Genomic DNA, 72,089 nt, shown 5'->3' on the forward strand with positions numbered 1-72,089 from the left:
GAATCCAGTGGCAAAGTGAGCAAGGGACTCACGTCTGAACATACCCTGCCAACTTATGGCGAACAAAGCGGTACAAAAGATGGTGGTAATGGACGGAGCATCTGAACCAATCAAACACTCACACCCAGTCAACAGATCTGGGTTTAATCCATCACCGATCTTCAGCCCACTCTGCCGAGCCAGGTCAGACATGGACATATGCAAATCAGTCTGACCCTGTGCCTCATGGGAACAGTCCAGTCCGAACTGCCAAGCCATGCCTTCCCTGGACCGGAAACAAGCTTCCTAGGACCGTATTTTGGCATCACAGCTGTCTTCAGCCAGGCTTATTTGAATCCAGTGGCAAGGTGAGCAAGGGACTCACGTCTGAGCATACTCTGCCAACTTATGGCAAACAAAGCGGTACAAAAGCTGGTGGTGATGGACGGAGCATCGGAACCAATCAAACACTCACACCCATTCAACAGATCTGGGTTTAATCCATCACTGTTCTTTAGCCCACTCTGCCCCTTGTTCAGACATGGCCATATGCAAATCAGTCTGACCCTGTGCCTCATTGGAACAGTCCAGCCCAAACTGCCAAGCCATGCCTTCCCTGGACCAGAAACAAGCTTCCTAGGACCAGTTTCAGGCATTACAGCCGTCTTCAGCCAGGCTTGCTTGCATCCAGTGGCATAGTGAGCAAGGGGCTCACGTCTGAGCATACCCTGCCAACTTATGGTGAACAAAGCGGTTCAAAAGGGGGTGGTACTGTACGGAGCATCTGAACCAATCAAACACTCACACCCAGTCAACAAATCTGGGTTTAGTTCATCACCGATCTTTAGCCAACTCTGCCACCCCCGTTCAGACATGGCCATATGCAAATCAGTCTAACCCTGTGCCTCATGGGAACAGTCCAGCCCGAACTGCCAAGGCATGCCTTCCCTGGACCGGAAACAAGCTTCCTAGGACCGGTGTTTGGAATCACAGCCGTCTTCAACCAGGCTTGCTTGAATTCAGTGGCATAGTGAGCAAGGAACTCACGTCTGGGCATGGCGAACAAAGCAGTACAAAAGGGGGTAGTGATGGACAGAGCATCGGAACAAATCAAACACACACACCCAGTCAACAGATCTGGGTTTAATCCATCACCGTTCTTTCGCCCAATATGCCACCCCAGTTCAGACATGGCCATATGCAAATCAGTCTGACTCTGTGCCTCATGGGAACAGTCCAGCCCGATCTGCCAAGCCCTGCCTTCCCTGGACCGGAAACAAACTTCCTAGGACCGGTTTCTGGCATTATGGCACTCTTCAGCCAGGCTTGCTTGCATCCAGTGGCAAAGTGAGCAAGGGACTCACGTCTGAGCATACCCTGCCAACTTATGGTGAACAAAGCGGTACAAAAGGGGGTGGTGATGGACGGAGCATCTGAACCAATCAAACATTCACACCTAGTCAACAGATCTGGGTTTAATCCATCACCGGTCTTTAGGCCACTCTGCCACCCCAGGTCAGACATGGCCATATGTAAATCAGTCTAACCCTGTGCCTCATGGGAACAGTCCAGCCCGAACTGCCAAGCCATGCCTACTCTGGCCAGGAAACAAGCTTCCTAGGACCGGTTTCTGGCATTATGGCACTCTTCAGCCAGGCTTGCTTGCATCCAGTGGCAAAGTGAGCAAGGGACTCACGTCTGAGCATACCCTGCCAACTTATGGTGAACAAAGCGGTACAAAAGGGGGTGGTGATGGACGGAGCATCTGAACCAATCAAACACTCACACCCAGTCAACAGATCTGGGTTTAATCCACCACCGTTCTTTAGCCCACTCTGCCACTCCAGTTCAGACATGGCCATATGCAAATCATTCTGACCCTGTGCCTCATGGGAACAGTCCAGCCCGAACTGCCAAGCCATGCCTTCCCTGGACCGGAAACAGGCTTCCTAGGACCGGTTTCTGGCATTACAGCCATCTTCAACCAGGCTTAGTTGAATCAAGTGGCAAAGTGAGCAAGGGACTCACGTCTGAGCATACCCTGCCAACTTATGGCGAACAAAGCGGTACAAAAGGGGATGGTGATGGACGGAGCATCTGAACCAATCAAACACTCACACCCAGTCAACAGATCTGGGTTTAATCCATCACCGTTCTTTAGCCCTCTCTGCCACCCCAGTTCAGACATGGCCATATGCAAATCAGTCTGACCCTGTGCCTCATGGGAAGAGTCCAGCCCGAACTGCCAATCCATGTCTTCCCTGGGCCGGAAATAACCTTTCTAGGACCGGTTTCTGGCATTACAGCCCTCTTCAGCCAGGCTTGCTTGAATTCAGTGGCAAAGAGAGCAAGGGACTCAAGTCTGAGCATACCCTGTCAACTTATGGCGAACAAAGCGGTACAAAAGGGGGTGGTGATAGATGGAGCATCTGAACCAATCATACACTCACACCCAGTAAACAGATCTGGTTTAATACATCACCTTTCTTTAGCCCAGTCTGCCACCCCAGTTCAGACATGGCCATATGCAAATCAGTCTGACCCTGTGCCTCATGGGAACAGTCCAGCCTGAACTGCCAAGCCATGACTTCCCTGGACCGGAACCAAGCTTCCTAGGACCGGTTTCTGGCATTACAGCCGTCTTCAGCCAGGCTTGCTTGAATCCAGTGGCAAAGTGAGCAAGGGACTCTCGTCTGACCATACCCTGCCAACATATGGTGAACAAAGCGGTACAAAAGGGGCTGGTGATGGACGGAGCATCTGAACGAACCAAACACTCACACCCAGTCAACAGATCTGGGTTTAATCCATCACCGTTCTTTAGCCCACTCTGCCACCCAAGTTCAGACATGGCCATATGCAAATCAGTCTGATCCTTTGCCTCATGGGAACAGTCCAGCCCGAACTGCCAAGTCATGCCTTCCCTGGACCGGAAACAAGCTTCCTAGGACCCATTTCTGGCATTACAGCCGTCTTCAGCCAGGCTTGCCTGAACCCAGTGGCAAAGTGAGCAAGGGACTCACGTCTGAGCATACTCTGCCAACTTATGGCGAAAAAAGCGGTACAAAAGGGGGTGGTGCATCTAACCAATCAAATACTCACACCCAGTCAACAGATCTGCTTTTAATCCATCACCGTTCTTTAGCCCACTCTGCCACCCCAGTTCAGGCATGGCCATATGCAAATCAGTCTGACCCTGTGCCTCATGGGAACAGGCCAGCCCAAACTACCAAGCCATGACTTCCCTGGACCAAAAACAAGCTTCCTTGGGCCGGTTTCTGGCATTACAGCTGTCTTCAGCCAGGCTTGCTTGAATCCAGTGCTAAAGTAAGCAAGGGACTCACGTCTGAGCATACCCTGCCAACTTATGGTGAACAAAGCGGTACAAAAGGGGGTGGTGATGGATGGAGCATCTGAACCAATCAAACACTCACACCCAGTCAACAGATCTGGGTTTAATCCATCACCGTTCTTTAGCCCACTCTGCCACCCCAGTTCAGACATGGCCATATGCAAATCAGTCTGACCCTGTGCCTCATGGGAACAGTCCAGCCCGAACTGCCAAGCCATGCCTTCCCTGGACCGGAAACAAGCTTCCTAGGACCAGTTTCTGGCATTACAGCCGTCTTCAGCCAGGCTTGCTTGAATCCAGTGGCAAAGTGAGCAAGGGACTCGTGTCTTAGCATACAATGCCAACTTATGGCGAACAAAGCGGTACAAAAGGGGGTGGTGATGGATGGAGCATCTGAACCAATCAAACGCTCACACCCAGTCAACAGATCTGGGTTTAAAACATCACTGTTCTTTAGCCCACTCTGCCACCCCAGTTCAGGCATGGCCATATGCAAATCAGTCTGATCCTGTGCCTCATGGGAACAGTCCAGCCCAAACTGCCAAGCCATGCCTTCCCTGGACCGGAAACAGGCTTCCTAGGACCGGTTTCTGTCATTACAGCAGTCTTCAGCCAGGCTTGCTCGAATCCAGTGCCAAAGTGAGCAAGGGACTCACATTTAACCACTAGTTGCATTTGATTTACAGGCCTTGGGCATCCCGGTGCACTTTCCTAGACACTTACTAATACATCATGGATAAACCAATCACCAATACAATTTATACAGAAAGCATATTCACTTTATAACTGGTTAGTGGTGGTAAAGTGCCCATAGTCATAAAAAGAAGGGGGCTGATTCACAGAACTAATCTGAGAGAAAAAATCCTAAACTTACTACTTTTGGTATTCACAGAAGTCATTTAGTAGTAGTAAAGTTAGGAGGCCTAACTTTACTATTACTAAATGCCTTCTGTGAATACCAAAAGTAGTACGTTTAAGACTTTATCTCAGTTTAGTAGTAGTAAAGTTAGGAGTCCTAACTTTACTACTACTAAATGCCTTCTGTGCATACCAAAAGTAGTAAATTTAGGATTTTATCTCAGATTAGTTTTGTGAATCAGCCCCAAAAAATGCTGGTCACAAAAAATTAGGCGGAAGAAGGCAAAACATTTGGGGCTAACCCTGCAAAAAGAGCGAGGTACAACACTTCTCAGCTGCAGATGCCAGAGGGCTATAGAGAGAACAAAAGAAGAGCCATATTTCAAAAGGACACATTGAACAGATTTGAAGGGAATAATATGTAACATTTGTGAAACAGAGAGAGGACCCTCTAAAATCATGTAGAAGCAAAGGATGCCAGGAGGGTAGGAGACAAAGGCAAGGACAGGAGTGGTGTGGCTAAATGTATAGCATCAGAGATTTAGAAACCATCTGAATGAAGAATGGCTTTGAGTGAGGTTTCTGCTGAAGGTAAATTCAATTTTATTTGGATTAAGTCTAAAGAAGTTGATGACTAACCCGTCTTGCAGTTTTACTAAACAGGTTTTCAACAGGTGGATGTTCTGATTGGATTAGCTTTCAGATAGATCCGGGTGTCATCAGTATATTTTGTCATTTAAAGTATTGATTAGATCCATCAGTATCCCCATGTAGAGGTTAAACAGCATAAGTGCATGAATGAGGTTTTGAGGGACTCCCCATGTGATAGTCGTGGCTTGAATCATGAAGCACCTAATCTGACTACCTGGTTGCTGTTGGTGAGGAAGGAGGCAAATCTTTTGACGTGTTTACCTCAGGGATATATGCAGGTTTTAAGAATCTTGATGAGCCTTTCATAGTTGCCAATGTCAAATACTTCAGAGAGGTCAAAAATACGAGTAGATAAGTACCACCTTTATCAAATATGTTATGAATGTGAGTATTTTTGAGGTGGCAGTTTCAGTACTGGTGCTTTTCCAAAACATGGATTGGTAGGAGGCTAGGAGATCAATCTTGGTGTTGTGGTTTCTGAGCTGATGGGCATTTTCAATGACTTTCCCGAGCCAGGTGATGTTGGTAATGGGTAAGTGGTTCAGTAGGATTTTCAGGTTAGCATCGGGTTTCTTCAAGAGGTGAGTGATGTGAACTAATTGGGATTTTCCTTGCTTGAAACAAGAAAATCTAGATTTTATTTACATCAAGGAGGTGGAATCATATGGTGTCTCTCTTTTGCGCAGTTATAGAAATATACATATTATGATGCCGCCTTGTCCTAAACATAGCATTTGAGGGTGTTCAAGAAGATCCCATGCTTTTTCAGTTATATTTATTAGTTGACACACAGCTTTGTTAAAGAGATGTAAACCTTTTTAATGACATTTGAAGGGATGATATCATCTTAGTAGTGTGTGGGTTTTAAGATTTTGATGATTTTGTTTAGAATGTCTTATGAAATTCAGAACTTCTGGTAAAATCAGACCATTCAGTGCAGCAGGAAGAGGGGGGATTGATGTTGTGTCTGCTGGATAGAGTGATTTTGATTTCCTTGGTGCATTAAACGTGTTGAGGAAAAATGGTGGCACTTCTTTGCACACTTAGCATTGGTTTGGCATATGTGAGGTGTGGAGTCTTTTGGGATATTGTGGTTGTCAAGTTCAAAAAGTGCTTTATGTTTGTTGTGGACTTTGAGTTAGACGAGGAGAGCTTTTGAAGTGAGAATGCTCCATTTCCTCTTGGTGGGTTTTAAGAGCACAGGAGGATTTTGTTTTTTTCAGCTCTCTAGGTTCTTTCCAAGTTTCGAAGGTGTTTTCTTTCCTGTAGGACTGTTAGCCACTGCTACCATCATGTTTATAACTAGGGTGATCTTGCGACTAGGAGCAGATTTGGTGTCACAGTTGATTGCACAGTTTAGTGGATTGAGATAACACTTGCAGTTGAGGTGCCTTTTTTAAAAAAATTCTGCCCTCTTCCATTCCAGTGTTGGTTTAGTAATTGCTTCATGTGCTGTGGGGTGCCAAGGTTGTAAACGGAGTTGAGGACTCCATAGAGTATGGGCTTCATTCAGGAAGATGGAGTACAGGCAAAAAGGATGGCAGAGGACTTTATGCCCACCACCCTACTTTTACTCCACCTGCCAAACTTAGAGATGTCTGCCGGCCCTTCAGACAACTCAATAAACTGGCAGCAACCACCGTCATGGTGATTTCTGCCAATGTAGGACAAGTTTGATGGACAGCTCGGTTAAACATTACGCCTGGATGTCAAACTTTTCCAAAGGTTTTTATTTGTCTGTTTTTGAAAACTAAACAAAAACAAATGATCCCTATACCATGGGTGTTTGCTCACCTGGTGTGGGATAAGCATATTTTTATTTTCCCTCACTGCAAGAATATATCTGTGAGAGAATAACAGGTAAAAATAATTCATGTGACCATCTGCCTAATTTAGAACGGGCGGTTGGCTGGCTTATTTTTAATATCACCAGAATACCTTTGAATCCGTTGGTGTAACCTCGCAGTCTGCCACCTCTAAATTGGGCAGGTGGATCAAGAGCTTGGGGTATAGGGTATTCCGTCACCATTGTGATGGAGTACCCTTTCTGCAAAACTCAAATCCAGCCCATGCTCTAGAAGCTGTGTGCAAGGGTGCCAGAGGCACTTCCCTACAGGCAAGGCCTCCAGCAAAAACAGATTCACAAATCGGACAAGTCAGACAGACAGTTGCTCAGGAGGAGTCTCCGCTCATTCCAGAAGGCCAATGAGGCAAACAGGTGGGAACCTGGCACAACCCTGATCTGACGATGGGTTTGGTGAGTTCAGAAGGTTGATTTCTTTAGGGCAACACCCAGACTGCAACAGCTGAGGACTAAATATTTATGCATATGCTTTTCTCATATGGAAATGTTATACGTTTTGGAAAATAGATTAGTCTGAAATTAATCGGATATTGAATTAAGAGTTGCATTTTACCTTATTGGGTTCTTTCTCAATACTAACAGAGTTAGAAGCTAATTACAATTAAATTAAAGGAAAATGTATTACATTAGATTAGTTCCGTTTCTTTTCAAGACACAACTTATTTTAGAAAAAATGTCTCCAAACTATTGTTTAAATATTGAGGAAATGGTGTATGTTTGAAAGATAGCATGGAAAAGGCTGGTGCATATTCTGTTCATAATAAAACTAGGAAGACTTATTTCAGCTTCTTCTCACCAGATAACTATGTAATAAATTGCCTTACCGATGGAATTATAACTCACAAAATGCAATTTTTGATCTCCCTTTATATAATTAATCGTGTTAATAGTCAATTTATTAAATTAATATTTTAATGTGTAATTGCTTGCTTTGAAGACTAGTTATATTTATATTTGCATTTTATTATAAATGATTGTATTTCAAAGGTTATTTTTTAAGGATTTTTATGTCTGTTTCTTTCTTTTCGTCTCCATTTATCACTCTCATTCTTCCTTTATATATTTCATCATACTTTATTGTTTATTATGATTCTTTTAATGTAATCCTGATGTATATTTTAACTTTATCAGTCATCAAATAATTCAGGCATGATTTTATAACTGATTGATTATTAAATTATACATTTTCATATCAGGCATATTATATTATCGTGAAAGTGTTTCTAAATATTTGATTAGTTGTTTAAATTTAAATAATTGAGTGAATCAAGAAACCGATGAGTACATGTGAGAACTCCATAACGCATGCCGAGCTACGTGGTGAAATGCATGCAAAGTCGTTAAAAAGGTGTAGGTGCCGTGAGGGTGGTGAAAGGAGTGGAAGCTTACATGTCTAGCCGGGAGCGTACGATGAAGGTGGATGAAAATCGATAATGCGCTGCCAAAAGGGAACTGGAGGGAAACAAATGCAACAATTATACAAAAGTGATCTGGTAGTACAGAAGGTGCGTGAAACCTGAAGTAAAAGTTACTGCTCACCCGTAGGCGTACACGGAGATAGACCGTATCGTGTAAAGAGCTTCCCTGTAAAAAGGAAAAATAAGGAAAAAATGGCAGTGAATAGACGGTAATCTCAACGGAACGAGATTAGCCATCTCTAGAAGCGTGAAGGAAATCTTACCGGATAAGGATTCACGTGTGTTCAGCAAACAGTTGAGTGCTCGCGGCGTGTGAAGCAGAGACGAATGCGGAAGTGCTCAGTTATGTTGGGAAACGTGGTAGTAGAAAGAAGACTGCGTTCGTGTGCGCCATCTTGAAATTAGAGGCGAGGAATAATATAGAAAACCATAGTTACATGCACCTAAGCGTGAAAAAGACTGTGTAGATCACTGGATTGTTATTAAATCAGAATGATGCGCTTCAGGATAGGTCCGAGGGGTGTCTGGACGGGAATGCAATTATTCATTATTGTGAACCAATAGAGTTATTAAAAAATACAATATAAAAAAGACCTTGTCCAAAATATAACAATACTGCCACTCGACGTGTCTACATGATGATAAAGAAAAATGACAAAATTCATATGAAAGTCATGGAGGAGCCTAAGGTGTAGCTTCTTACATGAAACATGTTAGTTCAAACTTATCATTTAAACCTGTGGGAGTCAAAGTTTGTAAATACCAAATCCAGTGTGATTCTCGCTGTGAGAGTGTTTGTGCTCGATCACGTTCAGGGTTGTGTGCAATGACCTGCAAAATGCCAAAATTCAATTGGGCTATATTGTGTCTGTGCGTGAGCTAATGTTGAGCGAGTGGAGAATTTACGCTTTGTGTGCGTATTCTGCTCTTATGTTCTGTGATTCTAGTGCGCACACTTCCCTCAGTTTTGCCTACATAAAAGAGGTCACAGGGACATTTTATATAGTACACTACGAAATTGGTGTTGCAGGTTGCTGTATAAGCCAAAGTGGTAGGTTTGCCTGATCTGGGGAGGTTCATGGTTGTTCCTGTGATTGTGTTGTTGCAATTGGAGCAATTCATGCATTTGAGACTTTGGGTCGGGAAGGTTTGGTGTTTAAGATCTCTTTTAGATTATTCGCCCTTTTGTAAGCGAAAAGTGGTTGAGCACTAAACATGCTTCCAAAATCAGGTTCAGATTGTAATAAGGGCCATCGATTCAAAATGATGGATTTGACTTGTTTAGATTCTGTGGAATAAGTGGATACAAAAACTTCCCTTGGGGAAGAATTTAGCGCGATCTTTTTCTCTAAAAGTGACTCGCGAGTGACCTCAGAGGCTCGGTTGACTGCCTGATTAAGAACATTTTCAGGGTAGCCTCGCTGTTTGTATCTTTCTTTGAAGATGTTAATCATCTGCATGCCAGTGGTTTGATCAGAGTTGATTCATTTGATACAGAGGAATTGGGAGTATGGAAGATGCCTTTTCAATGACCATGGATGGAAGCTTTGATAAGATAGGGCATTGTTCCTGTCTGTGGGTTTGGTGAAAATGGAGGTCACAATCTGTCCATCAGTTACCTTAATTAGAACATCTAGAAATGGAATTTGTTGTTTATCAATGTGATGAGTGAATTGGATGCTGGGGTTGATTGTGTTGAGCTGTGCTATGTTGTATTCGAGGTCCTGCAGTGTGCCTTGCCAAATGATGAGAATGTCATCAATGTATCGCTTAAAAGCGATCAAGTGGCTGTTCCATTGGGATTGTGAAAGAATGTTCTCTCTTTCATACTTCATCATAAATATGTTCGCGTAGCTGGGGGCTCCCGAAAAACCCTTGAAGTACCATTGGACTGAAGGAAGTAGCGGTCCTACCAATTAAAATAGCTGTGGAACAAGCAAAAGTGTAGAATTTCCATGAGGAAAATTTGGTTGGCTTGTGGAGTGTCTGCTCTCAAGAGTGCCCATTCTATAGCCTCCATGCCCTCACAGTGTGGGATGGAGGTGTAAAGTGCTATGACATCAACTGTGCACAACCAGATTTGCTTGTCTGTGGGAATAGTGATTTCTCTGAGGATGTTAAGAAGATGTGTAGTGTCCTGTATGTATGTAGTTCCTGATTGAACTATAGGTTGAAGAAATGTATCCAAATAGCGGCCTAGTGTGTCATGAATTGAGCCGCACCCCGAGACAATGGGTCTCAAGGGGGGTCTGTGAGAGATTTATGGATTTTTGGTACCATGTAGAGCTTGGGTCTACGAGGAAATTTGGTGTATAGGTAGTCTTTGGTTTTTGAACTAATCCATTTAATTTCAAGGGCATTCATGAGAATGGTATCCAAAACAGTCTGGAATTCATTGGTCGGATCATTAGGTAGAGGTAGATACGTGGTGGTGTCGTTTATCATGTTTTCAACATTATTTACGTACTTGGATTTATCCATAATTACCAAGGCACCACCTTTGTCTGCCTTGGTGATATGAAGAGTAGGGTTAGTCTGGAGTGAGCGTAGGGCTGACCTTTCTCCGGGACTAAGATTGAGAGGAGACCTAGCGTATTGTGGTAGTTTGGAAATGTCTTGTTTGACTAAAGTCTCAAACAAATCAATGGTCGTATGAGACGTTGGTGAGATGAAGGTGCTTTTAGGTCTGAATTCTTGGTACTCTATATCTTGTGAGCTAGGCTGGTTGCCCTCAATAGTGGAGAAGAAGTGACGTAGCCTAAGCTTGCGTGTGAATTTGAATACATCAATTTGTGTGTCCAGGCTTTTGGCTTGGTTAGTAGGAACAAAGGAACATCCTTTGTTAAGTACTTGTGTTTGTTGCAATGTGAGTTGTTTAGAGGAAATATTGACTACTAATGTTTCTTTTTGCGGCTGGGTTTGCCTGAACCGGTGGCCTCTTCGAGTTTGTTGGTTTTGGGACCTTGTGGTGGTTCGTTTGAGGCTGGGCTGTTGGACAAAAAATCCGATTGGGAAGTGGTGGAACTGCCGCTAGGCACGTTTTTTTCTATGGTAGTTGCTACGTCGGTTCCTGTGTTAGATGGTGCTGGGGGGGCGTGTCATGCGGGTGTCTGTGTCTGATACTACGCTTTCTTCCGAAGATGTTTTTCCTGGTTGGTTCCAGGTGCGTTTCTGTGCATATACTTCAGCCCATGAGTAGACTTCGTCTAACTTGTAATCAATAGTGTCCCGGCGGAATTTCCGTACCTTGCGTTCATGGATATCTTTGGCATAACCGTCCAGTCTGTTATTGATCTCTTTTAAGGTAGTGGTCCAAGTTTCTGTTTCCATTCGTTGTGTCAGATTGTTTTGTAAGTCTTTAATTTCTGTTTCTAGTCCTGTGAGGACTTGCGACAGTTCTTCAACTATTAAAAGAATAAGGTCGAGGGAACACTTATTTAAGATGGTGTACCACTTCTCCATACATTTTTTGTTCATCTTGAAAAGCATGGGTTTGATGGCCAGGCGTAATCCCCTGGGGATGCGGCTGGCTCGATGATATTGTATGAGGGTAGTGGCATGCAGACGCTGATTTATCTCCCGTCTCATTAAGTTTTCAAGCTGTTTAATTTGTTGTTGGACTGGGCCTGAAGTCGCATCAAATTTCCCGACCTCTTTGATGAGGCCATAAATATCTGCCGCTTCTTGAGAGGAATATACTTTAGTCTGTGCTTTGTTTTCAGTTAGATGAAGAATATCATCAAATGTTGCCATTATGTGGTTGTGAAAACTGCAATCTGGGTGGTGCAATTGCTGTCTGCTGGGCAGGAATATGTGAAACAGAGAGGTTACGCAGCAGCGGGTGCACTCAGTGAAACAGAATTATCTAGTGAAACAAATGTGATTCAATGTCAGAAAGCTTTTCGTTGCGTGCAAAAGGTAGAAGGTCCCGCTAAACCTTTAATCTGAAAGAGGAGGGAGTTTCCTGAGAATTTCTCAGGAGCCTAATGCACTGCCTGTTCACTCAATTGAGTGTAAATGGTAAATATATAAACAATTCTACTATATTAATCATAAAAGATTCCAATTTAACATTGTAAACATAAAATGATAACAATTCAAGGAGACTTCGCAAAATGCTGTTGGTTGATTGTTGCTCGATGATTATTTAATTAGTATTCATGTAAAGTTGTTGTATCATCACAAATTACAAGATTTCAGCAACATTGTTTGTTGGTGCGTCCCAATGCATTTCGGGCTTAACAATGAGCCCTTCGTCAGGGGAATCTACAAAACGATAATTTGTGTGTAAATATACATTGCTGGCAGAAATATAGCACATCATACCTAGAGAGCAAGAACTTGTGCTCTAAACAACACTAGGAAGTTGAGGAATAGGAACCAGAAATACCAAAGATAAAAGCCCATGTTCACATGAGTAACTTCGATGAGTACGTGTGAGAACTCCATAACGCATGCCGAGCTACGTGGTGAAATGCATGCAAAGTCGTTAAAAAGGTGTAGGTGCCGTGAGGGTGGTGAAGGGAGTGGACGCTTACATGTCTAGCCGGGAGCGTACGGTGAAGGTGGATGAAAATCGATAATACGCTGCAAAAAGGGAACTGGAGGGAAACAAATGCAAAAATTATTCAAAAGTGATCTGGTAGTACAGAAGGTGCGTGAAACCTGAAGTAAAAGTTACTGCTCACCCGTAGGCGTACAGGAAGATAGACCGTATCGTGTAAAGAGCTTCCCTGTAAAAAGGAAAAATAAGGAAAAAATGGCAGTGAATAGACGGTAATCTCAACGGAACGAGATTAGCCATCTCTAGAAGCGTGAAGGAAATCTTACCGGATAAGGATTCACGTGTGTTCAGCAAATAGTTGAGTGCTCACGGCGTGTGAAGCAGAGACGAATGCGGAAGTGCTCAGTTATGTTGGGAAACGTGGTAGTAGAAAGAAGACTGCTTTCGTGTGCGCCATCTTGAAATTAGAGGCGAGGAATAATATAGAAAACCGTAGTTACATGCACCTAAGCGTGAAAACAACTGTGTAGATCACTGGATTGTTATTAAATCAGAATGATGCGCTTCAGGATAGGTCCAAGGGGTGTCTGGACGGGAATGCAATTATTCATTAATGTGAACCAATAGAGTTATTAAAAAATACAATATAAAAAAGACATTGTCCAACATATAACAATACTGCCACTCGTTGTGTGCACAATCTACATGATGATAAAGAAAAAAGACAAAATTCGTATGAAAGTCATTGATGAGCCCAAGGTGTAGCTTCTTACATGAAACACAGGCAGTGCATTAGGCTCCTGAGAAATTCTCAGGAAACTCCCTCCTCTTTGTAACATTTAGCCAGGCAGGAGTCATTGGCACTTGATACCTCTAACGCATTGTCCCACTAAACCTATTTTCAGTGCAGCAAAAAAAACCAAGTAGGACAAAGCTGTTTTCCCTGCCCACTGTGGATTGGACCTCTCTGCAAAAGAATTAACGACTTGTCCCCGGCTCCAGAACTGGAAAAAAAACTACTATGTCTCAATTTCTCAAATTTCTGTGACAGTTCCTGGTTATTCCTTCAGCCCATCGGTCCTTAGGTCATAGTGGAGTCAGAGGGACTTGGTAGGCCCTGGGAATGAATGGGAACAGGTCCTGCCAGCCATTTTTAGGATCTCCAAGTCACAATGGGTAGTGTGTACGTTACTGCCGGTGTCAAAGGTTAGCTCTTCCATAGTGGTCCATTGCCCTGCACTGCCTTCACTCACCTTCGGCTCTGCTTTCCGCATTGCCATCTACACAGTCCTTGGCCTCAATGTGTCGACCTGTTCTTTCCTGATAGGGCCAACGCGGCGCATGCTCTTTGTGACTTGTTCGGACTTAACCCCTTTCATGCAGAGTTGCTGTTCACTGCTTTCTAGTTGTTTCTCCAGTATGACCCTGTATTGATTGGCCCCTTTCAATCACTTGGCCAATTTAACGAGGGCAGTATATAGCTGATCCATTGCTACTGCGCCTTCTTCCTGCATTCACATCGCACCACTGAAACAGTATGCAAGCACACACGCACATGCATGCATCGCCCTCTACAAACCGACTCGCACCGACTATAAGGAAAAGGGCAGGTCACTTTTTCAGTCCATGCTTTCTTTAAGGGTGGGGATTTTTATTCATTTATTTAATGCGATTTTATATAGCGCGAACATTACCCGAAGATGTCAGAGCGCTTTTCAAAAGAACTGGCAATGTGTCTCATTATTCCCAAGGAAAGAAACATAAAAGAAAGTAAACATTTCACAAACCGACGGCAGTGATGAAGCTCTTTTAAAACTGTTTTATTTAACATCAACTTTACGGTGGTGTTATTTGCGGGACTCTCACATGCAGCACTTTCAAACGATTGCTTGGTTAGGCATCCTTTTACTTCGTTCCCTTAATGTGTTTGACTCTACTGCCCCTGGTGGGAAACATTGGTCATGAATACATTTCAAGGCTTTCAAGACTGCCAAAGAAAGTCGGTTTTCTTTCTGGTTTAATATTAGCGAAAATGAAACTACATACCTTATGGCTGATATTTTCGAATTACTAAATGTAATCATATACTACAATAGGAGAAGAAGATGAGAATCGCCTTGCTGTTATTTGTTGTATGTTTGTAGCATTTGCAAGCATCTAGGACTTAAGATAATTTCCATTTGTAAACGATGGTGCATTAAAACACAACAGCGCACAGGACGTGGCAGTGTTAGCAGACATGTTTATTTATTTGTAAACCCCATGATACACAACGTTCTTGCAAAGCGCGGCTTTTTCTGAAGCGAAAGCGCCATTTGTCTGAACTTAGCTGGGCGTCAGATTGCGCTCCTCTGCATATCATAGCTTGTTATCTGCGTCCCCAGTGGGCAAGCAGACAGATGCAAGACATCTGCAGTACTTCCGATGCAGGTGAGGATGTTCTCGTCTTGCAGACGCCCCCCTCGCTCGCCCTCTCTGTGCATCATCCGTCGCATACAGTACATTTCTAATTTTCCAGTGAACAATGGAGCAGGTCAGAGGCGAATAGCTATCAGCGGGGCTCGCTACTGCAAAGCTGCTCCGCCGAGCCCTGCAGTGATCTGTTCTGCTGTGACAGAAGGCAGGATTTGATTCCGAGCGCCTGAACAGCGCTGGATAGAGAATCAGCAATTAAAAGAACACACAATCAACATTCCTCAGCTTGTCTGTCTGCCCCCAGGGGTTACATCGGGGTTTGACTTCCCCTTTGATGTTTTACCCTGTTTATTATTCTTTCCATGAAGAGCTCAACTTTGAAAAAAGTCAACCGGTGCCAAATTGAAACACTACTGAAGCCAATTAATGGCCGCGTTGTATATGTATGAAGGGGGTTAATTGTGAAGCTTCTCCGATATGTGATTTGTTTTGAAGAACAACGCAATCTTTTTGCGAAAGGTGGCAAAACCGAAGAATATTTGTAGATAAACCTATCTATAAATGACTTCTATTTCATTCGAAGCACTGGAATGAGAACGGGTCGTACTGGTGGAAACCGGCACCTTCCCTTTCTGCAACCCGGGAAGGACAGAAGTCCTAAAATAAACAGGGGAGGATTCATCAGCACATGCAGGTCCTCGTGCCTGCCCTCCCTCACTGTCTCGCCGCAGGGCTCCCTGCAGCTGCTGATTGTGCCCCCGATGCCTGGACTTGGTCGCTGACGCTGCCAGTCCTCCACCACTGGACTCTGTCCCCTGCCAGCCCACGAAGGTCTGTTTCCTGCCATTGCCTGCGAGTGTGTGTCAGTTCAGACTTTCTTTTGCTGTATATTTAGCGGAGTGTGTGCCAGTTTAGCCTTTCATTTTCTGTGTAACTAGAGGAGTGCGTGCCAGTTTTTTTAGCTGTCGGTCCCTGTGTTGCCCTCCCTGCTGCACCGGTTCCCGCTGTTTCTTTGCCACCCTCCCATAATCCTACTTCCTGCCAACGAGCGCCCCTCTCTCCCCCAGGACCTACTTAATAGAGGCCGAATCTGCACCAGCGTCAAGCCCATCTGCACCTGCACTGCGCCCAGGGCCAGGAACAATGGTCCCATGACCACCCACTGGTACTCCACCGCAGAGTTCCTGCCCCTGGAAGCCTCAATAATAGCTGCTGCACCTAATATCCTTGATCAACAGAAGGACCTTTTTCCTGCTGCAACTGCTGCTTCACATGTGTCACCGGACCTACCGCTCCCACGCGTCCGTGCACAAAACCCAGCTAACAGCCCGTGGACACCTCAGAACAGCTCCAGTGAATGCTACTCAACACCAGGTCCATATGCAAGCATGCCACGAGAATCTGGAACACCATTACCACCACCACCCGACGTGATCTTTATCACCCAAACCTGACTTAACCTCTCCTCATTGCCCAACGACTCCACCGCAACGCCAGACGCCTACAAGATGATACACCATCCCTGCACCAACACACAGGGAGGAGGCATTGACATCGTCCACAAGGAATCCCTCCAATGCACTGCTACTGAAAAGGACACCATGCCAATCATGGAATACCTCAATTTCTAACTTTGGACCGATGGCAAAACAACCATCTGGGGGACACTCGCCTACCAGCCCCCTGTGACCCGCCAAAACTTTTGCAGCGCTACCTCTGAAGTGATTGCCTCCCTAGCCATCGAATCCAAGCACTACATCTACTTCGGCGACCTCAACGACCATAGGGACGCCAACTCTATCAACCTCCTGGAAAGCATGAGCAACATAGGTCTCACTCAGCTGGTCACTTGTCCCACCCACAGCAGAGGACACACTCTGGACCCCATCTTGACAGCCACTGACAGAGTCAAGTTCAGCCACATCTTCAAACTCACCTGGACCGACCACAGCATTGTACATTTCACCATCACAGGGGCCCCAAGCACCATCATCAAGCCCCAAACACCCCTCACTGCAGCTGGAACTAAGTCACAGAGACCCAATGGAAGTCCGACCTTAGCGTAACCTGACCTGGAACCATTAGAAACCTGAAACAAGCAGTCCAGAACTTCTCTGCATAGATCTTCAACTATGGCAACAGATCTGCCCTTTAATACACACAAAGAATCAAAGGGAGAGGCTCAAAAGAGAGAGAAACTGTGCTACTCCCACTCTACATGTATACTCACTAAAAATATGATCTTGAAAATTCATTAATTTGAGGTGGGAAAAGGTCCCTACTCATAGGCTACTCTTAACGTTAGAGCCTAAAAAGGGAAAGTGTGCCCTAATCGTGGGAAGAAATGAGAAGAGGCCTTATTAAGGATGAGAACCCTCACTCATCCAAGGGTAACATGCTTCATCATTGGGTTCCGTCCTCACACCAGGGCTGCAAGGTCACTGGTGAGGGCTACTACTCTTCTAAACTAGAAGAGGAGCTGAGGTGTTTTATGTGGGAAAGGGGCTGGAGATGGAGTAAGAGAGGAGCAGAGTGCATCAAAATCTTTTGAATTAAAACTGTCTCTGGGGAACCAAATGTCTTCATTATGCGGTCCCCTAGGACAGGGTTAAAAGGAAAGCGGACTAGGGGTTATCAATAAATATACCCTGGGTTAGTTAAACATGTTTCTGCCTATCTGTAACCCCAGCTGGGGTTTAAAGGCATTTTTCAAGACCGTAGAGGATTAGTTACTCTGCATTCAAAATATTAGATTTGCATAAAAACAGTTGTGGATGTGTGAATACTGGCCATAGCACTACAATCACTAGAGCCTCAGAGAAATCACTGGAAACACCCACAATTTACCTCACAACACCTTCCATCGCTTACAGTATGTGTTCCGTGCCAGTATAGAACCTGATTAATTCCTCAATATATTTACACACTAAAATGAAGTACTTGCATTATTTTATCTATACTACTATTATAAAGAGAGAACTTGCACCTTTTGGCAAGGTAAACTCGGGAACCACAGCGCCAATCCACACACCCAATACATTGTTGTAAACCACAGGGTGTGTAGATGGATATAGGCTGCAAAAAATAAAAAATAAACGTAAATTAAAAAAATAAAGTTTTAAAAAAAAGTAATCCCCTAAAACAAGCGCCGGCCGCGACGTAGCGCTGACCGCGACCTACACCTACGTGATGACGCGTGGGGAGGAGCGAGGACGAGGGCCGACGTGCGGCGAGGAGTGACGAGTGGCGTGGCGGCTCAGGTAAGGCGAGAGGGGCAATGTCGGGGCTGGCGTGGGGGCTAAGTACGAGCGCGACTGAGGTAAGGAGGGAGGCGGGAGACGGGCGGGGGGCCCGGCCGGGACTAAAGAAATTTTCAAATTGCAGCCCCCTGCCCCCTTCTGCCCCCGGGCAACGCGGGGGCGGACTGGAGGCGGGCAGGAGGCGGGCGGGAGGCAGGCGGGAGGGCAGCGGTACAAGCAATGTCGAGGCGGGCGGGAGGGCGGTGGGAGCGGGCTTCCGGCCGGGACTACACTAATACTCTAAAAGCAGCCCCAGCCCCCTTCTGCCCCCAGGCAACGCCAGGGCGGGCTGCTAGTTCAATATAAAATCTAATTTCTTAGAACATTTTTTTGTGCGTTTAAAATTCGGAAATGAATTCAGAAGCAATGTAAACAATAAATATTTTTGATTGATTGATCCTGACCATACATGTACTATAACATTACAGGCATTACCTCACCCCTGGGTATTACCATATCCATATCACTCTAAACACCCGGGGAAAAACCCGACGGGTGCAGGGACCCCATTAAGATCACGCCTCTGCACACCTATTACCTGCCATGCGGTATTTTGGGTATTCTCCTCCAAATCAGGAAGCCTCTGCGCTCCCCCAAGCGGAGATACAGTAGTCTCTTAAGAAAGTACTCCTACGCTTTACTTATGGGCCCATTTGTCCAGTCAGGCGGTGACAAATGCAGCCCGTAGCCACCCTCCCCAGGTAGGCCACCATTGAAAAGGGGGCACACAGAATGCAAGGGAAGAGGGGGTTACAATTCACCCTGTTGCAGCTGCCCACGACTCAGCGGCGCAGCTAAGATGAGGCTAGAGAAAAAAATAAGGCCTCTCAGGGGCTTCCGTTGAGGTATTGCTCTGAGTCCCTCTTCAGCTTCACCGAGAACCAGTGAGGCTCTGCCTCTCCAGCCGGCTGCTTGGAGTTTCTGAGCAGTGGGCCCCGCCCACACAGCCAACTTAGAGGATACGCAAAGCTCTCCCTCATCAGCACGGGAGCCCCGCCCACAAGCAGGCAATCTTTGCCCGTCTTCCTGCTTCCTGGGCACACAGAGCAGTCACAGCCCTTCAGGAACCACAAGGAAGCAACACAGGCAGCACTCCCAACGTTCTCTCGATGCTTGCTGGAGAAAAGGGGCTGCACTTCTCCAGGGCTCCCAAGTCCTCTTGTAGAAAGCGCTTCACCATACTCTACTTGTGGTTGACAACAGGGCACTCCAGCGAGCTGCTGGCTTATTAGGGGATTTTAAGCACTAACAACGCGCTCAGTTTGCAAAGTCCCTCAGGTCAGAGCTGGGCTTGGGCAGGCCAGCTCACAGGGCCCTCCAGCAGAGGGACAGTCCTATGTGGCAGTTCCTCCTTGTGCCCAGCAGTTCTTCTGCAGCACAGCTCCAAGCAGGTCCAATATATTTATATGTCAAGTATCTTTGTTCTTCCCTCGGCACTGGGCTCAGTGCCTGATCCAAACCAATTCTGGGTGGTACCTCCATACATTTATTTACAGTGCATAAACAGCCTCTTTCTTAGTGTAGGGTCTGGCCCCATACACACCAGAGGGGGGTGGAGGCAGCATTGGGGAAGGCAGGCACAGTCCTATTCAGGCCCAGGTGCTACTAATCCCACCACTCCAAATGCAGATCGGCCTTTACAGCCTAGCGCTGACTTACCCAGCCCCTCTGGAGCCACTGTACCTCCCAAGCCCATGTCACTCCAGAGCCAGACATGCAATACACAACAGGCAGGCACAAAGACACATAGCACACAGAAATACCCACTTCTAAAAGTGGCATTTCTAAAATAGTGATAATAAATCTGGAAACATCATTACGCAGCATTTATTACTGTTGTGTTTCTATCTAGGACCCTAATTTGATATTCCCGATTCATGCCCTTATGTGGTTATAATCAATAATATCCTGATAAAGGCATAAGAATCATATCCATATTCAGTAATAGCCCATGCAGTCCAAAGCACAGCACGGCTACTCCTATTGACTCCTAGAAAGCACAACGCGTTCTTCAAACAAACCAAGCCTCCAGCAGCCCGGGAAATCCCCCCTGCTTTTGTTTTGATTTGAACAAGAACTCCTGGAGTCCAGAAAGAACTGTTAGTTCTTAGTGACGTGTTATGTCCAACCTTACGTCAAACTCGGCACCTTTCAGGTATAAATATACCAACAGTTGCCTTAAGCAAACACACAGTGGTTTGGAGCAGAGCGGCTATCTACTTGCCCGAAAGCCCAGCTGATGCGAGAGCCCACGGAAGCCGCCCCTCCCGTTTTGACGCACTGAGAGAGACGCTGTCCTTTTCTCCAGCCGAGAAAATCCAGCTCCGGTGTTTCCAGCCTACCCTTGCGGGTTGCTGGGAGATCAAGTCCTGACGAAAGAGATACCAGACCTCCCACATTCTATTACCAAGGTATGGAGCTGACTTAACCCTTAAGAGAATTCTTGATGCAGAGTCTTGGCAAAACAATCTTTACCAACTTAACTTAAACTGCTACTTTCTTACTCCTTCCCAAGTATTAGGCTTAGGTCAGGTACACCGGGGTAGGCGTAGTTAGAAGCACCAGTTGAGTATGTTAGTATGTATATATTTTATCCATTTTAAAGTATCATATGGCTAAGAAACCATATCAATGCTTTTACAGTATTATTTCATAATACTACTTTTACTTTACGCACTTTACTTTATGATAAGTATTGCAATTGTGGCAATTCATTTCTCTTGCATGAGAAAGAAGACTGCTCAATTAATAACACCTTTTATTGAAAACGCCGTCTCTCTATTTCTCTGCACTCTGGTGAAACTAAGGATGCACGGTTGACGAAGTAAAATAGCTGCCTATTGTTTTCACACGACTCTAGAGATACACTCTTATTCTGAGGGAGCAAAGTTGTCATGTTTATGCGGTTGTCAGAAACTGAATCCCTTCTCGTCTGATTCAGGGAACTTCAGCCCTCCCTATTCATTCAAGAAAGTTTCTAGTGACCTCTGAGCTAGCTGGCGCAAACCTAAATTAAGTTTAACATAGTCAGTAGAGACCTAGATGACCTCAGTCCTACGTCTACACTACTGTTTATGTTATTCCAATGCGCAGAGCCTATTGGGAAAATAGGAACTACACTACATGGCGCCCAACGTTTGGTAAGGCGATAATCTAACGCAAGACACTAGAGTAACTCAGTTGTGCTTTTTCACACAGAACCCTTTCCCCGTAAAAACTCCAAAAGACGCCTGGAGTGGGTGAAAGGTTAATATCCGCCGGAACTTTGTAGGATGAGAATCCTATGTATTAGTTTTTGGTTTTGATTAACGTTGAAGGATACAGTGTTAAAAAATATTGTGCACCTAATCTTTGTTTCCTTGAAACTCGATCTGCAAAAAAAACCCAAAAAACTTTCAGTCAGTAAAATGTCAGAAAGTGACGACGAAAGAGAAAGAGAAGCCTTAGCAGCTCGACTCGTAGAAGAAGACACAAGTCTCCAGGAAACTGACCCGAATGCTATAATCATTCCGGTCAATATAAGGAGAACTATAACTCTCTTATAGAAAATGGACTGACACCACAAGGTGGTACAGTCATATTCGTGATAGGGGCACATGAATATCGGCAGACAGAGGAATTCTATTCATGGATACATTTTCCAGCACCACACGCTGTGACAAAAGATTTCCACTATCACAAAATAGAGGAACCTCCGGAAGAATACACTCCTTTCGAGGACATCCAAATCCTACTAATTTACCAAGAGCACCTGCTCTGGTTTAATGGCGCCCTAAAACATAATAATCACATCACCAGGCTCGGTCCACTAGGTAGACCAGGAGCAACGTGGCCGGTTCTAGCCAGCTACACACCACATCCAGACATTGATAAAATGCCAGACCGGGAACTTTTAGCTCAGCTAAAAATCTTAATTAAAATACATAGACAATTGGTCCAATATGTCATGCGGACTTCAATTGTCCAACCTACAGTTAATATTCCACAGCTGACCCCTCATCAGGGGAACACAAACAAAATCACACCACAGAACATACAATCATGTCTTGGTAAAGTACCAATAAAACGGGAACAAATTCCATTCTGGTTAGCACAAAAAATTACTCAAATAGAGGCAGTATTTCCAGATAGTAGTCCTACAGAGAAACACAGAATTCTGACTATCTGTCTTCCAAAGGGGATCGCACCACATGTGGAGGACTCTGACACTTGGGGCACAACCTTTGCTTCCATCTACACAAAAACACATGGTGTCCCGTCTATGGTGGTCATACCAGATGTACTAAGACAGATTCAAAATGAATACGGTCCAGAACCTGCTTTAACTCTGGGTATGAAATTACTGAAAGACTTCAAGCAGGTCTCGGCTATATTATTAGCCAACATAAAAGGTGAAGCAGCATCTGTGGCGATCCGCCAGAAATTGAAGGAAACAGATATAGCAGACCAACCATTTGAACTCGCCAGAATCATAGAAAAATCCTATGAAGAACTAGGAAGAGATAGTTTGTGTGGGAAACCGGTAAAACACCAACTAACTGAAAATCCTGAAAAAACATTTATTTAAAATAATTTAAAATCTCTACAAAAGAGTTGGGATGGTAATAAACAATCCACTTCCGGGGAAAAACGTTTCCAGTCCAGAGGATGGTCTGCTCAGCGGAGAGAAAGATCTCCAGGCCGAGAAGACAAGTCTCCCCAAAAGGAGCCCTCTGAAAAAAGATACAACCTTAGAAATAGGGATAATTTGAAAAAACCTGATAGATATCAAGATGTTGATACACGTCCCTCTCCATCCTTCTCACTCAATCTTTCTCGATCTTCCTCACAGAAATCAGAAAGAAGAGGACGGTCAGAACACAGAGAAGAGCATGTCAAATCCAAAGACAAGGAACCTGCTCATCAAAGTAAAAAATTACAATTTCCCAGAAAGAAGGTAGCAAGTATTAAAATTAAACATGCCGAGGATTCTGAGGACACAACTGAAAAACGGAGAGCGGGCACAGACAATGCTAGACAGCACAGCAGAAGTGACAATAGCACGCAAGATCCTGATGAATCTTCTGGAGACAGTGGACACGAATAAATGCATTCAGGTGGAAACTGCAGACACACAAGTTAGTGTGCCCCACAAACCATATGAAATAACATTACGTATAGAGGGAGATAGAAGTAGGAAAATAAAAGGTCTGTTTTGGGAAAAACTTTCTAAAGGCTATGACATCCTGTCAGCTGAAAAAGATTGGCCACCAGAGTTTGTCAGGGAATTCCCTCATGGTGAAGAATTGATTATGCCTGCCTTCTCAAATCATATTCCGATTTATAAAAAATACACATCGGCAAGAAAATGAGCAGTGGCCCAAGCTCCTGCATTATATAAAAATCATGTAGGATGTGATGAGGATTCTCCTCACCACAAAATCCAGTTAAAAAAATCATCCTACTGCACAAAGACAGTACCCAGTTAAACAAGAAGCTAAAAAGCAAGTCAGGGAGATTTAGATCAACTTGAATATCAAGGGGTGATCGAAACATGCACCTCTCAAACGAACAATCCCTTGTTTCCTGCCTCCAAGCCAGACAATTCATATCGTCTAGTTTTGGACTACAGACACCTTAACTCCTGTTGTAAAACATTTGCAGTACAACACTCACATAGTGCAGCACTAATGAATAACATTGTGCGCAAAAAATATAACACAACATTAGATATCTCTAATGGATTCTTCTGTCAAAACATTGCACCTGAAAGCAAGTATTTGACCGCTTTCTCAATAATGGGTTAGCAAAAACAATTTTGCCGACTCCCACAGGGATTCAAGAATATCCCAGGATTATTCTCAGCAAGATTGACACAGTTACTACAAATATATGATGATGAGGCATTATCCTATGTCGATGACATCTATCTCACAGATGATGACCTGGAGACTCACTTAAAAAGAGTGAACACCATAATACTTGGGTTTGCATCAGAGGGGTACAAATTAAACTTTAAAAAGTCACGAATTGCCCATCTAACTGTCCTATTTTTAGGATATGAATTATCAAGTGAAGGAAAAAGCCTGGCAGACAATTTCTTACAGAAATGTGCTGTACTCCAAGCACCAAAAACGCTGAAGAATTTACAATCAATACTAGGTTTCCTGAATTTCGGAAGAACATACATTGTAAATTATGCAGAGAGGTTTAAACCTCTGTATGAATTAATAAGACCAGCTTTTAAACAAATCAATTGGACTCAGAAACACACAGAGATTTTGAGATCATTGCAAACAGACATGTTAGCTAAAACAAAATTACAAACTCATGAAAACATACGCAATCTTGTAATCCGAGTCATCCCAGGAAGATGCGGATTCACATACCTGACCTCTAATGAGGGAGAAACAGTACCTATTGCTTACAAATCACATTTGTACACTCAAGCTGAAATGAAATTCAGCTCTACAGAAAAAATTCTAACTGCGGTTCAAACTGCTGTAGCAAAAGGAAGAGCCCTAGCCCAAGGCAAAAGAATATCTGTTTATACAGCAGAATCAGCCCTTGAGGCATTAACAAGTCCACATAATCTGAATACAGTGGCCCTAGATCCAAAATGGATAGAATGGGAAAATTCTTTTTCTACAGAAGACGTGAAATACTATTTTGACCCAAAACTGAAAAAACTAGATGATCTACAATATGAACAAGACTATCCTCTGGCAATCGAAATTCTGCCTCTGGAACAATACACCTGCATAATCTATATGGACAGATTTGCACAACATTACGATGTAGATAAAAAATTCCTACAATGCAGCGTGCGCGATTGTTAAAGGTCGCTGGCGCTCTGGTAAATTCAAACCGATGATCACCAAAACTGAATCACTCAGAAACTGTTCAGCTCAGCGAGCTGAAATAAGATCTTTAAAGATGGCGCTTGAAACTGCTGATCGCGAATTCCCCACACTAATAGTGTGTGATTCGTATTTCTGCGTCAAGTCATACAACAGTGACTTGCAGACATGGAGTAAAAACTGTTACAAAGATGACACAGGTGCCACAATAAAGCATAAAACGCTTTGGGAACAAGTAGTTCTTGTAAAGAAAGAACTACAGAAGACTCACGTGATACACGCACTGAGTCATCAACGTGATGGTGTTCACGTTGCAGGGAATTAATTGGCTAACAGCCACAGCGGAAGCGGTATAACCAGCTTCCGTAGCCACTGAAAAGCATTCAGAAAAACACATAGATGGGGAAACCATGCTGGCGGTAAAAGCCGCATTAAAAGGCGATTATGCAGCATTACCTCTCAACTATCCAACTCAGTAATACAAACATAATTGATGCAAACTCCGTTCCTTTTGCTCAAATCCCTGGAGTGGGGGATAGAGTAATTCCAAACACGAACCGGAGAGTTTTCTTGATTGAAGACGCACACATGGGATTGGGTCTGAGGCCCCAAGAGATCCTGAAATCTCTGATGGAATTACAATCAAATTACTGGTGGCCGGGAATGAGCGTAGATATCAACAATTTTGCAAAAAATTGTGAGGACTGCAACAGAGATCGCAGTTGTGAACCGGACCAGCCAATAGCCCAGATACCACTATTAGAGAGCATAAGGCTATCTATAGCGCCAAAATCCAGCCGGAGAAATGCGTCCCCATAATTATTAAGGCTGAATTCACTTAAAAATGTAGACACCAGCACTCGGCTGAAGCCAGAATGGTTATAAAAGATTTGTGAGTCTTTATCGGCACATATGCAATTGGCATGCTACATTCTGATCAGGGTCCTGTGTTTAGCTCTTGAGCTTACAAAGAGGCCATGAACAGCATGGGCATTGCATTACGGTACTCTTCTCCCTTCCATCCTGAGGGAAATGCAGTAGTGGAAAAAAAAAACGGGAGATAAAGCAATCTATAACGGCGAGCGTATTAGGTTCGGGTGATGGGTGGGTCAAACATTTAACAAGTGTCCAACGTAGTCGTAATAATCTCCCAAGAAATTCTCCAAAAGGTCTCACTCCATACGAACTATTGTTCGGCACTAGAATTCACATTCAGGATCTTGATTGTCACACTTTAGTGGTAGAAGAAAAATCCTTTGATATCAAAGACCGTTTGGCTGTTTTACAGGATTTAAATGAAACAAGAAAAAACCTGAATAACATAAAGTTGAAAAAACAGCCGACAGCCACTGAAGAAAAACCACCTGTCCCAGCAAGACCTGTCTGGATTCCAAAGATTGGGGATCTGGTCAGAGAGAAGATCACGGTGAAGAAGGTATTTGGGCCTTCTTACAGAAGAGCAGTACCTGTCCTGGCTATCTGCGGAACAAGATCAGTGGTACTACCGCCCCTTGCTGGTAAAAAGGAGAACAGAGTTGTATCCATCGACCTGGTAAAACCACAATCATGTGGCCAATAACAAGTAGTAGGCCCAGTGGACTCCCAAGAAATAGCAGAGTACCGAAATTTGTTACAATCAAAGAGGCTCATACTGAGAGACTAATCACATTTGATAAACCTGCAGTGAATAAAAAAGGACTATGCAATAATGCCATGGAACTTGTGCCTATGAAACCCAAATTGCAACAGTTCGTCAAGAAACACCAGTCTACAATGATGTAGCCTCTGACTCTGCTAATGAAACAAAGAAAAATGCAAAAGCAAATGAAAATCCGGAAATAATTCCAACAATTGACAGAACTGCATCTGGCTACTTCATCAACTTCGATGACTTCTCTGACGACCCAAGCGAGCATGAAAAAACGCCTCCAACTAAAACTTACAAAGACAAAGTAATTGAACTTTTTCACCAACTAAAACAAACATATCTGATTTCACCATGGATTGAATTTTGGATTGTGTTAGGTGTACTTACTCTCCTGCTTTGGCTCATCATGATTCTATGTTTGGGAAAATTCATAGATGGGAAATATAGTGCAATGGACACAGCCAGTCAGAACATCAACTTGGTCCTAAAGCCTCACACGTCCGCCCACATCGAGAAAAGAGAACTGTCATCCGTCAACTTCTCAGCCAATCTTATACCCGGTGGGGTAGCATGGGACAGAACTGATTATGACATTTTTGTCCCGGTTGAGCTCTTGAAATATCCACACCAGTTTAAGGTTTCATTAGGTGACTTTGTGACACCAAGTACCTTCTCTGATGATTGGGACTTTGAAAACATTAATAATATGATGTCAGACTTAGTAATGTCAGCCAAATTTACAGAACATGATTACTTACAGGGTTCATCGAATTATGAAGAGTTATACTGTTATAATCATTATAGTGATCACTATTTGCATAAAACTTCTCAGTATAGAAATGTTTTATCTAATAACCAATGGGAACACTGTCCAACTCCACCAAAAGACAGTTCAAAAACATTTTATGAGAAATTCCAGTACTTCTCAGGGTTTAATAACAGTGATCCATAAACGTTTTATTTTAAAATGTTATTTAAGACAGGAATGAAAACAATGTTGACAAATACTTAATTGATTTATTCTGAAAAATTTTATGACAAAATGTCTATATTTGGTTTCAAATTTTGGAAAACACCATTGAAACAAAAAGGATCTTGGGTTCCAAAGATTGGCAAGTACAAGGCCTAGAAGCATTCTTTAGGGCCTGCATGATCCCAGAACAAATGATATTCTTGAATGACACAATTCAACAAACTACTTGTCTTGGCCTAGCTAAGATAAAAGACTTAAATACACCATCTATTCTGAAACCCATAACTGACAGTGAAAGCACTACAGATATGGAGATAGATGTATCCCATATTTTACACCAAAACAGAACACATCATGATTGGAAAAAGTGGTTGATCTGGCCAACAGACACAAATAACTGTCAAGATAGTTTCCTGAACAAAACACAGGGATTCAAAATGACCAGGCCAGACCCAAGATACTCCCAGAGACAACATCCAGGGATAGTTACAACATACAGTGTAGCGAACCAATGCATTGAGTGGCTAGAGAAATCCACACTGGCTGAATTTAAGCAACACTTGACTTTACTTAGAGATGGTGCTGACTTGCGTGATTTCATATTGGGACCACGCAAACAGCGTCAAAAACGTTTCATAGTGGCCGGAATATACGCTGCGTACAACGAAGCTTGGAAAGTAATGCAAGTTGAAACAGCAGAAAAAATACGAGAAATTGATTGTATAAATTTGGAAAAATCACTTTCTGTAGTGGACAATGGGTTAACGACTCTGTCCTCCAGAATATATTCACTGGACAGCATTGTATCATCTGCTTTTGATATAATAGAGCAGGACTTACTAATGTTACAACATGGTCAGTCTCAATTACGTTCTATTGTACAGCTTGGTTGGATGTTGCAAAATCTGCGTTCAGGCTATGTACCATGGCGTTTAATCAACACAACGTCATTATTCGGTATCTTTAACCTTACTGATAAACAAATCAGTTTGGCACAAAAAGGAGCAGACTATACGATTCTGAGCATTGAAAAACTTGAGAGATTACCATTGACAATGTCAGAGAGACCTGTCATTGAATGGATAATACACGGAACGATTACAATTCCGATAACAACTTTCCAGTTTAAATACTGCCAAGAGTATATACCTGCAGGCCAGTATGAAAGGTTGGGTAAAGAATACATCAAATCAACCTGGGATTTACCTTATGCACACAGATGTTATAGTGAAGGGAAGAAGGAGGTATTCCTTAGTGGTAACAGTTGCAAAAAATCACTAAGCGGTACACTTCTGTGTGGTAATAACTTGCATGGAGCCTGCGAAGGGTCTTCGAATAACCTTTCATGTCACCTGCATGGCACGCCTGCAAAACAGATAGAGCCATTTTTTAGACAACTTTCTAACGGCAGTCACGTTTTAATAAGTGACCACAGCTGTTGTGGCATGCTGCCAGGAAAAGCCTATCTGACAACTGTAACTTCCTTGGCCGTTTGCTGTATGCAAGTATTTTATCCACACAGCAATCCAGTTATGGGGGCTGCGTTATGGCCTTCATTGAATATCTCTTCTATTCGAATTGATACTTTAAGCAGAATGAAGTCTATTCTTTTACAGACAACTGTGCCTCTAGCGTCATCCAAAGAAATGTATGATCTGCAAGTGGCAAGGACATCGGCAGAGATACATTCCCTTTTATCGACAAATTGCCCTGTGCATTTCGTAGAAATGTTAAGCCAATTCTTAAACATGTCTGATACCAGTGGCATCGCACATATATTTAAGACAGTTTTTTTGGGACTGTTAGCACCCTTTGAAACTGTTCTGGGCATCTTTCCAAATTTTGTCCAATCTGTCTTTGGCGGCCTACCCTTAATCTTGGCACACGTGGCAGGAATTTTGTTTTTGCTCCTTCTGCACCGATATGGCAAGCCAACCCACAGACAAGACTCAAGTAATGATGGAAGAAACAATCCTAGCAATACGATACCAAGACCGTATAACTAAGGTCCTAAGAGATCTGAGTGCAACCTGGTTTCTTTTATTTAGACCGATCTGGCAAGATTGCATCTTACCTGTGCTTTGATGTCTGCTTAGCGGAGAAGAATGCGTGTTGGACGTCTGTCTTACACTACCATCAACGGTACCAATGGATATCGATATTTTGCTAGGTCCTGTAACGACTTATGCATCGTGTTGTCCCCAGCGGCTACCGATTCTGATGACGGCATTCGTTGAGACTTCACCACTACAAGTAGGTGGCGGTGAGGTACGAGAGGAAAGCAGCACCAAACAGGTACAACCTTCTGTGAGCATTGCTGATCCTAACATCAATGATAGCAATCACGTAGAGAACTGCACAGATGCAGCATTTTCGAACTTGGTCGAACTTTCACCTGATGTTGTAGACCAATTTTTTGCGGGTCTGTCTGAAATAATGTTCTCTACAGTCAATGAGAATAACTCTTAAAAAAAACAATGAGCACACCCCGTTCCCTGAACTCTGAATTCGGCCTTCAGTTTTGATAAACAAAGCTACAGAAAATATTTGGAACTATTTTTCCCCTGAAAGCGAAATTATTTTTGTCCATTTTTCAAAATATTTACCTTTTTTTTGGCACATGGTACTCTGCTTAAAGTAGAACTATTCTTAGAGAACAGAGCTGCTATTTTTGGGATACTAGAGACAATATTTTACCTCAGCCTCTAGCACATATACAGCATTTTGTATTAACATGTGATGGAATGGTCTCAACCTTCTTTTCTGTATTCAGAGCCATTTCATGTGCAATTTTTGCAATTCATTCAGTTGATATATATATGCATTTATCTGAATGATGACACTGCTTGAAAAATGTACAGTACCAATGCTAATTTTCGTGTATTTACCATATACCATTTCAAATGCGAAATATGTATTTTGGGGTGGGTTGGAAAAAACACATGCATTATTAAATGTTTACTATTGCTTAGTTTTTTAGTAATTATAGACAATAATCCGTGCAGTGGGTGTTCTGTTTCTATCTAGGACCCTAATTGGATATTCCCGATTCATGCCCGTATGTGGTTATAATCAATAATATCCTGATAAAGGCATAAGAATCATATCCATATTCAGTAATAGCCCATGCAGTCCAAAGCACAGCACGGCTACTCCCATCGACTCCTAGAAAGCACAACGCATTCTTTAAACAAACCAAGCCTCCAGCAGCCCGGGAAATCCCCCCTGCTTTTGTTTTGATTTGAACAAGAACTCCTGGAGTCCAGAAAGAACTGTTAGTTCTTAGTGACGTCTTATGTCCAACCTTATGTCAAACTAGGCACCTTTCAGGTATAAATATACCAACAGTTGCCTTAAGCAAACACACAGTGGTTTGGAGCAGAGCGGCTATCTACTTGCCCGAGAGCCCAGCTGATGCGAGAGCCCACGGAAGCCGCCCCTCCCATTTTGACACACTGAGAGAGACGCTGTCCTTTTCTCCAGCCGAGAAAATCCAGCTCCGGTGTTTCCAGCCTACCCTTGCGGGTTACTGGGAGATCAAGTCCTGAGGAAATAGATACCAGACCTCCCACATTCTATTACCAAGGTACGGAGCTGACTAAACCCTTACGAGAATTCTTGATGCAGATTCTTGGCAAAACAATCTTTACCAACTTAACTTAAATTGCTACTTCCCAAGTATTAGGCTTAGGTCAGGTACACCGGGGAGGGTGTAGTTAGAAGCACCAGTTGAGTATGTTAGTCAATGTTTTTATGTCTGTATATATTTTATCCATTTTAAAGTATCATATGGCTAATAAACCATATCAATGCTTTTACAGTATTATTTCATAATACTACTTTTACTGTACGCCCTTTACTTTATGATAAGTATTGCAATTGTGGCAATTCATTTCTCTTGCATGAGAAAGAAGACTGCTCAATAAATAACACTTTTTATTGAAAACGCCTGTCTCTCTATTTCTCTGCGCTCTGGTGAAACTAAGTATGCACGGTTGACTGAGTGAAATAGCTGCCTATTGTTTTCACACGACTATAGAGATACACTCTTATTCTGAGGGAGCAAAGTTGTCATGTTTATGCGGTTGTCAGAAACTGAATCCCTTCTCGTCTGAATCAGGGAAGTTCAGCCCTCCCTATTCATTCAAGAAAGTTTCTAGTGACCTCTGAGCTAGCTGGCGCAAACCTAAATTAAGTTTAACATATTCAGTAGAGACCTAGATGACCTCAGTCCTACGTCTACACTGCTGTTTATGTTATTCTAATGCGCAGAGCCTATTGGGAAAATAGGAACTACACTACATGGCGCCCAACGTTTGGTAAGGCGATAATCTAACGCAAGACACTAGAGTAACTCAGTTGTGCTTTTTCACACAGAACCCTTTCCCCGTAAAAACTCCAAAAGAAGTCTGGAGTGGGTGAAAGGTTAATATCCGCCGGAACTTAGTAGGATGAGAATCCTATGTATTTTTGTAGTTTTTGGTTTTGATCAACGTTGAAGGATACAGTGTTAAAAAATATTGTGCACCTAATCTTTGTTTCCTTAAAACTCGTTCTGCAATGGAAAAAAAAACTTTCAGTCAGTAAAATGTCAGAAAGTGACGACGAAAGAGAAAGTGAAGCCTTAGCAGCTCGACTAGTGAGGAAGACACAAGTCTCCAAGAAACTGACCCGAATGCTATAATCATTCCGGTCAATATAAGGAGAACTATAACTCTCTTATAGAAAATGGACTGACACCACAAGGTGGTACAGTCATATTCATGATAGGGGCACATGAATATCGGCAGACGGAGGTATTCTATTCATGGATACATTTTCCAGCACCACACGCTGTGACAAAAGATTTCCACTATTACAAAATAGAGGAACCTCCGGGAGAATACACTCCTTTCGAGAACATCGAAATCCCACTAAATTACCAAGAGCACCTGCTCTGGTTTAATGGCGCCCTAAAACATAATAATCACATCACCAGGCTCGGTCCACTAGGTAGACCAGGAGAAACGTGGCCGGTTCTAGCCAGCTACACACCACATCCAGACATTGATAAAATGTCATACCGGGAACTTTTAGCTCAGCTAAAAATCTTAATTAAAATACATAGACAATTGGTCCAATATGTCATGCGGACTTCAATAGTCCAACCTACAGTTAATATTCCACAGCTGACCCCTCATCAGGGGAACACAAACAAAATCACACCACAGAACATACAATCATGTCTTGGTAAAGTACCAATAAAACGGGAACAAATTCCATTCTGGTTAGCACAAAAATTTACTCAAATAGAGGCAGTATTTCCAGATAGTAGTCCTACAGAGAAACACAGAATTCTGACTATCTGTCTTCCAATGGGGATCGTACCACATGTGGAGGACTGTGACACCTGGGGCACAATCTTTGCTTCCATCTACACAAAAACACATGGTGTCCCGTCTATGGTGGTCATACCAGATGTACTAAGACAGATTCAAAATGAATACGGTCCAGAACCTGCTTTAACTCTGGGTACGAAATTACTGAAAGACTTCAAGCAGGTCTCGGCTATATTATTAGCCAACATAAAAGGTGAAGCAGCATCTGTGGCGATCCACCAGAAATTGAAGGAAACAGATATAGCAGACCAACCATTTGAACTCGCCAGAATCATAGAAAAATCTTATGAAGAACTAGGAAGAGATAGTTTGTGTGGGAAACCGGTAAAACACCAACTAACTGAAAATCCTGAAAAAACATTTATTTAAAATAATTTAAAATTTCTACAAAAGAGTTGGGATGGTAATAAACAATCCACTCCCAGGGAAAAACGTTTCCAGTCCAGAGGAAGGTCTCCTCAGCGGAGAGAAAGATCTCCAGGCCGAGAAGACAAGTGTCCCCAAAGGGAGCCCTCTGAACCTTAGAAATAGGGATAATTTGAAAAAACCTGATAGATATCAAGATGTTGATACACGTCCCTCTCGATCCTTCCCACTCAATCTTTCTCGATCTTCCTCACAGAAATCAGAAAGAAGAGGACGGTCAGAACACAGAGAAGAGCACGTCAAGTCCAAAGACAAAGAACCTGCTCATCAAAGTAAAAAATTACAATTTCCCAGAAAGAAGGTAGCAAGTATTAAAATTAAACATGCCGAGGATTCTGAGGACACAACTAAAAAACGGAGAGTGGGCACAGACAATGCTAGACAGCGCAGCAGAAGTGACAATAGCTCGCAAGATCCTGATGAATCTTCTGGAGACAGTGGACACGAATAAATACATTCAGGTGGAAACTGCAGACACACAAGTTAGTGTGCCCCAAAAACTATATGAAATAACATTACATATAGAGGGAGATAGAAGTAGGAAAATAAAAGGTCTGTTTTGGGAAAAACTTTCTAAAGGCTATGACATCCTGTTAGCTGAAAAAGATTAGCCACCAGAGTTTGTCAGGGAATGCCCTCATGGCGAAGAAATGATTATGCCTGTCTTTTCAAATCATATGCCGATTTATAAAAAATACACATTGGCAAGAAAATGGGCAGTGGCCCAAGCTCCTGCATTATATAAAAATCGTGTAGGATGGGATGAGGATTCTCCTCACCACAAAATCCAGTGAATAATTCAACCTACTGCACAAAGACAGTACCCAGTTAAACAAGAAGCTAAAAAGCAAGTCAGGGAGATCTTAGATCAACTTGAATATCAAGGGGTGATCGAAACATGCACCTCTCAAATGAACAATACTTTGTTTCCTGCCTCCAAGCCAGACGATTCATATCGTCTAGTTTTAGACTACAGACACCTTAACTCCTGTTGTAAAACATTTTCAGTACAACACTCACATAGTGCAGCACTAATTAATAACATTGTGCGCAAAAAATATTACACAACATTAGATATCTCTAATGGATTCTTCTGTCAAAACATTGCACCTGAAAGCAGGTATTTGACCGCTTTCTCAATAATGGGATCGCAAAAACAATTTTGCTGACTCCAACAGGGATTCAAGAATAGCCCAGGATTATTCTCAGCAAGATTGACACAGTTACTACAAATATATGATGATGAGGCATTATCCTATGTCGATGACATCTATCTCACAGATGATGACCTGGAGACTCACTTAAAAAGAGTGAACACCATAATACTTGGGTTTGCATCAGAGGGTTACAGATTCAACTTTAAAAAGTCACGAATTGCCCATCTAACTGTCCTATTTTTAGGATATGAATTATCAAGTGAAGGAAAAAGCCTGGCAGACAATTTCTTAAAGAAATGTGCAGTACTCCAAGCACCAAAAACGCTGAAGAATTTACAATCAATACTAGGTTTCCTGAATTTCGGAAGAACATACATTCTAAATTATGCAGAGAGGGTTAAACCTCTCTATGAATTAATAAGACCAGATTTTAAACAAATCAATTGGACTCAGAAACACAAAGAGATTTTGAGATCATTACAAACAGTCATGTTAGCTAAATCAAAATTACAAACACACGAAAACATACGCAATCTTGTAATCCGAGTCATCCCAGGAAGATGCGGATTCACATACCTGACCTCTAATGAGGGAGAAACGGTACCTATAGCTTACAAATCACATTTGTACACTAGAGCTGAAATGAAATTCAGCTCTACAGAAAAAATTCTGACTGCGGTTCAAACTGCTGTAGCAAAAGGAAGAGCCCTAGCCCAAGGCAAAAGAATATCTGTTTATACAGCAGTATCAGCCCTTGAGGCATTAACATGTCCACTTAATCTGAATACAGTGGCCCTAGATCCAAAATGGATAGAATGGGTAAATTCTTTTTCTACAGAAGACGTGAAATACTATTTTGACCCGAAACTGAAAAAACTAGATGATCTACAATATGAACGAGAATATCCTCTGCCAATCGAAATTCTGCCTCTGGAACAATACACCTGCGTAATCTATGTAGACAGATTCGCACAACATTACGATGTAGATAAAAAATCCTACAATGCAGCGTGTGCGATTGTTAAAGGTCGCTGGCGCTCTGGTAAATTCAAACCGATGATCACCAAAACTGAATCACTCAGAAACTGTTCAGCTCAGCGAGCTGAAATAAGATCTTTAAAGATGGCACTTGAAAATGCTGATCGCGAATTCCCCACACTAATAGTGTGTGATTCGTATTTCTGCGTCAAGTCATACAACAGTGACTTGCAGACATGGAGTAAAAACTGTTACAAAGATGACACAGGTGCCACAATAAAGCATAAAACGCTTTGGGAACAAGTAGTTCTTGTAAAGAAAGAACTACAGAAGACTCACGTGATACACGCACTGAGTCATCAACGTGATGGTGTTCACGTTGCAGGGAATTAATTGGCTAACACAGCCACAGCGGAAGCGGTACAACCAGCTTCCGTAGCCACTGAAAAGAGTTCCAAAAAACATATAGATGGGGAAACCATGCTGGCGGTAAAAGCCTCATTAAAAGGCGATTATGCAGCATTACCTCTCAACTATCCAACTCAGTAATACAAACATAATTGATGCAAACTCCGTTCCTTTTGCTCAAATCCCTGGAGTGGGGGATAGAGTAATTCCAAACACGAACCGGAGAGTTTTCTTGATTGAAGACGCACACATGGGATTGGGTCTGAGGCACCAAGAGATCCTGAAATCTCTGATGGAATTTCAATCAAATTACTGGTGGCCGGGAATGAGCGTAGATATCAACAATTTTGCAAAAAATTGTGAGGACTGCAACAGAAATCGCAGTTGTGAACCGGACCAGCCAATAGCCCAGATACCACTATTAGAGAGCATAATGCTATCTATAACGCCAAAATCCAGCCGGAGAAATGCGTCCCCATAATTATTAAGGCTGAATTCACTTAAAAATGTAGACCCCAGCACTCGGCTGACGCCAGAACTGTTATAAAAGATTTGTGAGTCTTTATCGACACATATGCAATTGGCATGCTACATTCTGATCAGGGTCCTGCGTTTAGCTCTTGAGCTTACAAAGAGGCCATGAACAGCATGGGCATTGCATTACGGTACTCTTCTCCCTTCCATCCTGAGGGAAATGCAGTAGTGGAAAGAAAAAACCGGGAGATAAAGCAATCTATAACGGCGAGGGTATTAGGTTCGGGTGATGGGTGGGTCAAACATTTAACAAGTGTCCAACGTAGTCGTAATAATCTGCCAAGAAATTCTCCAAAAGGTCTCACTCCATACGAACTATTGTTCAGCAGTAGAATGCACATTCAGGATCTTGATTGTCACACTTCAGTGGTAGAAGAAAAATCCTTTGATATCAAAGACCGTTTGGCTGTTTTACAGGATTTAAATGAAACAAGAAAAAACCTGAGTAACATAAAGTTGAAACAACAGCCGACAGCCACTGAAGAAAAACCACCTGTCCCAGCAAGACCTGTCTGGATTCCAAAGATTGGGGATCTGGTCAGAGAGAAGATCGCGGTGAAGAAGGTATTTGGGCCTTCTTACAGAAAAGCAGTACCTGTCCTAGCTATCTGCGGAACAAGATCAGTGGTACTACCACCCCTTGCTGGTAAAAAGGAGAACAGAGTTGTATCCATCGACCTGGTAAAACCACAATCATGTGGCCAATAACAAGTAGTAGGCCCAGTGGACTGCCAAGAAATAGCAGAGTACCGAAATTTGTTACAATGAAAGAGGCTCATACTGAGAGACTAATCACATTTGATAAACCTGCAGTGAATAAAAAAGGACTATGCAATAATGCCATGGAACTTGTCCCTCTTGAAACCCAAATTGCAACAGTTCGTCAAGAAACACCAGTCTACAATGATGTAGCCTCTGACTATGCTAATGAAACAAAGAAAAATGCAAAAGTAAATGAAAATCCGGAAATAATTCCAACAATTGACAGAACTGCATCTGGCTACTTCATCAACTTCGATGACTTCTCTGACGATCCAAGCGAGCATGAAGAAACGCCTCCAACTAAAATTTACAAAGACAAAGTAATTGAACTTTTTCACCAACTAAAACATATCTGATTTCACCATGGATTGAATTTTGGAGTTTGTTAGGTGTACTTACTCTCCTGCTTTGGCTCATCATGATTCTATGTTTGGGAAAATTCATAGATGGGAAATATAGTGCAATGGACACAGCCAGTCAGAACATCAACTTGGTCCTAAAGCCTCACACATCCTCCCACATCGAGAAAAGAGAACTGTCATCAGTCAACCTCTCAGCCAATCTAATACCCGGTGGGGTAGCATGGGACAGAACTGATTATGACATTTTTGTCCCGGTTGAGCTCTTGAAATATCCACACCAGTTTAAGGTTTCATTAGGTGACTTTGTGACACCAAGTACCTTCTCTGATGATTGGGACTTTGAAAACATTAATAATATGATGTCAGACTTAGTAATGTCAGCCAAATTTACAGAACATGATTACTTACAGGGTTCATCGAATTATGAAGAGTTATACTGTTATAATCATTATGGTGATCACTATTTGCATAAAACTGCTCAGCCTAGAAATGTTTTATCTAATAACCAATGGGAACACTGTCCAACTCCACCAAAAGACAGTTCAAAAAAATTTTATGATAAATTCCAGTACTTCTCAGGGTTTAATAACAGTGATTCATAAACGTTTTATTTTAAAATGTTATTTAAGACAGGAAGGAAAACAATGTTGACAAATACTAAATTGATTTATTCTGAAAAATGTTATGACAAAATGTATATATTTGGTTTCGAATTTTGGAAAAACACCATTGAAACAAAAACGATCTTGGGTTCCAAAGATTGGCAAGTACAAGGCCTAGAAGCATTATTTAGGGCCTGCATGATCCCAGAACAAATGATATTCTTTAAAGACACAATTCAACAAACTACTTGTCTTGGCCTAGCTAAGATAAAAGACTTAAATACACCATCTATTCCGAAACCCATAACTGATAGTGAAAGCACTACAGATATGGAGATAGACGTATCCCATATTTTACACCAAAACAGAACACATCATGATTGGAAAAAATGGTTGATCTGGCCAACAGACACGAATAACTGTCAAGATAGATTCCTGAACAAAACACAGAGATTCAAAATGACCAGGCCAGACCCAAGATACTCCCAGAGACAACATCCAGGGATAGTTACAACATACAGTGTAGGGAAACTATGCCTTGAGTGGCTAGAGAAATCCACACTGGCTGAATTTAAGCAACACTTGACTTTACTTAGAGACTGTGCTGACTTGCGACATTTCATATTGGGACCAAGCAAACAGCGTCAAAAACGTTTCATACTGGCCGGTATATACGCTGCGTACAACGAAGCTTGGGAAGTAATGCAAATTGAAACAGCAGAAAAAATACGAGAAATTGATTGTATAAATTTGGAAAAATCACTTTCTGTAGTGGACAATGGGTTAACGACTCTGTCCTCCAGAATATATTCACTGGACAGCATTGTATCATCTGCTTTTGATATAATAGAGCAGGACTTACTAATGTTACAACATGGTCAGTTTCAATTACGTTCTATTGTACAGCTTGGTTGGACGTTGCAAAATCTGCGTTCAGGCTATGTACCATGGCGTTTAATCAACACAACGTCATTATTCAGTATCTTTCCCCTTACTGATAAACAAATCAGTTTGGCACAAAAAGGAGCAGACTATACGATTCTGAGCATTGAAAAACTTGAGAGATTACCATTGACAATGTCAGAGAGACCTGTCATTGAATGGATAATACACGGAACAATTACAATTCCGATAACAACTTTCCAGTTTAAATACTGCCAAGAGTATATACCTGCAGGCCAGTATGAAAGGTTGGGTAAAGAATACATCAAATCAACCTGGGATTTACCTTATGCACACAGATGTTATAGTGAAGGGAAGAAGGAGGTATTCCTTAGTGGTAACAGTTGCAAAAAATCACTAAGCGGTACACTTCTGTGTGGTAATAACTTGCATGGAGCCTGCGAAGGGTCTTCGAATAACCTTTCATGTCACCTGCATGGCACGCCTGCAAAACAGATAGAGCCATTTTTTAGACAACTTTCTAACGGCAGTCACGTTTTAATAAGTGACCACAGCTGTTGTGGCATGCTGCCAGGAAAAGCCTATCTGACAACTGTAACTTCCTTGGCCGTTTGCTGTATGCAAGTATTTTATCCACACAGCAATCCAGTTATGGGGGCTGCGTTATGGCCTTCATTGAATATCTCTTCTATTCGAATTGATACTTTAAGCAGAATGAAGTCTATTCTTTTACAGACAACTGTGCCTCTAGCGTCATCCAAAGAAATGTATGATCTGCAAGTGGCAAGGACATCGGCAGAGATACACTCCCTTTTATCGACAAATTGCCCTGTGCATTTCATAGAAATGTTAAGCCAAATCTTAAACATGTCTGATACCAGTGGCATCGCACATATATTTAAGACAGTTTTTTCGGGACTGTTAGCACCCTTTGAAACAGTTCTGGGCATCTTCCCGAATTTTGTTCAATCTGTCTTTGGTGGCCTACCCTTAATCCTGGCACACGTGGCAGGAATTTTGTTTTTGCTCCTTCTGCACCGATATGGCAAGCCAACCCACAGACAAGACTCAAGCAATGATGGAAGAAACGATCCTAGCAATACGATACCAAGACCGTATCACTAAGGTCCTCGGATTGGCCCGGCTAAGAGATCTGAGTACAACCGGGTTTCTTTCATTTAGACCGATATGGCAAGATTTCATCTTACTTGTGCTTCGATGTCTGCTATGCGGAGAAGAATGCGTGTTGGACGTCTGTCTTACACTACCATCATCGGTACCAATGAATATCGATATTTTGCTAGGTCCTGTAACGACTTATGCATCGTGTTGTCCCCAACGGCTACCGATTCTGATGACGGCATTCGTTGAGACTTCACCAGTACGAGTAGGTGGTGGTGAGGTATGAGAGGAAAGCAGCACCAAACAGGTACAACCTTCTGTGAGCATTGCTGATCCTAACATCAATGATAGCAATCACGTAGAGAACTGCACAGATGCAGCATTTTCGAACTTGGTCGAACTTTCACCTGATGTTGTAGACCAATTTTTTGCGGGTCTGTCTGAAATAATGTTCTCTCCAGTCAACGAGAATAACTCTTAAAAAAAAACAATGAGCACACAGGGTTCCCTGAACTCTGAATTCGGCCTTCAGTTTTGATAAACAAAGCTACAGAAAATATTTGGAACTATTTTTCCCCTGAAAGCGAAATTATTTTTGTCCATTTTTCAAAATATTTACCTTTTTTTGGCACATGGTACTCTGCTTAAAGTAGAACTATTCTTAGAGAACAGAGCTGCTATTTTTGGGATACTAGAGACAATATTTTACCTCAGCCTCTAGCACATATACAGCATTTTGTATTAACATGTGATGGAATGGTCTCGACCTTCTTTTCTGTATTCAGAGATATTTCATGTGCAATTTTTGCAATTCATTCAGTTGATATATATATGCATTTATCTGAATGATGACACTGCTTGAAAAACGTACAGTACCAATACTAATTTTTGTGTATTTACCATATACCATTTCAAATGCGAAATATGTATTTTGGGGTGGGTTGGAAAAAACACATGCATTATTAAATGTTTACTATTGCTTAGTTTTTTAGTACTTATAGACATTAATCCGTGGAGTGGGTGTTGTGTTTCTATCTAGGACCCTAATTGGATATTCCCGATTCATGCCCTTATGTGGTTATAATCAATAATTTCCTGATAAAGACATAAGAATCATATCCATATTCAGTAATAGCCCATGCAGTCCAAAGCACAGCACGGCTACTCCCATCGACTCCTAGAAAGCACAACGCGTTCTTTAAACAAACCAAGCCTCAAGCAGCCCGGGAAATCCCCCCTGCTTTTGTTTTGAACAAGAACTCCTGGAGTCCAGAAAGAACTGTTAGTTCTTAGTGACGTCTTATGTCCAACCTTATGTCAAACTAGGCACCTTTCAGGTATAAATATACCAACAGTTGCCTTAACCCCTTCGCTGCGGCGGCTATTCCGCCGCAGCGCTAAAGGGGCGGGGCGGCCGCGCGGCCGCCGCATGCTGGTGACAGAACCGCTCCGTCACCAGCTACAGTTGAGCTGTGCTGGTGACGGAGCGGTTCCGTCATGACCCGCCCCGCTCTTTAGAACGCCCGCGCAGGCGCGAAATCAGCGCCGCGCAGGCGCGGCGGCCGGGCCATGACGGAACCGCTCCGTCATCAGCACAGCTCAACTGTAGCTGATGACGGAGCGATTCCGTCATCAGCATGGAAGGGGTTAAGCAAACACACGGTGGTTTGGAGCAGAGCGGCTATCTACTTGCCTGAGAGCCCAGCTGATGCGAGAGCCCACGGATGCCGCCCCTCCCGTTTTGACACACTGAGAGAGACGCTGTCCTTTTCTCCAGCCGAGAAAATCCAGCTCCGGTGTTTCCAGCCTACCCTTGTGGGTTACTGGGAGATCAAGTCCTGAGGAAATAGATACCAGACCTCCCACATTCTATTACTAAGGTACGGAGCTGACTAAACCCTTACGAGAATTCTTGATGCAGATTCTTGGCAAAACAATCTTTACCAACTTAACTTAAATTGCTACTTACTTACTCCTTCCCAAGTATTAGGCTTAGGTCAGGTACACCGGGGAGGGTGTAGTTAGAAGCACCAGTTGAGTATGTTAGTCAATGGTTTTATGTCTGTATATATTTTATCCATTTTAAAGTATCATTGGCTAATAAACCATATCAATGCTTTTACAGTATTATTTCATAATACTACTTTTACTGTACGCACTTTACTTTATGATAAGTATTGCAATTGGGGCAATTCATTTCTCTTGCGTGAGTAAGAAGACTGCTCAATAAATAACACCTTTTATTGAAAGCGCCCGTCTCTCTATTTCTCTGCACTCTGGTGAAACTAAGTATGCACGGTTGACTGAGTGAAATAGCTGCCTATTATTTTCACACGACTCTAGAGATACACTCTTATTCTGAGGGAGCAAAGTTGTCATGTTTATGCAGTTGTCAGAAACTGAATCCCTTCTTGTCTGAATCAGGGAAGTTCAGCCCTCCCTATTCATTCAAGAACGTTTCTAGTGACATCTGAGCTAGCTGGCGCAAACCTAAATTAAGTTTAACATAGTCAGTAGAGACCTAGATGACCTCAGTCCTACGTCTACACTGCTGTTTATGTTATTCCTATGCGCAGATCTATTGGGAAAATAGGAACTACACTACATTACCACGAATCTAAACATACCAAACTTGACCACGCTACTCCTCTGATATCAGGAAGTACCACTGAAACACATAGCAGGGAATCCCCAATGCATTCCTATGAGAGGGCAGCCTCACAGTAGTGAGAAAACAAAATGGCTGATTATCACTTCCAGGACATGCCACACAGTTAAGGCACCAGTCCTATCTTTTACCTACTGCGCATCCTGCCAATAGGGCTAGGTAGGGCCTAACTTAGGGGTGACTGATTTATAGTAAAAGGGGAGTGTGTGTAAATATAGGAGGTATCCCCGACTAAAGCTCCTAAATCGGGATCATAGAAGTAAGAAGAAAAACGACTATTTAGGAACATGGGTTGTAAAAGGACATTACACTGACAACAAATGATAATTGTAACTATGGATTCACAATGCACATTAGAATATATTGTAAAAAGGAAGGTAATTTATTAAATAGTATGATTTTTAAAGATCTGTTTTTTTAAACATTCATTTTTTTATTTCCAATAGAGATTATCATAATAAGCACTATACATTTCTCAGATATCACAATACATTTTTATCTGGAGATACATTTCATAAGTGGATACAGGAGATACAAACGGTGATATATGTGTAGGGGTATATGATGTTAATCAAAAGAACATGGCTAGGAATAGTTGAGCTACGCGCCTTTCGGCTATGAGCCTTCATCAGGAAGCCATGAGTACCAATCTGATATTGCAGCCGCAATATACGATGATGGGTTGTGGGTGCACTTAAAAGATTACACTCGAGTCGCTGTATGGCTCCGTTTAGGGTGCAATATAAGATACAGGAGTTGTATCTATACTGTTAATACAAAGAGCGGGATGTATCTGTTCGTTGTTATCTCGTTATCTTGTGATCTTGGTCTGTTCAGAGAGCTTGGTAAATTATTATTATGTGATCTGATATGTCGAGATCCGGGACGAGTCACCGGGAATGGGGTAGCAGGATTTAGACTGGATTTCGGGCTGTTGACCAATTAGCGGTACCTCGCTCCGGGTTTGGGGAAGGAGGGGAGTGTTACTTTGGTTTTGGGCGGGTCGGTAATTAACGGTTCTTCGCTCCGGGTGCCGGAAAGAAGGGGGGCATTACTTAAAAAGCGGTCCGAATCGTCCACCAATGGTGGGGTCTGGACTTCCAGTATTCCCAACAGCAGTCGGAAGCGGGGGCAAAAGTAAAATACAATATATTCTAATGTGTATTGTGAATCCATTGTTGTCAGTGTAGTGTCCTTTTACAACCCATGTTCCTAAATTTTCGTTTTTTCAAACACTTTTAGTAAAAGGGGAGTGTCAGACATGGCACCTACTTTATGTGACTTGGCACTTACTTTATTTCCTACATCACAGCAACAGTAAACTGAGCTTGCAGGCCCTGCAATGGCAGAGGCCTGAGACAGGTTTGAAAGGCTACTTCGGTGGGTGGCGCAATCAGCACTGCAAGCCCACTAGAGGCATTTAATTTGCTGGCCCCGGGATTATGAGATAACACTTTACAGGGGACGGATAGGTAAATTAAATACGCTAAACTGGTGTAGACCAATCTTACCACGTTTACCGTAGAGAGCACATGCACTTTACACTGGACAGGCATGTTTCAAGGCCGAAAGCTTTTCAGCTGTTTACAGGTTAATAACAGGGGGGCAATGACACACCCCAGCTTTAATCCACTATCTGTCGGTGGTAATTTTTTTGTTGTGACTGTTTCAGAAACCTTGGGCCATATGTATCATCATGACCATTTGCGATTTCTAAATAGCGATTTTTAAGGAATCGCTATTTAGATATCGCTAAATGGTATGTATGTAGGAAATCGCTTCTTTTTAGCGATTCCTTAACATTCCTAAATTGCGATTAGCAAATTGCTAATCACAAATTTCCCAATCATTTCTATGGGCCAGGAGGCCCATAGGAATAAAGGGGAAATTTGCGATTAGCAATTTGCTAATCGCAATTTAGGAATATTTTCAGGGGTGCAGGGGTGTCTCAAGAACACCCTGCTGCACCCCTGAAAATGACATGTATGGGCATATGGCGCACATACATGCCCTGAGGGCATGTATGAGCGTCATATTGCTCCTTTGGATTTTTAATAAATAGTTTTATTAAAAGAATTCGCAACTTACCACCAACTAGAAGTTGGTGGTAATTTGCGAATCCTTATGGGCATTTCTGCATTAATTTTCCTTTGATACATTGCATTTAAGGAATCACACAATTTGCGATTCCTTAAGTGCAATCGCAAAATAAGCAATAGCAAATTTTGCGATTCCTTATTTTGCTGCCAAAATGTTTCATACATACCATTTAGCAAATTGCTTGATACATATGGCTCCTTGATCTTCACCCAAGCCGACAATATTGCCCACAGCAGATTGTTTGGAATGCCCCAGTTCTTGAATTTTCTGCCACAATATGTTCCTGTCCGCTGAGTCAAAGGCAGATGAGTAATAAATAAAACATGCACATAAGGAATGAATATTGTTGTTTAGGGTTTGTTGAATTAAAAAGGATATGGCCATGATATTGTCTGTCGTCTATGAATTTGTCCTAAAACTGGTTTGACAGAACAGGACCAGTTAATTTTCTTCCACCTAGGACTCCAGGTTCTTCTGGAGTAGTGAGGTGTAACCCTTGGCTTCAATATCAAGAAGAGCTATAAGGCGGTAATTGCCTGGATCTAATCTATTGCCCATTTTTAAACATTGAATGTAGTATCGAGCCTCTGTAACTTTCGGGGATATGCCCAGTAGCTGAACATGTGTGGTATAGTGGGTAAAGTGTTGAACTCCATAACTCAATGTCATTCCTAAAAAGTTGGGATTGGATGCAATTTAGTCCAAGAGACAGGGGAGGCTCCTCCGCTATGGCAGAGTAGCATCACCCCACTGCTTTCTCGCAGTGCGAGAAGCCAAACTAGAACTTTTAGTTATTACCAATTTCTGTTTGCTTGCGGGTGCTGTCTGCTCTCTCCGGTTAGGCACTCCTGAGTGTGCAAAGACTGTTTGGCGGCCCTCTAGGGCAGCCCAAACCAGTCATGCACACTTTTGCCTTCGCTGTGCAAGCTGCACCCTACATGCAGAACATGCCCACCCATCTAGCCCCTGGCTGAGCCCGTGTCATGGGGATCTAGACCAATAAGAACACAACCCCCTTCCCCGAATGGCCCGCAGGTATTATGTAGAACAGGGGTTTATGAAAGTGACGCATCAGCCTAGATACGTCACTTCATAAATATGGCACCACATGGCACATTATTTACGCCGCCGCTACGTCACAAAAAGTAACGCAACGACGGCGTGAATGTGAGACAGGCCTTCATAAATAAGGCCCTTAATCTTTTGTAATATTGTGAAACATTATAACTTGTCACATGATGCATACTGTTTTCAATAACGTGGAAGTTTCATTAGTGGTCTGAAGTTGCTTACAGAAGACCATGAACATTGTAAAATCAATAAAGAAACATAGTTTAACAGAAATTAACTTTTTGTTTTCAGATTTTCCTTTTTTATAAATCTCATGTTGTTTCCCTACATATCAATTGTAATTGATCTTGTTTCCTACTAGGGGTTTTTAAACAGCTTTACAGCACAAAAGCACCTCACATTCCATATCTGTAAAGCGGTGAATGTGTTTAATATGTACAGTTTCCACAAGCACTCCACAGATGCCCCCCTTCTGGACGATTCTCACAGATAATGAGAACGCTGCCAGAGAAATGGAAGCTTAAAATATACTGATGTCACATTACAAGTGGACACAAGTCCATACATTGTTTCCAAATGCAAGCAGTCACAGTACTGGGGTACAAGGTGACACCACAAACACCTCCCAGCCTCTGCTGGGTTTGGGCTAAGGTTAACGTACACCCCCTCTCAAAATACAAGGGGATTCTGTCCATCCAGACGTGTGCCCTTACCTAAATCCTGTTGCAGGACTTCATTTTCTATAAAGGACTTTTCTTGGCATGTTGTGGCTTGTCTTTTTTCAGGAGTTAAGTCTGATTAGGTCCAACTTAGAGAACCTCCTAAGGCCCAATCAGAAAAAATAAGCTGTTCCATACTCAGAACTGACTTGGCACATGCTTAACTGACTCATACATTGGATGTGGCCTGTTTCACAGTAGAAAATAGAGTGCAAATGATACTCAGGCTTTTGAGTTGTCTCTGAGTAATGCACACTACGGGGCCCATTAGGATCACAGGCGGCCCGTGATCCAACCCCGCCCGCCACCAAATTCCCCCCCAAAATATTACTATGGCAGGGGGGACCATGGCAGATGGAAAGACCGTCCGCCGCTTTTCCGCCCGGTCAACTCGTTGGGTTTAATATGGTGGCGGTGTCTGTTAGACACCGCCATCCAAATTACTATGCAGGCGGGGACATGCCTTTCCATGGCGGCAACGCCAACACAGAAAGGCATGCAGTGCTTGAGATTGGGGGCCCGTTGCGGGCCCCTAGGGACTCTGGGGGTTGGGGGGTGCACATGGGGGTACCTATGGTACCCCCCAGCAGTTCCATGCACAACATGGCAGGCACCGCACGGGACTCCTGCCCTTATGGCGGGCGGTCCCGTTACCTGATAGGGTGGTGGGCGGACAAAGTCTGCATGCCATCCTAATGACCCCCTACAAGTTTTCCTTGGTTGACATTTATAGTTATTGTTCACCAGGCTCTATCATTGGTGTCATTGCCACCCAACCTCCCTAACCAGGCAGCTCTACTGAGGCAGCTCTTTCTATTGTAAAGAGGATAGTTAAATTAAAAAAGGAGAAATTTCTAAATAATCACAGATCAGTGTGAGAATGTAGAATAATAAAAGATGATATCAATAAAATGACAGTGTGAGCAGGTTTATTAGGCTGATTTAGGATAGAATATAACAGTCAATCAATCAATCAATCCATCACTTAGGACCTGCTGAGTACGAATATTTATCCGTGAAGGTATCCAGGCGCTGGGATCCTGCTGCTGTGAGTAGAAGAACCATTTCTTGAGCCACTTTCTGAATTCTGTGAACGAGGATGCTGTTCAGAGGTAGAGGTTGTTTCAAGACTTGGCAGCGAGGTAGGAGAAGGAATGACCTCTTCTATAGCTTTGACAGATGCGAGGAGTGTAAGCGAGGGCAAAGGTGGCAGAGCTCAGTTGTCTGGAGGGTTGGTTAAGGCAGTGGTAGATGTAAGCAGGTCCTTGAACATGGAGGGCTTGGTAGGCATGTGTCAGCATCTTGAACTCGCATCCTTTCTAGACAGAGAAACACTTGAGGTTCCTGTGATGGGGGGGTGATGTAGGTCTTTTTATGGAGTTGCAGGATGAGTCTTGCTGATGAGTTCTGAATGGTCTGGGGTCTCTTCAAGGGCTAGGAGGAGATTCTTGCATCGAGTGTGATGCCGTAGTCAAATCGGCTGGCTTAGGGAGGAGTTTACCTGGTGTGGGGTGGCGATCTGTAGATCTTTCGAAGCATGCGTAGGGTGTGGGACCTTCATAGCAAATAACAATCACATCAAATATAACAATATATTGCTAACAAATACAGCCTATGCCTAACAGAGGCAACTATTCAACAAAAACGAGGATTACACTTTCCATAAACCACACAACAACCCTCTAACTACCATTTACTTCTACTCCCTATATCCCCATGATTAAAACCCTATATAAAAAGGTCATACCAGCTCTGCCGAATGGGAAGACCTTTCCATGACTTACTTCAGCGAAAATTAACCAAAAACAGGGCAAATAGCCTACAAATGATAAGTTAGCACAAAAACAATTGGCTGCAAATGAACATAAAAAAGACCATTTTCGTATAGAAAACAAGGGGGATTAAATATAAACATGTTTTAAAAATGTTTAAATGGGTAAAAAATGTGAAACATTTCTAAAAAAAATTCTAACAATATTAAACGAATATGTAAAGCATAAAAACCTAATACCACTAAAACAATAGCATTATTTAAAATGCACTTGATTTCTTTATTTTTTTTAATTTTACATGAAGCAACTGTCTTAATGTACAAAAAACAAACTTACACAAATCAAAACAATGTTAACAAATTTACAGCTGTACAAAACTGTGTATTTATTATTTACATGTTATATTGATTATGGAAAAAACGTCTAGTGCATTGTTGAAAATAACCATATCATTGTTTTTTCTACATGTAAAAATATTTATGCAATAAAACATATAACCAAATGCACTCATTTAAGAAAAAGAAACTACAAAATACAAAGGGGCTGATTATGACATTGGTCGGAAAGCCTCCGACTGCTTGTCAGAAGATCTCTGACCGCGGTCAGAAGCTTTCCGACCGACACTGACAGTTTGCGTTCCGACCACCAGATTACGATGTCGGACCATAAACTGGCCGGTCATTCTTGGTCGGTTCCGACAGGCTCTCTGAGTCTTCCTGCCAGTTGGAAACGTACTGTAATCCCATATGGACAGTTTTCCACCATCAGGATTACTATGTTGGTTCTCCACAGCCTTTCAGTGCCAGTCTGTCTGACACGGAAAGGCTGTCAGAAAGCGACTTTCTTGCCTCTGCGACCTAGGGTTGGTGGTCAAGAGGGTATCTAGAGTACACCTCTGCAAAAACCCTGCACTGTGTGGCAGGAACCATGGGGTGCCTGCCACAGGGTGAAGGGGTTTACACACTGACCCATTTCTCTATAAGTGCATGGTTTACGGCCGTAGCACAAGCTCCCATAGATAATAGTGAGTATGCGACCGAACAGTGTTTGGTTGCATCATAATCAATCAGTCGGGACCGCCGACTAGAGGTCGGTCAGTTCTGAGATCTAGACCGTGTCGGTTGGAGGCAACTCGACCAACATCGTAAAAAGCCCCTGAGTGTGTTATGTACCTTTATTATGACAAACAGTGTAACAATTAACTATGTATGTGAAAAATGAAATACTAACTTTAATGTAACCTATTTTGGATAATGCATTGGACGCTAATGTGGTTACATTTACTATTTCCCCTCCAATTTAAACCATCTCAAAGAAAGTAGTGGACATATAAAGGGCTATATTTACTATGCACACTTCAATCTATACCATTTTGAAGAAGGGATTGGAAAAATAAATGGTTACAGTAACTGTTCTAATGCCGATCTAAACTACTTCTGGGAAGGTGTTGGACACTAAAGGGGTTACTTTTACTATTCCTAGTCTAGTGTATACCATTTTCCGAAACCTTTTGGACATCAAAGTAGTTAAAATCACTATTGCAACTGCAATCTAAAATATTTTTGGGGAGGTCATTGACACCCACGGGGTACCATTTACTATTCCCACCCCAATCAAAGCCATTTTGGGGAAAGTGTTGGTCAGTAAAGGGGTGAAGTTCGTTATACATATTCCTCCAAAGTACAAAAAAAAATTAAAAGCATATAAAAAATAGACAAAACTATACTACCAAATTTAAATAATACTTAGTACATATTTAACATTCCATAAAATTACAGTTTCTAATGCAATATAGATATTTATAAATGAAATACAATAATAAAAATGTAATTTATTAATACATGTACCAAGAAATAAACAAAAATTATTTCTATTCATTGTCAAAATAATAACATAAAAATCTTGTTGTTTTTTATATATGCAAGGGAGCATGTATATTAGTTCTAGCATATGAAATATATCTAATATATTTAACATATAAATGTAACATTTGTAAAAGCATAATCTATTGAATAAGTTCACAGTTACCTATTTTTTACAAAGTAAAAACTTTTTTAAATATTTAAAAATATATTAATATAATTTAAAAAAGCTATTTACATAACACAATTCAGTGTTATTATATGTTCTTAAATGTACAATTATTTTAATTCATATTAATTACATTGGCAAATAAATACTAAACATGAAAAAACACATGTTTTAATACATCTTTGAAAATAAATGTACAAATAGAATGCTACATATTTTTTATACAAATAGATTAGGAATTTATTTGATAAAACAAATACAAAAAATACATATTGATATATCACTGAATAATTTTACAATTACACAAAAAGTATGCATTTTTTGTTAGATATAAATAAATATGATTCTTTAATTAAACTTAAAAGAATATGTCAACTAATTCAGAAATATTCCATTACATACACACAAATATGCACATTTTTGGAAATAATCTACAGCTTTCAAATGTATTTAAATTAGCTATCAATTTATTTTTTATTTGTAAACGTTTAGTAAAATATTTATATATTAAAAATAACTTAATACAAATGTAATTATTAAATGTAATAATATGCAACATAAAAATAAATTAATATTAACAACTTTTTATATTTCTCCAACCCTTCTGCCCTACAAATCCAACACCCCGCTCATATAACTTAAATACAGATACAATAGTGAAAACCCTTATTACACTTTATATAAAAGATATTTATATATTTTTTTAAATTACTATAAAATTGACCAAATACATTAACACAAAAATTTGCATACAAATAAAATTAAAACACATATTTCTGTCAACAATATTTTTGTGATCATGAAAAAAGCGTTCTTGATACAAAATTTATTTAACACAATATTTTTTATGTGATATTTTATCAAAACACCGTCATCCTGCTCCTTCTCAACCTGAATGGTAACAGGGTTTTAGTAAATGGTAGACTTCCTTTTTTTGGCATCCTTTCCAGCCGATGATGAAATTATACTTGGTTTGCAAATTGCAGGATAGGGTTGTTGTCCCAAAATATGTTTTTTTCCTGGTTTACCCAGCACAGTTCATGGTTGCATTTTTTGCACGTCACTATCCAGGTATTCACTTTTTTTCATTTGGAGCATGTTAGATGTATTCCCACACCAATTTCTCCTTCATTCCCTCTTTCTCTTCTTCAGAGTCTTCCAAAAGACTTGCTTCAGCAGAAGATACTGAAGATGCCTTTGTTATTGTAGTCTAGCATCTCTCTCCAGATGTCTCCTGTTGTGATGCAACCTCCTTCTTTCCTGCCTAGAGTGCACTATTTTTGCAGAACTGCAGTCTGGATGGTACGACCTCCTTTAGAATGTAGAATTATATTAATGCTCATGATGAGGATTGTTTGTCTCCAATCAGAACCATTTATTCAATGGGTTAGGACAATTGTGTCATACCCAATGAGATCTCTTCTTTTCTGCAAATTAATGAGCAGGCATTCACAGAAATCAAAGTTTGTGAGCCTGTGGAATGATGTTACAAGAAAATACTTCCTTTTTGTAGCTTGCAGGCTTATGCTTCTGGGCACTCAAGCTCATAAATTTAGAAATGACTGTACGTTTACCATAATTGTACTATGCTATTTAATGCTCTTTGCTTCTTTGAGGATTGATGTAAGGGAGTTGTGGTTCAGTGTGTCAAAGGGTACTAACAGATCTCGGAGGACCATTAGGCATAATCCTCATTCTTCCAAGATATGAACAATATTATCAGTTACCTTTAAGTGACTGTTTCTGTGCTGCATCAAGTTCCAAAGTCGAACTCGAGTTCATCAATCAGTTCATTCTTGTCATGAAAACTTTATGATTTGATACAGGTTTATAACACCTTGGCTTAAAGGCTCTTTTCTCCACGGGGCTTAAGTTATTTTGGTCATTGCCTGGTCCCTGGTTTGTTTAAATCAGAGTGAATTGACCAGCTTTGAAGGATTAATGGACAATTCCTTAACCCATAACTATGTTTACAGTACTGAGTCTGATTGGTGTTAGTGACCCTTTGATTTATTTCAGAGAGTATGAGGACCTGGGTTCCAATGGTTGAGAGGGTAGTCTGTGTTGATGTAGTTTGGACTGACTGATCAATTGTTTTAAAGGTGCTCTAAATATTTTCTAAATTCCTGGTTAGGCCTCTGTGATTCGTGTCATTTGGCAAGTTCTCCACAGAGTTCCTGTTTTTCTATTTTCTATTTTTTTCTGGGAAAAAGTTGAAGAGTTTGTTACATTATTCTTTGGATACATTGGTAATCATTATAAGCTGATGATTTTGAGGCATTTCTTACAATGCTGAGTAGATTCTTTGGTCAAATCATTAGCCTGGTCCTGTTCCTTTTTGATGGACTGGGCTTCTGCTTCAAAGGTGTCTTGTTCATAAAGTCATTGAGCTGACTGCAGCCTAGGCAAAGTACTTTGTGATGCATCTTGCCACTGTCTTCTTTTATGTGTTTCAAACAGGTCTCCTTTTTTTCGTTTAGTTCCTTTGAGAAGCAAAAGACTGAGTTTTTTTTGTCTTTTCAGGATTTTAGGGATCAGAGCATCTATAGTCTTTGACTCAAACATAGTGATCTGTAGTATCTTTTAAATCTCTGTGAAACACCTGAAATGGGTACTCAAATTCAGTGACTCACCATTCCTACTCTAGCTTTCTTAAGTCCCTCTGCCATAATTTTGGTCTTTTTGTTTGTCGACTGGGAACAGTTCTCACCAAGTTAATTGATAAGCTGGTGAGCAGTGAACTGATTAATCAACCGCTAGGATTGAGTTAAGCTTCATTTGTTTTTACATGTGCTCTGACTCCTAAAACATGTACAAATTGGCTATACTCCTGATTAAAATACTTATTTATCTGTAAGTCCCTAATATATGGTACAAGGTGTACCCAAGACCTGCGAGTTAAATGCCGTTAGTGGACTGGAGCACACGTTATGCCACCACTAGAGTGACATTACTGCAGGCGTACCACAGTAGCCTGTCTGTAGTTTTCATTTGCAAATCCAACCTGCCTCTGACAGGCCTAAACACTAGTTTGAAAAATATTGAGAAGTTACCCATAAGTAAGTCTTAAATGCACATTAATCAAGATACAATGGCATTTGAAAGTATAACATGTAAAATTGTAATGTTAAATATGACCTTTCAGTGACAAGACCCTAAAATCTATTTTCACTCTAGCAGGTTTATTTGTTTCATAGGAAAACATTGGGATACAATATGAAATTTAAATAATGTTATCTCAGCCTAGGAAACACACCTTAAAGAATACATGGAATTTTAGTGTACTCATGGATTTTCAATAAAAAAAGTTTTAAAAAAAATACATGGAAACAGCAGACCAAAAGATCAAATACCTTTCTAAGCGACAGATAGCAAGAGCGTACGGGGAAGTAGGGCAGCCGGTCAGTAGCCTCGCCACTAAAATTAAGGGTACAAGAGACATCCCATACATTCAAACTCTTCTAGTCGCCATGTGTCACTGAGCTCCCAGTCTGTCATGCCCTCCTTAATAGTGTTACAAAAGGGGGGTGGAGTGCAAGAAAACGATGGATTTAGGCCCATCTCTGTACTGGGGTGAATGTATGACATTGTTCTGCATTCTGTCCATCAACTGTTGTTTTTTCACTCCTTAACCACTTGGATGCTAAGGGGAAGGCTCCTCATATAATGAGATTTCCATTTAAATGAATGGGCAGTGCATGACAAGTTACCCTTGTCATTAGCATCCAAGTGGTTAATAGTGTGGCATGCTAGTTTGATTATAGAGCTCTGGGAGCCAGACCTGTCCATGTTTGAGTCGAGCGGATAATTTAAATCCCCTCCCCATATAATCGTGGACAGTTATAGTTTGTAGAGTTTAGTAAAGATGTTAGTGTATAGCTCAGGATCATTCACATTAGGTCTGTATACATTTATTAGTGTTAAATGTGTACCTGGTGAGTTGCCCTGTCATATGACAAAACTCCCCTGATCGTCCGATTCGACATGGGTAGTGTCAAAAGGGACGCCTCTTTGCATCAGTGTAAGCACTCCTCTGGAATAAGAAGAGTAGGAGGACTCTTTTTTGTCATGTGCCCGGCATGATCCAATACTTGCTGCCGCTTGTGGTGTGAGGTGTGTCTCTTGGATAAATGCTATATCTATCTGATGCCTATCTAGGACGGCAAAGACCGGCCTGACGTTTTTTAGGATTTTTCCACCCCGTACGTTCCATGTGATTAGTCTTAGTGTGCATACTTTACTGTGTATTTGGGAGGATTATATGCTGTGGTGGAGCACATCGATAAAGCCATTGTTAAACTTTATAGTTTGGTATGGATGGCAAAGCCGAAGTATATGAGTGTTTGGTGACTGAGAGTTAAAAAACATAGAACTTGAAAGTCTCCCCCCTCCCACTCTGGCAAGAGAACAATGCCAAAGCTATACCCTTCGTGTAAAAAAAAATCAATTTTCACAGTAAACTACAACAAGCACGTTGTAACTGAAACATGTGATTATAGATGGGGTCCACTCTGTTTGGGGGGCGTCAGAGCACTTTTGCCCTTCTTTGTATTGAAGGGGAGTTGGGACTATATCTATAGGGCCCATGACATTCGGCCCAACCTGTAGTTAGGGGTAGATGCCAATCGCACCAATGTATCTAGCGACAACCCCACACTACCCCATGTGACATGAAGGATATCTTGATACAATATCATTACCAAAGTTAATCGTGTCTCTTATGTGTTTGTTATGACACTTAGCTGTTTATTCAGGCCGGCAGAGTCTTTTATTCATTCTGGGCCCGGGGGCCATCCGTGTCTACGACTTCAAACGTGAAGGCTGGTCTTGGCTTCTTTGCTCTTTTTATGTAGTTCCTGACTGCTTTAGGGTTGTTGAAGATTAGGGGTCGGCCATCTTGTTCCACTCTCAAGCGCGCCGGGTACATCATGGCATATTTAAGGCCCATCGACTGGAGTTTCTTTTTTGCAGGTCCAAACTTGCGTCGCGCAGACTTAACTGTCATTGTCAAGTCAGGGTAGAAGGAGATGTTATTACCCTCAAATTGGATGGCTCCTTTCTCTCTCGATAGTCGTAGTACAGTGTTCCTGTAGATTAAAAGCATTGCTATTATTGGGCGAGGTTGGTTTCCAGGGGGGCCGCACCTGTAGGGACCTGTGTGCCCGTTCCACTACGAATATTGCTGATAGCTCCTCACTACCAAATCTCCTCTTTGTAGTGTTCCATTCAACAGGTATTGGTCGATTCCAGGACGTCAAGAATGCGTAAATTATTATGGCGCGATTGTGCCTCTAAGTCTTAAATTTTTTGCTTGGATGATGGCGAGTACTTTATCGATATTTAGTTGTTTGTTACTTAATGATTGTACGTCGTCTTCTGTAGTTGAAATGCGTTGGTCTGCCTTGGTGAGTCTACTGTCATGATTTTTTAGCTTTTAGGCCATTTTATCCGTATGTGCGTTCAGTGCATCTATTTTGCCATTAATAGACAGGAGGCTTTGTTGCATGGCCTGTAGAGTGGTCTCTAAGAAGCTGCTTGTTTGCGACGTTGGATCTTGCTCTGAGTCTGAATGGGCATGCTGTGTCAGTCTAGACCCTTTTTTTGCTTTGAAGGTGAGGCGCGATTTCTTCTTGTCGGTTTTCCCCATGATGCGGTTGAACAGTCCCTGTTAGTGGCTTCTAGCGTTTCAGGCAAATAATGTTTTTGCCTCTTGTTGACATCGCTGTGTTGCGCTGCAGTCAGTACAAAAATTATTCAGAAAAGGGGGTGGTGATGAACAGAGTGTCTGAATTAAGCAGACCACTCTTACCCAGTCCAAAGATCAGGGCTTGATCCATCACCGTTTTTCAGCTCACTGCACCATCCCAGCTCAGAACTTGGCTATATGCAAATTAGTCTGACCCTGGCCCAGTGCATCATGGGAACAGGGCAGACCAAACTACCAAGCCAATTCTTATACTGGGAAGGAAACAAGCTACCGGGGACCGGTTTCTGGCATTTCAGCCGTCTTCGGCCCGGCTTGCTTGAATCCTGATGGTGCAATGAGCTAGGGACTCACATCTGAGTATACCCTTCCACGCTTATGGTGGACAAAAATTATTCAGAAAAGGGGGTGGTGATGAACAGAGTGTCTGAATTAAGCAGACCACTCTTACCCAGTCCAAAGATCAGGGCTTGATCCATCACCGTTTTTCAGCTCACTGCACCATCCCAGCTCAGAACTTGGCTATATGCAAATTAGTCTGACCCTGGCCCAGTGCATCATGGGAACAGGGCAGACCAAACTACCAAGCCAATTCTTATACTGGGAAGGAAACAAGCTACCGGGGACCGGTTTCTGGCATTTCAGCCGTCTTCGGCCTGGCTTGCTTGAATCCTGATGGTGCAATGAGCTAGGGACTCACATCTGAGTATACCCTTCCACGCTTATGGTGGACAAAAATTATTCAGAAAAGGGGGTGGTGATAAACAGAGTGTCTGAATTAAGCAGACCACTCTTACCCAGTCCAAAGATCAGGGCTTGATCCATCACCGTTTTTCAGCTCACTGCACCATCCCAGCTCAGAACTTGGCTATATGCAAATTAGTCTGACCCTGGCCCAGTGCATCATGGGAACAGGGCAGACCAAACTACCAAGCCAATTCTTATACTGGGAAGGAAACAAGCTACCAGGGACCAGTTTCTGGCATTTCAGCCGTCTTCGGCCCGGCTTGCTTGAATCCTGATGGTGCAATGAGCTAGGGACTCACATCTGAGTATACCCTTCCACGCTTATGGTGGACAAAAATTATTCAGAACAAGGGGGTGGTGATGAACAGAGTGTCTGAATTAAGCAGACCACTCTTACCCAGTCCAAAGATCAGGGCTTGATCCATCACCGTTTTTCAGCTCACTGCACCATCCCAGCTCAGAACTTGGCTATATGCAAATTAGTCTGACCCTGGCCCCTTGCTCATTGCACCATCAGGATTCTAGCAAACCGGGCCGAAGACGGCTGTAATGCCAGAAACCGGTCCCCGGGAGCTTGTTTCCTTCCCAGTGTAAGAATTGGCTTTTGTAGTTTGGTTTGCCCTGTTCCCATCATGCACTGGGACAGGAACAGACTAATTTGCATACAGCCAGGTTCTGAAACTGGGATGGTGCAGTGAGCTAAAAAACGGTGTTGGATCTAGCCCTGATCTCTTGACTGGGTGAGAGCTTTCTGCTTAATTCAGAGACTCTGTCCCTCACCACCCCTTGTTGTAAATATTTTTGTCCACCCTAAGCGTGGAAGGGTATACTCAGACATGAGTCCCTTGCTCATTGCACCATCAGGATTCAAGCAAACCGGGCCGAAGACGGCTGTAATGCCAGAAACCGGTCCCCGGGAGCTTGTTTCCTTCCCAGTGTAAGAATTGGCTTTTGTAGTTTGGTTTGCCCTGTTCCCATCATGCACTGGGACAGGAACAGACTAATTTGCATACAGCCAGGTTCTGAAACTGGGATGGTGCAGTGAGCTAAAAAACGGTGTTGGATCTAGCCCTGATCTCTTGACTGGGTGAGAGCTTTCTGCTTAATTCAGAGACTCTGTCCCTCACCACCCCTTGTTGTAAATATTTTTGTCCACCCTAAGCGTGGAAGGGTATACTCAGACATGAGTCCCTTGCTCATTGCACCATCAGGATTCAAGCAAACCGGGCCGAAGACGGCTGTAATGCCAGAAACCGGTCCCCGGGAGCTTGTTTCCTTCCCAGTGTAAGAATTGGCTTTTGTAGTTTGGTTTGCCCTGTTCCCATCATGCACTGGGACAGGAACAGACTAATTTGCATACAGCCAGGTTCTGAAACTGGGATGGTGCAGTGAGCTAAAAAACGGTGTTGGATCTAGCCCTGATCTCTTGACTGGGTGAGAGCTTTCTCATTTCTCATGAGAAATGCGCATGCGCGGCCGCCCGCGCATGCGCATTAGTAAACAAGACGGAAGAATGAAGATAGCGAGCCCCGGGGACGCGGCGGGCAGCGGCGGGCAAGGTAAGTGCGTTTTAATTATTTTACACTTTTCATTGAAAGTATTTAGGGAGGGCGGGAGGGAGGCGGGTGGCGGCCAGCTACGCTCCGTCTGCGGAGCGTGCGTAGTGCCGCCTGGCTACGCCCGCTCCGCAAAATGCGGAGTAGGCGGCACGGAGCGTAGCTGGCCACCCACTCCTATTTATGACCATGTACAGTAATAAAGTGAATACACTACAAATGGACACGACACAGTAGTATTATAAAAATAAGGATTTTTATAAAAGGCTTAGCAGAAGACCAAATAACGACAAAAATATACCACAATCCTAATAAATACTCTTGGAAGGAAAAATAATAGTTCAAGTGTAGTTTCTTCTTAGCACAAAGTCTTTAGTAACAAAAGCAACTCTTCTTTTTTAAATCACAGTTCTTGGCAACAATGTAACCCACACGGGAGTCACACGACGTCGAGGCAAAGTTAATCCAAAGTTTCGGCATCGACCGCGAGGAGCGCTACGTCGAGCCCGGAGTCGCACAGACCCCCACAACACAGTACACAGTACCTTGGAAAAGCGAAGCACACGATGATCAGCGGCGTTGAGATGTCTGGCGTTGCGTCTTCGGCGTCGATCGGGCCTCGGAATCGGGGCGATCTGCAGCTGCGTCGACAGATGTCAGGCAGCGGAAGAGTGAACGTGAGAAAGCGCATGAGGTGAAAAAGAGTGAAGCGAAGGATTAGAAGAGAAACAGGAGAAAGAACATCGGTTGCAAATATCTGGCCAGTACCCTGTTCGACAGCCTCTTTATCCTGTCCTTAATAAATCGGATGATGATTTTTCGTTATTAGATCGTTCACCGCCCCCGTACATGGGTCCGTCTGCCCCGAGTGAAGGAGATCAAGATTCTAAACCGTCCGGACAGAAAGTGGATAAGCGGTCTATGTTATCGCTCGACCGTATGACCCAGCTTCGTAAGATTGCTCATCGGGTTAACAAAGATTCTATTACTCTCACTGACTTGTTGACAGAACTAGAGTCATGGGAAGATAGGGAGAAATTATATTTTACTGATTATGTTTCTAGTGAAGTAGTGTCAGCTTTTCGAAAATACTCTGATGTTCTTGAACCAGACGATGTGATAGGTGATGCTAAAGGATTACGTAAAGGTCTCTTTTCTCCTTCTCAGGTACCTGCTGCGATTTGACGCCTATTTGCGTTGCGGGATGAAATGTTTCGGCTGTGGGACGAAGCACGGAAACAGAAAGCTGGCGAGGAGCAATTGAATCCGACTGGTGGCGGGAAGCAGTCATCCATATTTTATTCAGATAAGATCGATGCAGTGCATGCTAAACCAATGCGGGAGGCGGCGCCTTTATATGTTCCTCCTAAGGGAGCAGGTACTAGTTCGGACAGAGGGTCTCCTGATGCTCAAGAGTATTTTATCTATAATTGGGTTTATACTCCTTGGAATAGGGCTGACGTTATGGCATTGAAGGCAGCATTACCTGACTCACGAAAGAATCCCGCAGCCTTTTATGAGGAAGTTGAGGGGGCTTTGAATTCTTGTACTATGACTTTGGCCGATATTGACTTATTCTTCGGGCTTATATTACCTCCAGATATGTGGAGATCAATACGAAAGGTTGATGATCTTCCGGTATTCAAAGCTCGATGGAGGGATCTTGAGGATGAGGACAGGGAGAGAAAACCAGCACAGAAACCACCCCAGTCCATCTTAGACCTTCCCGCTGCTATTGTAACTAAATTAAAAACGCTTATTCCCCCTAAAAAGATTGATTGGACTATGTTAGCGTCATGTAAGCAGAAGGTAGATGAATCAGTTTCAGATTTCTTTACTCGGTTTGAGGAAACTTTTCATGATTTTAGTGGGCAGTCGCTTACGGACGACACGGGTCGACATCTTTTTGTTGATAAATATGTTTCGAATTTATTACCAAGTATAGCAGCTCGATTAAAAGCGAGTGAAAGTTCTTGGACGACTTCGACGCCAGCATCCCTCCTGACGATGGCTCAGTATTACGAGTGTCAGGAACTAGATGCGAAGGGTAGTGAGGAAAAGAAATCCAAAGATCTGAAAACGAAGGTTATGTTAGCACAAGTATATGGGCCGCCTCGTAGAGGTAATGATCGAGGCGGAAGGAATTCTTTTAGCACTCCTTCAGGCCGTACTGATTTGGCCCGGGATCAATGTGCGTATTGTAGGCAGAAAGGCCATTGGGCAAATGAGTGTCTGTTGTTGCACGCTCAGCGACAGGAGCGAGGGCAAGGGTCTATGAGGGGTAGAGGAAACTTTTCAGGCCCTAGAGGCAACACGAATGATCGAGCTAGGTTTGAATCTAATGTGCGACCCCGAGATGGGTCCAATGTTTTTGATCGACGAAATCAGTACCAAATGTCTGATTATGCACCTCCCGAGCAGCACGATTCACAGTATGCATAGGATTGCGTAGGATGGGGTAAGGAACCATTTGAAGTGCCAGTAGATCAGAGGGGTCCTTATGTTACAGCACATGTTCTGGGCTCTACTGATCGGTTCCTGGTTGATCTAGGAGCTAATCGTAATGCTTTGTCTAAAAAATTGGTTCCGAGGGCTCCCCTGTCTGGCTCAACAATTACGTCCATAGGGTTCGATGGAATACCTTCTGTTAGCCCACTATCACAACCTCTTGCACTTTATGTAGATCAGTTTGCTGCACCATGTCCATTCCTACTCTCCCCAAAAACTCCTGATAATATCGTGGGCCTAGACATGCTCAAATATTTTCGGGCAACGATACGGTGCTCCCCTGAGGGAGTACGTGTTATTTTGAATGATAATTATCCATCAACAGAAAGGGTGTACATGATTACCGTAGAGGCTGCCCTGGCCTCTTTGCCTGAATCTTTATGGGCCACGTCCGATACCGACGTGGGACAGATGATTATCCCTCCGGTGCACATCAGTGTAAAGGAGGGAGCTGTGCTGCCACACCTGCCTCAGTATCGGATATCACAGGAGGGGGAGGATGCGCTCATACAGATAGTGCAGGACTTGATTAAGGTAGGGGTGGTTGAAGAAGTTCCATACAACGTGTGCAACAGTCCTATCCTACCGATTTTGAAGAAAGACACTGACACCAGGATTTATCGATTCATTATCGATTTGAGGGAGGTTAACAAGATAGTGATACCTCAATACCCAGTGGTTTCCGACATTACGACACTCCTTACCTTGGTCCCGACAACTGCAACAACGTTCTCTGTTATAGACTTGAAGAACGCCTTCTTTTCGATCCCTATTCATCCTGACAGCCGATATCTTTTCGGTTTCACATTGAATAATAGAGCGTACAGATTTTGTAGAGTTCCTCAAGGCTATACTGAGAGCCCCAGTATTTACAGTCAGGCATTAAAACGACAATTAGATTCTTTTATCTTACCTGACGGTGTGGCACTTATACCATATGTCGATGACATCTTGTTGGCCGCCGACACCCCTGAGCAATGTAAACAGTGCACTTTGTCCTTGCTTACCTTTTTGGTATCTCACCACCACAAAGTATCGAAAAAAAAAACTGCAATATTGTAGACCAAAGGTAACCTACTTAGGTCACCTTTTGTCTAAGGAGGGGCGTGCACTCACACCCGATCATATTCAAGCCATTTTAGACACACCAGTACCCTCCACACAGAAAGAAGTTCGAGCTTTTCTGGGTCTTACCTCTTTTTGTAGACAGTGGATATTAGGGTTTTCACACATAGTTAAACCACTGTTAGGCCTGCTGACAAAGGATACTCCAGTTCCCCTTCCATGGACAGATGAATGTGAGAATGCTTTTCACCAATTACGCCAGGCCCTTTGTTCAGCACCAGTGCTAGGTACCCCTGATTACACAAAGCCCTTTACAATCTATGTGCATGAGAGAGATGGATGCGCGTTATCAGTGTTAGTGCAGATGCACGGCGATAAGAAGCGCCCTTGTGCATACTTCTCGGCAGTACTTGATCCTGTTGCTCGAGCGTTGCCTGGGTGTTTTCGCTCAGTTGTGGCGACAGCTGTGTCAATACGCCAGAGTGAAGGGATAGTCTTATCTCATAAGCTGTTGGTGTTGGTCCCCCATGCTGTTGATGCCCTTTTGAATCAGACAAAGACGCAGCATATAACTAGTGCTCGTCTGACAGGATACGAGCTGACATTGTTGGCTCCTCATATAACTTTGAAGAGATGTGCAAAGTTGAATCCAGCTACATTGTTGTCCTTTCCAGCGACTCAGCCTGAGGCGCAAGAGACACATGACTGTGTCTTTGTGACTGAGGAACAGACAATCGGTCGTATTGATTTGCAGGATACGCCCTTACAGATGTGGATGGAGAGCTGTGGGTTGATGGGTCCTGTTTAAAGTTACAAGACGGAACAACTTCCGCAGCATATGCAATTACTACATTACACACGATAGTGGAGACAGCACGCATACCACAGAAATCAGCTCAGGCTGATAGCGTTGACACGAGCTTGTGAGCTTAGCGCAGGATTATGTGTAAATGTCTACACAGACAGCCGCTATGCTTTTGGAGTAGCGCACGATTTCGGCCTGCTCTGGAAGGAAAGGCGCTTTTTGACATCACATGGAACACAGATAATGAATGGAAAATTAGTACAAAACCTTTTGACTGCACTGACACTCCCTAAGAAGATAGCTATAGTGAAATGTAGTGCACACAAGAAAGTGACAGACAAAGTGGGCAAGGAAATGCTTTTGTAGATCGAGTGGCACGTGAAACTGCGATGCAGCCTGGCTCTACTTCAATGTATGTCGTGAAGTCACAAGCTGAGCGGTGGCACTGTGGTAAATAAAATTACCTATACATTTTTCTATACATTAAATATCAATAAGAATAGCTCATAAAATGAGAGGCAGAGTCCGTGGTATCTGAGTCATACGGGCTTTATTCCAATGGCTCGAGCCAGGGGAGAATCGTGTTCCATCACCACTAAGGTTTAGGAAGGGAATGTCACATTTTATTAACATCATACAATATATATAGTAAAATCACATAATAGCAATGGATACAGTAGGCGTAACACTCCAGGCGGAGCAAGTGAAAAGAGAGAGATAAGAACATATGGGCGTAGAAAGAGGCATGTAAAGAGGCGTATACTCGGCATGTCATAGGAGTGTCACAGGTGGGTGGATGTATGGAGGAAATCTGCAGGGTCAGCAGAAACCTTTGCTCGACATGCGCGCGCAACTTAGTCATGACGTGTAATTGACGTGTAACTGGGGAGAGCTGGGGGTTGCCTTTAGCACTAGTAGAGGAGTCTGGTGTCTGGGATGTCAGAACGACCTGCACCTATAGCCTATCTGATATCTTGTGTTTGGAGGATGTATTGTCTGAAGTAAAAGGTCTCTCGGGCAGAGGCCGTTCATCACTAATGCTAGTGCGTGCCTATATTTCTCTGTGCATTACGTGGGGGCATGGGCCTACTGTGGCAACTTGTGCAGTAAATTACTTGCAAGGAGACAGGAAGGCCGGGCCCTTTGCTCTGCAGGCGGGAATATGTTTACCTATTTCACTAGACTGGAATGCGTTTTCACGGAGGCTGAACAGATAACTGTAGGCAAAATACTGTCTTGGCAGGCAGGCCAGGCCGAGCCGGGCACCGCTCGCCTGAGCAGGAAGTAAGGTAGAGGTCAGGGATGCATACCTAAACTGCAGCTTTCTGAGACAGAAGAGGCTCGGAGCCTCAGTTCAGGGTCTGGCTCGACTGAACCACAAAAACGTGTGCTTCGTGTAATTTAAACGTGTATCATGTAAATGCATTGGAAAAGCAGGCCTTGGTGCAGGATTAACGTTTCACTCAGCGAAGGCCTAATAACTGACATGTTAATGTTAGACGAAAATGCAGAGACATTATTGTGGCAGAAACGGGAAGGGAATTACATGGTAACATGGACATACATGGAGCATAGGTATATGGGTAGGGTGTGAGTGGGGGACACATTGACCATACAAAAATTTCTATTTCCTCATTCCCTCCTTGGTCCCTACTTCACCCTTCAGGATATGTCTATTTTCATGAGACCATCTATCTGTTCATATAACATCATTTGCTCGTCTTTTCTCATTCGAGCACGGGAACGTGAACGTGGACGGGGAACACAAGCAGTGGCGCACAAGCCGCAAATCGCTGGCCCACATTGCAGACAGAGACAGCAACTGAATACTATGAGCAATACTATCCCTAGGAAGGATAACACTTTCCATGCCCAGGCTGATATCACACTTCAGAGCCAACCGGACCACGTCCAGGTACCTGGATTCTGGTGTATCTGGTGAGCAATCTTATGGAGTCTTGTTATTGCTGCATATACTGACGGTGCGTTATTAGGAATAAACACACAACAACTGGAGCCGATCACTCTACAAGCTCCACCCCTATCGGCCAGGATGACGTCAAGAACAAGGCGGTTTTGAAGAACAACAAGTCTCATAGCAGACTGTTCTTCCGTTAAGTTACCTAGAGCAGAAGTAGTCTCATTCACTACTGCTTCCAAAGTTCTGGTTAATCTACGTATTAATTTACTATTTTGGATGGGGTCTATGAAGAAAAAGAATCCTTTATTGAAATCGGTATATTGCTCCAATGTTGTTTCAGTCTGATCGACAATTGGGGACTCGATCTCCCTCTTATGTCTTATATGTACAAGGTGTGAATTTCGATGATAATTGGATGGGGCTAGAAAAACAGGTGGTGATAGGAACGCGATATAACACGTTCCATCCCAATCCAAGGGCAGATGTACATAAGCTGTCTGACCACAAATAAAATATGAATGACGGGAAGCTTTGAAAGTAGACTTTCCTTTATCACTGAATTCGACCACAGTATTACAATCACTGTGTCCTAGACGTACTGAACCATTCTTTTTAACACATAATTCGCCTTTTACTGGTAAAACTGTTATAAACGGTAAGTCCGAATTAGTCTCGGACTGGACGTTCAGAATCATAAGATTGAGGGAAAAATGTCCTAAGGCATATACTTCATTTTCTAGATCGGTCCCTGTCCTTTGGGGAAGACCGTCTGCATCTGGAAAACATGCTTTATTCATGACTGTATTCATGTTCCCCCATATCCAATCACCCTGGGAAACTGTGGACTTACTATCTAGGGATGACATTAAAGCAAACCATGCTCCACACGAACCATTATGTGTAAACGGATAGGGGAAGAGGGGCAGAGCTCCATTGTATTTCTGATAAGGTGGGAGTCGGCCACATACCCAGCAATTTGTAGCGTTGCTGGTCTGGTGAGTATGGTGTAGCATACGAATGAAAGTGTTGTTGCGCATTGCTAGTCGATAGGATAGTTCGTGAGGTGGCAGGTCACTGAATGTGTGCTCTACAGTGTCATTGGAAAAGGAATGTACATGTGAACCAAGAGGAGGAAAGAAAACATGTAGTGTCAAGCTTATACATATAATCGTTATACTCAGAAAAAACATAATGATTAGGAAAATAATGCATCTGCTACGCAAATTCTTGCAGTATTTGTTTTTCTTGACTTTCTGTCTATCTCTCTCACTATTTGGGTCTATCTCATACATGTCAGAAACCTGTCTAACCGCTTCACCGAGAGGGACTTAAACAATTAAACGCTGTCTGACTTACTAGACCGTAACTTGCTTCTATACTCCTGCTGCGGAGTTTTTTCTAACAAGGGGAGTTTAGTGTCAGTATCGGAATCAGGGCAGTCCTTGGGAAATGTCTCTGGACACAGTCCATGGAATCTTTTTATATGGCTGGAATGGATCCAGCCTTTCCTTCCCTCGACCTTCACTGCGGTCCTCGTGGTCATCAACACCAGTTTTGCCTCCCGCCACCTGGGCTCCAGAGGGCTTGAGCGGTCGAAGTTCCTTATACAAACGTGGTCACCTGGAACGATTTCATGCGGTTTGACTTGGGTGTTGTCTGGGAAGGCAGCCGCGACCTGTGAACGACAAGAGAGTAGTGCAGACATCAAGGAAGCCAGGTAATCTGTCAGCATATTACTATCAACATCAGTGATCTTGCGCGGCATAGGCGTACCCCACATATTCGGTGGTCTGCCAAAGACCACTTCGTACGGGGATAGCCCCGTTCTGGAATGAGCTACCATACGCATGTAAAAGAGGGCAACCGGCAAGGCTACCATCCAATCTACACCTTTTTCTGCACAGACTTTCGCTAACCGTGTTTTCAGAGTCTGATTATGTCTCTCAACGAGACCAGCTGCTTCGGGGTGTCGTACGCAATGAAATTTCCACTGGCACCCTAACAGGAGTGATACCTGTTTCATCAATTCGGACGAGAATGGCTGTCCATTATCTGAGTACACGACACGCGGCCAGCCGTATCGCGGGAAGAATTCACGAACCAACTGCTTGGCAGTGGTCACAGCAGTGTAATCTGGGACTGGGTACGCTTCCGTCCATCTGGAAAGGGCACATACAACTACGAGGACATACTTGAATCCTCGACATCTATCCATTTGAATATAGTCCATCTGGAGGACTTCGAAAGGGTGGTCAGGAGGATGAAATCCACCTTGTTCCACGGGAATGCCTTTGCCTGGATTGAACTGACAACAGATCATGCAAGTACGCACTTTCTGTTTTGCTGCTGCACGTAAATGCTTGTTGAACCAAATATTCTGTATACTGTCTAGCATGGCTTTTTCTCCTAAGTGTGCTGGACTATGTGCTGTATTTATGATAACTTGAACCATAGAGTCGGGTAGAAACCATGTAGCCTTTCCCTTTGTCATCCACCCCTGGTCTGTTTGGACCCCTCCTAGTTCAGTCCATTTCTTAATTTCGTCTGGAGTGGCATGTGTCTGTATGTCGAGTACATCTTGTATGGGGTCCTTAACTGTCATGCAATGTGTCTGTGATGGTACTTCAGTCTTAGTCGTGTTAGTCAGTATGTCTGTTTGAACCTGAGCTGTGAGTTTAGCTGTTCGATCTGCCAGGTCGTTACCCTGGGAAATGGTGTCTGTTACTTTAGTATGTGCTTTGCACTTCATGATGGCTATGGCTGTAGGCAAGTGTATTACTTCTAACAGAGCTTGAATGAGGGGACCATGCTGGATCTTGGCTCCGTGGGAGGTCAGAAAACCTCTCTCTTGCCAGAGGACGCCGAGTCGTGAACGACTCCGAATGCGTACTGGGAATCTGTGTATATATTTACTTTCAGGTTCTTGGCTCGTATACAGGCTTGGGTCAGAGCAATGAGCTCTGCTGCTTGGGCTGACAAGGTGTCAATGCGATGTGTTTCTATGACTTCAGTATCAGTGGTCACGGCATATGCGGCCACTAACTCTCCTGTACTTGTTCTCATGCATGAACCATCCACATAAAGTGTCAGGTCTGGGTCGGGTAATGCAACGTCTGTCAAGTCTTGTCTTGGTTTTGTTACATTATTAATTATTTCCACGCAGTCATGTGGTGAAGGGTTTGTTGTACTCGAAGGCAAAAGTGTAGCAGGATTTAATGTGTTACAACGTCTGATCTCGATGTGTGGCTGAAACAGTGTCAATTCATATCCTGTCAATCTTGCTATGGTCAAGTGCTGTGTCTGAGTTCGGTTCAGGAGAACTTCCACTGAGTGTGGTACTTGTACTGTCAGGGGATGTCCTAATACTATGGAGTCGCTTTGTCTGATTGCTGGAGCTGTTGCTGCGACTGATTTTAGGCACGCAGGCAGAGCCTGGGCCACTGGATCCAATGTACTGGAAAAGTAAGCACAAGGCTTGTGTTTGTCTGCCTGATCCTGAGTGAGAGCCGACAATGCTGTGCCATCGCGTTCAGTGACAAAAAGTGTAAAAGGTTTACTGTAACATGGTGTCGCTAAAACAGGTGCTTGACATAATGCTTTCTTCAGTTCATCAAAAGCTTGTGTATGTTCCTGAGTCCAAGGGAGGACAGTCGAAGTCGCTGCCTCCTGTGTTGTCAACTGTATGAGTGGCTTCGCTAGATATGCATACTGGGGAATCCATTGTCTGCAGTAAGAAGTGAGGCCAATGAAGGCCCGTACTTCCTTTTGTGCCTTGGGCTGTGGAAGATGTGCAATCAACTGGATACGGTCAGGTGTCAACTCTCTACTCCTCTTGGACAGCAAGTGTCCAAGGTATACCACTTGCTGGGCACAGAATTGCAGCTTAGAAGGGGACACCTTGTGCCCCTTTTCCGCCAGGAAATATAAGACTGTCAGTGATGCACGTTCACAGTCTCGTTCTGTCCGTGCTGTAATCAAAAGATCGTCAACATACTGGAGTAGGGCAGTGTCAGTAGGCATGTGAATACTGTCTAGTTGTCGTTTCAGAGCTTGGCTATAGATACTAGGGCTTTCTGTGAATCCTTGAGGAGCACGTGCAAATTTGAAGCTTCGGCCATTTAAACAGAATCCGAAGAGATACTGGCTTTCCGGATGTATAGGGACACTAAAGAAGGCGTTCTTGAGATCGATTACAGTAAAGAACACAGCTTCTGAGTCAATAGCAGTCAATAGTGACGAAATGTCTGGGACCACAGGGTATTGTGGTATTATGCATTTGTTCAATTCTTGGAGGTCAATCACTAGTCTGTAGACCGGTGGTGCATTCGGGTCAGTCTGTTTAAGAATCGGAATGATAGGGGAATTACATATATTGGAGTTGGTTTCTACAACCACTCCTTGTGCAATGAGCTCGTCAACAATTTTCAGTAAGGCCACTACAGCATCAGGTGGTAATTTGTATTGTCGGATTCGGGGCAGTACAACTCCTTGTTTGAGGGTAACACGGTATGGTGTAATGTGCATGCAACCTACATCAGTCGGACCTTGTGCCCATAAATGCTGTGGAACATTCTGAAGTCTGGGGTCGAAATCTCTCAAAACATAATGACCTTTAAAATCACGTAAAAACAATCTCACTCCTTCCGGAGAACAACAAATCACTGCTCCCAGTGCTTTCAATGTTTTTATACCAAGCAAGTTTTCAGGACATGATTTCGTAAGCAACAAATCTGTAGTTCGAGACAATGGACCAACTCCTAGGGAAACTGGTTTTGACACTTCGTTAACAACAGGCTTTCCTGAAAATCCCAGGGAAACATTCTGTGAGCCTGAGAGGGGTGCCCCTAATAATAATAATAATAATAATAATAATAATAATAATAATAATAATAAAGACATTTGTAGAGCGCATGGATATAGGTACGCCATCTCGGCGTGTCCCCGCGCTAAAAGAGAAAGGAGATGAACAAAAAAAACTCATTGAGGGGGAAGGACAGTGCGAGGCAAATGACCATGAGTAAGCTATAAGGAGAACAGATACGTTTTAAGTTTCCGTCGGAAAATAGTTTCTGAAGGCTCCAGGCGGAGTTTGATGGGAAGTTTATTCCATGCTGTGGCAGCCGCCACTTTGAAAGACCGACCTCCCATTTTTTCTCTTCTGTAGCGATGGGTCACAAGCGTGCCCATACCGCAAGATCTCAATGATCTGCGTGGTTCATACCTTGTAACCAGCCCTGTCAGATAGCCGGGGGCTTTATGCCAGATGATCTGATGACATATTAGGAGTGCTTTGTACTTTATTCTTTTTTTCACTGGAAGCCAGTGGAGGGCATCTAGAGTGGTTTTAGAGTTAGCTCTTCGTGGGAGTCTAAGCACAAGGCGGGCTGCAGCATTTTGTAATATCTGGAGTCGTCCTATGCTTTTGCTCGAAGCTCCCAGGAAAAGGACATTGCCATAATCTAGGCGTGACGTGATTAATGCCTGGGTGATAATGCACCGGGCCTCCAGAGGAAGGAGATCTAGAGTTTTGTTGAGAGTTTTAAGGACTCCAAAGCACTTGCCTACTAGGCGGTTGATGTGTGTCTCATAGGAGAGTGTGGGATCCATCCATATCCCTAAGTTTTTGGCTTCAGTACATGGCGTTGGCGTATCGCCTAAACAGTTTGGCCACCAGTCACAAGTCCAAAGTCGTTGATCCCCACCAACCACCAAGACTTCCGTCTTGGAGCCGTTCAGTTTAAGGCAGTGCGTATCCATCCAGGTGGCCAGTGCTTGCATACAGGCTCTGAACTTATTTGCTTCGGCAGTTGGTGTTTGGGTGAGGGTGAGTAAAAGCTGAGTATCGTCGGCGTAGGATACAATCTCTACGCCGAACGATTGCACTAGCTCAGCCAGGGGTGCCAAATATAAATTAAAAAGGGTAGGACTTAAAGCAGAGCCCTGTGGCACTCCCTGTTCCAGTGCCCACTCTTCAGACTGGAATGAGCCCCGTTGAACCTGAAAGCTTCTGCCCATCAAAAATGATTTAAGCCAACCGAGTGCTCTTTCAGTCACACCTCCTCTGTTCAGACACTGTAGCAGGGTGATATGTGCTACAGTGTCGAACGCTGCGCTCAGGTCTAGCATGACCAGTGCCATGGTTAGGCCTGCGTCAGCTCCTTGACGTAGAGTTTCGGTGGCTCTTAATAGGGCCGTCTCCGTAGAGAAGCCTCTACGGAAACCCGATTGAGAGGGGTGTAGGAGATTATTCTGCTCTGCAAATTCCATTAGCTGCACATTTGCAATTTTCTCCGCAATTTTAGCAATGTAGGGTAGCAGAGAGATAGGTCGTAGGTTTTCTAGGACATCATGGCTTAGATTAGGTTTTTTCCTAATAGGTAGTACAATTGCCTTTTTCCAGTTTTTTGGCAGGGTCTGGGAGTCGAAGGAAGTTGTAAGAACATGTCGGATGTACGGTTCTAGAGTAGCTATACTAGCACTCATAACCCTTGGAGGAGCGGGATCACGAGGAGAGCCCGATTTAATACTAGAACAGATGGTAGCAAGCTCATTACTTGGCGGGACAGTAAAGCATTCTAGCCTCGGTTTTGAATTTGACGTCACAGATTCCTTCAGTTCTATGAATGTTTCGCCAGCCGCAGGATATGTGGAGAAGGAGCTGTATATTTTCTTAACCTTGTTGGCAAAAAAAGCTACCACCTTGTTACATTCCATGACGGAATCCGCTTCCGGAGCATTGGAGAGCGAGACGACTGAGATTTCTTTATAGATTTTGAAGAGTTCCCTAGTAGAGCAGTCTGCCTCACTAATTCTCTTTCCGTAGAAGGTTGCTTTAGCAGCTCTGACCTGTTTTAGGTAGCTTCTCTGGGCTATTTTGTATAGAAGTTTAGTTTGATCATTCTTGTCCTTGCGCCAGAGTCTTTCTAGCTTTTTGCACTCTGATCTGACCGACTGCAGCTCAGTATTGTACCATGGTGCTGATCTCCTAGC

This window comes from Lissotriton vulgaris, chromosome 8, assembly GCF_964263255.1.
Source record: "Lissotriton vulgaris chromosome 8, aLisVul1.2, whole genome shotgun sequence".
NCBI lineage: Eukaryota > Metazoa > Chordata > Amphibia > Caudata > Salamandridae > Lissotriton > Lissotriton vulgaris.